The sequence below is a fragment of the Cibotium barometz genome, chromosome 21 (genome assembly GCF_041138505.1).
Source record: "Cibotium barometz isolate CiBa-2024 chromosome 21, ASM4113850v1, whole genome shotgun sequence".
Lineage (NCBI taxonomy): Eukaryota > Viridiplantae > Streptophyta > Polypodiopsida > Cyatheales > Cibotiaceae > Cibotium > Cibotium barometz.
Window position 1 is genome coordinate 20590988 of NC_141066.1, and position 72089 is coordinate 20663076.

The 72089-nt window shown below is 43.0% G+C and overlaps 1 protein-coding gene across 3 annotated transcripts; it reads right to left on the bottom strand.

Annotated features, from left to right (window-relative positions):
- Positions 1–9349: 9349 nt before the first annotated feature.
- On the bottom strand, positions 9350–50842 carry LOC147626939 (uncharacterized). 3 transcript variants are annotated; one of them, XM_086815494.1, is made up of 12 exons: positions 50137–50208; positions 49594–49678; positions 49099–49417; positions 48645–48857; positions 47768–48253; positions 47536–47655; positions 47318–47440; positions 46335–46442; positions 29430–29502; positions 29221–29300; positions 11006–11085; positions 9350–10313 (listed from the first exon to the last, which is right to left on the bottom strand). In XM_086815494.1, the coding sequence occupies exons 3-12, from the start codon at positions 49234–49236 to the stop codon at positions 9767–9769; spliced, it is 1968 nt and encodes a 655-aa protein (XP_086671620.1). In that variant the 5' UTR covers positions 49237–49417; positions 49594–49678; positions 50137–50208; the 3' UTR covers positions 9350–9766. The 3 variants fall into 3 exon arrangements, with proteins under 3 accessions (XP_086671620.1, XP_086671618.1, XP_086671619.1); XM_086815492.1 differs by lacking the exon at positions 49594–49678 and having other exon boundaries at positions 50137–50842; XM_086815493.1 differs by lacking the exon at positions 49594–49678 and having other exon boundaries at positions 50141–50311.
- Between the last annotated feature and the right edge of the window lie 21247 nt (positions 50843–72089).

Sequence of the window (72089 nt, forward strand, 5' to 3'; positions counted from 1 at the left end):
GAACTTCATACTGTGGAGAAAAAGAGTATGTCTGTGAATGACTATGCATTGAAGATCAAGAGTATTGTGGAATCCCTTGCATCTATTGGCGTTTCAGAAGATGATGATGATAAGGTGGAAGTCTGTCTAACAATCTGGTTTATGCCATCATTTGACATCTTGCCAGACACACAAATTTACCAGAAACAGCACTCTGGTTTGTCCTGCACAAATTGCTATATTTTCTGCAGTGGTACACTGTACTATACTCAAATGTCACAACCAGTGACATTTGAGGTCACAACCAGTGACCTTAAATGTGCATACATACACCCAATGGCAACTGTTGATCTCCTTGCAGCACACACAATGTCTGCACAACCAATCTGTCTTCGTGCAGTTCTTAAAACAAGGTTCTGTATAGAATCGATGACTTACCCGCAGTGCTCGAAATTGCCTGCTTTTTGAAAAATGGAGGTCCTAACGCGCCCGAAACGCGTTTTCGGCCCGAAAATTTTAGTCCAATAGGATAGTATAGTTGCCCTATAGCTTTAATCCTGCAAAGAAAGCTCCTCAATCAGAGATCGTTTGTTGGTGCCTCCCATAGAGCTCCCGACAAGGGTGTAGTCGCCAACACAAATAGGGAAGAGTAGATGAAGCTCTTACTCTCGTACCGCTTCCTGTGCTTCTCTTGCTTGTAGCTCAGTCCTTAGCATGAACCAGGCTCTGATACCATGAAAAGATGCAGGAGAGAAGAGAGCTTGAGCTCTTGCAAGCACACACACACTCACAAAACCCTAAAAGAGAACACACAAGGTGAGAGGCTAAAAATCTTCTTCTTCTCACACAACACTCAACACACCATATACAAAGATAAGAGTACACACCATATGAAAAGGTACTCAACCAAATACATACTAGAGTTCTCTATAGTGTGAACCCAACTAAATGAGCTGGTGCTATAACTATGCCAGCAGTCTCTAGAATGGCTGTCACACAGCTTGTCATCCCACTGGCCGCATATCACCCATGATCTCACCAACCATGCCAATGGTGTAAGTGTGGGGCCTATCCCCCAGGCAGGTCATTAGTGCACCGCCTCACTAGATGAGCTCGATATCTCAACAAAGATTCAATCTTATTTGACTAGTTCTAGAAGCAAAAAAGTGTGCCATACTTTAAATATCAATAAAACATTTGGAATAATCAAATATGCCACGCCAATTTCCATGAGGCATTATCTACATAGGTTGTGGTCTAATCTTCCATTCCTGCAAAATAATCCTTAAGCTCATAGTGGCAAAACATCAACTTCTCCAAAATATATATATACACACACACACACACACACACACACACACACACACATATATATAGCATGTTAACTAGAATTACTATGATGCATGCAAGTAGATTTGCATTCCTCTTGAATCAATTCCATGCAAACCTTGCATTTCTTTACATTCTAAATACTTGAAATAAATAGCTAGTAGATGTTTATTTACCAATTACCTTCTTGCTTCTATAGAATGACCACCACCAAAAATAGGATAAACATGCATCTCATCGCTTGTTGCAATCATTCAAATTTTCCTTTATATGACATTGAAATGGATCCACCATCATAATAAAACAAATTTATGATAAGGAAGGACCACCTCACCCCATCCTTATAATGGATGGGATGTGAAAATTAGCACTTAATGATGGACATTGCATATGGCTATAAAAACTCCAAGTATTGCATAAGATATCATTGTAAATCATTTTCTCTATCAATACTTGAATAGTATTCCTTAGTGTGACTAATATAACATGAGCACTAGGAAACAAAGTACAATGGTGCTAGGATCAAGTACAATGCTAAAAGTAAGGTATATGAGTTGGGGCTTTCCCAAGCTATTACATTAAGTTTGTAAGAACTTTTCCAAAATTACATTAGACCTTTTAAACGAGCTATGGGACCTTACAAAAAGTATTTCATATCTTTAAGTATTAAGAGTATTTAAATCCTTTGTAACTTTTTGTACTAGTAGAATTGAAAAGTGTGCATGATAATGCATGTCTAAAGGGTCAAAGCTTCAAGATATAGCTACCTTAGGGTTGTTCACATGCCATTAGTGGCCAGTGGGGCAAGCTGCTATGAATGAAGGACACTGATTTGGCAAGAGCCTCGACTACGATCGGTGGTGCTCCCATCTTGGCTCTAATAATCTCATGGGGTACCGAGGCCTTAGCCCGAATCATCCTGGAGATCATGGACACGTGGTCTCTCCATCGATCTCCATCCATCGTATGTGCGTCCTGATCGACTATGACAATCTAGGTTAGGCCCCCAGATCTATACTCCATATAGCATAGACGATGTGACCAACATGTCGTCAAAAAGCCGCAGCTTAGTGCGTGGCTCCTGAAACTGTACCTGTGAGCACATCCTCTCTAGACCTCCTAGTGCTGCATATCCTCTAGTCAATCTGGCCTCTGCTACCCCCCTCATGGAAAATGTGGGCCCAGTGAACACCACTCCAAGATATGTGTATAAGTCAACATACTCCACTGTCTCCTACCCATATGTGAAAACAGGCGCTGCCCACTGTCTCCTGCCCATATGTGAAAATAGGCGCTGATCTCCAAACCCACTGAGTTGTAGTGTTAAACACCATAACCTTGGTCTTACCAAGGTTAACTGAGAGCCCATTGTCTTGTGCATAAGCATGTAAAGTATCCAAGTGCCTCTGCATACTCTCTGGTGAGTGTGCTATAAGCACAATATCATCAGCATATAATAGCAGAGGTATCCAAGTGCCAGCCAACTAGGCTCCTCTGTCCCCTCGTGTCCCAATATAATCAAAGATCTCATCAATGTATAGTCTAGATAGAGTCGGAGAGAGCGGGCAGCCCTGTTTCACCCCTATAGTGGAGTGTAGTGGGGCTGGGAGAGACCCTCTGAAGTTCGCACCTGCCAACTACTATCTCATAAAGTGCCATAGTACCCCAAATGAGCTCACATGGAACCCCCAAGTCTTGCAACCTGCGCATCAGTCTAGCTCTGGACAGCTCTGGGCACTGTGTCAAAGGCTTTGCGGAAATCCACAAAGCCATAGTATCCTCCTCCCATGTGTTCTGCCCTCCTCAATGATAGCCATGAGGGTAAAGATATGATCCAAAGTAGAGAATCTCCTCCTAAAATCGGCTTGTCCCTGAGCTCGGACCCCTTGTCTCTCTGCCCATCTACTCAACTCCTGCTCAAGAATAGAGGCATATAGCTTGGCCAACGCGACGAGTGACCAATCATAATGGTGCGGTAGTTAGTCGGCAGGCTCGGATCTCCAGACTTGAGTACCGGCACAATCGTGGAAGTACTCCAAGTCCTAGGAAACCCCTCACACATGGCTCTATTAAACATGAGAGCTAGCAAGTCTACAATTATATCTATAGCATCTATGGAATGCTCGGCTACAATGCCCTCATGATCCTATGCCCTCCCTGTATGCAATCTGTTGATGGCCCTCCTCACCATCTCTGCTATGAAGAAGGTAGAAGCGGGTGGACAAGGCTCTGGAGGGTTCGGTAGTAGTGGTGGTTGCCATGGTACTATGTAGAGGGAGGTTGCATACTCGCCCCATGTATCTGGAGAGGTAATGGCCGGAGGAGTGGGGTGCTCTCTCCAGCCGAGCTAAGAATGCTCTCTTCTTTCACCGAATTAGGGATCAGAAGATGATGCATGACTGTCTATATGTAGTAACACCTATGGCCACCTCTCTCTGTGTAGCCGGGCTATGAGCTCCCTCTACAGTCATCATCATACCAACTATTATGGGGCATGCTCTCAGGACGACGTGGTCGTACTATGGGCTGCGTGTGTGGGAAGGCCGTCTCGCTGCAGCTGTATGTAAAGCCTCTGTCAGGATCTGTGTGAGCTCTGCTAATGGCCTCTGTGGATCCTCTGCACTCAACAAGTTGTAGATCTCTGCGGTGTATACTCCATCAGTCTCTCTACAGAAGGTATATCTCGGGTGATAGGAGGACTGCCCAACCTAGCTGGGTACTGTAGTGGAAATCCACCGTAAAGGAGAGAAGTACATGATCCACCGTAACTCCGATGGGCCTGGGGCCAATCGCAAAATCCAAGATACTCGGGATGAAGGTTGGCGAGGCTAGAACATAATCCACTATGCTGGCCCCATGTCTGTGTGGAAAGCAAGTAAAGCAACTGGCAAGTGGATACCTCTCTAGGCCATTTAAAATGGCCAGTCCATGTGCAGTCCCCATCTCCAAGAGGTATCTCCCATACTCAGTACACTCCACCTCATCCTGTGATCTCCGGGTCAAACACATCTCCTCCACATATCTCTCTCAACATCTCCTCCGAAGTGTCAAAGAAGGAGGTCTGGTACTAAGCCGTTCGAGCGTTAAAGTCCCCAAGTATGATAACATCTCCCTCCCTGGAGAACTCCCATATGTCCTCATCTAGAATCATATATGGAGATTGCCCCTTGGGCGCTGCATAATGAGATGTGCTGGGTGAAAAGTAACATATAGCAATGTATAGGGGTCTACCCTCATCTGCCCTCACTCTGACCCACATGTACCTCGCGCTCTTATCACGGCGCATAACATGGATGAGTGGCTGAAGCTCCTCTCTAAAAAGAACTGCAACTTCTCCAGATCCGCGACCACCATGCTTCGAATGGCGAGCCTCCTGTCTACAAGTCGTCTCCCATCTGTATCCCGCCACTCTCGATAATGTGCTACTTGGGGCCTGATGTGTCTCCGAGTAGAAGATGATGTCCCTATCTCTGAAGCTGTCCTCAAAGGCCCCCACATCTAGTCTCAATGCTTCGTTGCAGTTCCATACTGCAAATCTCAGACTGGCCCCATAGGTCTCGCACCGTCAGGTGGTGCATCTCTCTAGTATCACCACTCTGCCTCCTCTGTAAAATGCTAGCTTCCCTTTTTCTCTGGCTGCCCTAATCTCCGGCATGCACTCCCTCATATGTGCTAGCTGTGCCAAGGTGAGGTCATCTCCTAAAAAGATGCCCGTTTTCTTAAGGGCGGAGCGCTTGGCCAAGAAATCCTTCTTGGCCTCCAAGGTGGGAAAGCGTAAAATGAGAGCTCTCTCCTTCGAGCTCTCCTCCATTCTTGTCTTTCTTGCCCACTCTCCAAGCCCCCGTGTGTGTAGGCCTCGAAATGCCCATGCATGTGTATAAATCTTTGGCTTCCTCCTCTACATTGTCACCGTCCTTAAGCCCCGTGATCCGTACATGAAGTTCCCTTGTCTTTCTTGTTCCTCCTCCATGGTTAGGTTGATAATCTTCGAGGTAGATGTGCTTTCGGCCTCCTTGTTCTTACCTTTCTTGACCACTTCTATCCATTTCTCCGTTTCATCTACTTGTTTTTGTGTCTTCGTGAGCACCTCCACCCACGAGGAGGTCTCTTGGGCCTTCTTTTCTTCTCCCTCTTGAAGTGTTCTCACTTGGGCCTTGATGGTGTTCAGCTCCTCCATCATGACGGGCTGAATTTCACTTTCCTCGAGATTATGTTGAGCACGTGCTTCTTCTATCTCTATCTTGAGATTTGCGATCTCTACATCTTGGGCTATTATCCGCGCTTCAAGTTTCTTGACTTTGTCAAGAAGGCTCCGGTTGACCATATTAATTGCATTGTCCGTCTCTTTCTAGTGTTGTTGGATGGTTGCCTTGATCAGGTCTTCAATGTCAATCCTCTCCATCTTGTCTTGGGCTGAAAAAGGCTGGTTTCGGGTTAAAGATTAATTAACCCTTGGCCATAGGAAGAGCTCTGTGTATGTCTACAGCGCTTCCCACAGAGAGAGAGGCCAGAGGCGGCTACACGAGAGAGCGAAGGAGGCGAGGCGAGAGAGAGAGAGAGAGAGAGAGAGAGAGAGAGAGAGAGAGGGGGGGGGGGTATGGCCTTTAAATGATGAGACAAAGTAAAAAGCATAGATCACGTGAGACCTCATAAAATACATCTCAAAAAATAAAGATTGAGAGTTTATAGGCTTATCAAAGCCACGTGTATAGATCTATCACTAGAACAATGTGGATCAATTAGAATGTCCAATAAGAGCATGCCCCTCACAAAATTTTTCCCATTACCCTACCATTTATCACCTTCCCGTTTCTAGTTCCCTTTGCCTTATAAAAGTGAGAGTTCCCTTTGCCTTATAAAAGTGAGAGGTCCTACAGTAAGAAAAGATTGTTGGCCTTTAAATACAAAATATTTTATGTTGATTTCGCCTCTTTGTTCTTGGTGTCAAATGTGATGTCTAGGTGTCCATTGCTCACTTTGACAAAGTTCATGGCACCACCATCCCAAGTGATGGTAGGTGTGGTTTCCATCAAAGCTTGAGGATCCTTCTTTGTTGAATATGTCTTGAACCATCCATCAAGAAATCCTCCAGCTCATACGCTTGAACTGAATGTTTCTCATCTTTTGCTCCTTGATCTCTGTAGATAAAGAAAGGCAAGAGGAAGGACTCCGATAGCCCTTGATCTCCGCAGATAAAGAAAGGTAAGGGGAAGGACTCCGATAACCCCCGAGCATATCAGAAAGGTAAAGGGAAGGAAAAAGAAGAAGATGCTACTATAATAGATAAAGAAAGGTAAAGGGAAGGACTCCAATAACCCGCGGGGCATATTAGAAAGGTAAGGAGAAGGAAGAGGAAGAAGATGCTACTATAATAAGCCCAGGAATATGCAAGGGTTATCGGAGTCCTTCCCCTTACTTTTCTAGTTCTTTCTAGCAGCGTTGATGGTGTTTATGATGTTGCTTATATTCAACTCTATCATGGTGTTCAAGATCAATATCATCCTGTTTGACGGTGCTCATAACTTTCAAGTTTTAACTAAGATTTCTAATGATATTAAAGCTACTACTCTTGATGCTCACCATAGCTCTTTCCTTGCTGCTACAAATGTATTTAGCTTAAATGACTGGCGACTCACCCCCAGTCATCAAAACTGGTGAATATATTTCAATGCATAGAGACCATAGGCACACATTTCTCCTCCACAGGAGGGGGAATAGTGTGTAAGCAAGATTACAAGGTGGTCACAGGGGTTTGGAGAAGCACGAGATCCTGTGAGCAAGAGCAAGAGCTGGGAGAGGAAGAAGAAAGAAGAAGAAAACAAGTAATGTTCAAAAAATCTTTGACAGTAAATGGCATATGATGGATTTATAAGAGAATCTATAAATACTATGTAGTTTGTCCGTCTCTACAAAAAGAGCCTGTAGGTCACAAGCAATGCTTGAATAAAAGTTCCCACAAAAATAGTAACAAACCTTTGATTTTATGTATTATTGGGAAAATTTAGGAATTTTCCAAATTTTTATAACTCAATCCTCTCAAATTTTCAAGCCTTCAAGCTTAATTTTTGGAGGTATTTGAGGACTAAAAAATGCACCATATCCAAGTTTTCTTTCTAGCACTCGCCACAAGCCGACCATGGTCCATGGCACATCTCAATACCTTTGTATGATTATGGCTATCTATGTGTGTGTGTGTGTGTGTGTGTGTGTGTGTGTGTGTGTGTGTGTGTCATAGTCATCAATTTCGTCTCATCACTTTAAACATCTTGAATAGAGCGACAACGAAAAATGTCTTCAAGGAATCACCTCTTTATTCTATCATGGCATATATGCCCTAGAATTGGTCTAATGTTCAAAGTCAAAAGGTTCCCTAGTCCTCTTCCATAATGTGATATTACGTTGTAGATTGTGTTTGTCTTCTTGCCAACCTTTGCAAAGAATCCAATAGTTTAGTTAGCCTTCAAGAGATCGCCCCTATGTTTTATCATCTCCATCCCAAGCAATACTCATCAACATATTGAATAAAACTTGAGAGGCCCAACACTCTTACAAGAACGGCAAAGGAACCTACCACAAATCTCATAATCGAGAGCAAGTCAAAAGAGGTGGTGCTACTTTTTTATGTCATGGTGATGCTACTTTTTTTAGTCATCTCTCCAATGTCACATAACACATGACTCTTGCAAGCCCCTCATGATTGTTACTACCCATAAAGCTTCCAAAAGTGTGATTTTGTATCAAACACAATTTTATAGGTGCCTCTCTCAACAAAACCATCTATATCAACGTGTAAGAAATGATTCGTGTAACAACCCACATCTTTGTGGGAAGATTTGGAGGCTCCATTACTGTTTGTAAGGTATATGGCTAGAGATCATCTATTCAAATGATCTAATTGAGCTCTTGTCTAACAAGGTTGAGGATGGGGCCATCGAGACCATGTCAAAGTGGTAGTTTGTACATACTCTGCATGCACACGTGCGTGGTTTTGTATGTGTGTGTGCGTGCGCGCGTGCATGTGTGTGTGTGTGTGTGTGTGTGTGTGTGTGTGAGAGAGAGAGAGAGAGAGAGAGAGAGTGATCACTACAATGTATCATTTCCATATGATAGTGGAAGATATGCACGCACCAATTTGTCCATTAAGTTACGAAAGGCATGTTTCATGTACATCGTAAAAATAGTAGAACAAATTGATGCATGGGTCTCTCCAACTCTCTTCAATATACTACCGTCGTAGGTTTGACTAAACAATTATAGTTGGTTTTAGTCGTAGTGAAAATGAAAGTTATTGAAGTACTAATGATTGAGAAATTAAGAGTGCTTCTAGTTACTTTAGAGTGCACAACATATTTAAAGCACTTATGTTAATGTTTCTCTATGTTCAACTGTATTGATAACTCTTAGATTGGTTGAGAAAAGCTGTATTGACTGCACGTGTGCAAGCACATAAAAGTGTACATAAATTGAATGCATGCCTAGGAATGCATGAAAAACAAGCATTCAAGTTCATTGCAAGTCCAACACTACATAATTTTACATAATCATAGTGATGGAAGGACATGTCAGTCGATTGTGCTACTTATCCCTACAAATCGACAAAAGTAGACTACCCTAATCAAGCAATGCATAAATGCAAACATGCTGATACAGATCTTCCATTATTTGAATGCTGATAGCACTATCAGCAGGCCTAAAAGTTTGGATCTTTTATACCAGGCATTATGAATGCCAAAGATCTCCCATTTGGTTAGATCAGACATCAGAAGAGTCAATTGTATATCATACAAAAATCTAAAAGCAACCCATTGTAGACGAACTGCAACATCCTATGCAATAACTAAAGGTGATTCATGCCGATTTTATGATGTCCCTCGTGATAACTCATGCAGATTTAGAGCATAAACTTGATTGCAAGCCTATAACATGCACAAACAAAACATGGGTATACATCCCATGCAGTAACTAATAGCTACTCACCCAATACGACATAGCCGCAAGCCTATCTCACACACAATCAAAACACATCATACATCCCAGGCAATAAGTAATGGTTACTCATGCTTTTGCATTAAAACCCTTTGTGAGAACGAGTAGCCTTTTGCATTACCGTTTACAAAAACTTTAATTAAGGAGGTAGTTATCTCAATTTTTTTGATAACTGCCTCCCTGCCTTGCCACCCACTATCTCCCACCATGCACATAAGAAGCACCTGTGTACTTTTATGGCTTGTGATAGCCTCACACAATCCCATGCACACATGGGCCCAGGGAGGGGGCTTAACTTTTTTTTATAGATTCTACACTGATTTTCCTTCAGTGATTATACTGAGGTTGGCATAACCAAGATGAGTCCTTTCTTACATCTCGGATACATGATGGTGCTATTTGTGATGCACTTAGTAAAGTTGTGTATGTATATATATGTACACTTACCATGCTGCCCGACATACCCAACATGTTATTGGTAGGTGGGTGCAAGTAAGAAGTCAGGCGATTCGCCCGGAAGAGCAAAGGCTCCCCTTTGACATGCTAATGGGGGCAGACCTTTGAATCTGTCATCTCCACCTGATTCCTCTCTATCTATCCACCAAGCCTTACTTGAATCGAAGGGGCCTTCAATGCTGTCGAATTCAGAAAAGTCCCCCCCATTCAAGCTGTCGCTGCTCCTCCAATGGCTGAAGGCATCCCGATCGAAACACGACCTCTCAGAGACTTCTTCCCACCTGTTGTTGTCTCTGGACCTATAGTTAGCATCCAATTCGAGGCTATCGTTTCGGCTTGAAGCCATCGTAATGTGGGTTCCAGTGCTTCTTTCCAAGTCCGTGAAGCTGCTTGAGCTTTTGAAGAGAGATGGAGAACTTGACCTTGAATCATCAGCTGAAAACTGTATCTGGCTCATAGGAGAGGGAGCATTTTTTGGAGAGAGAGAGATGTTACCCACTAACTCTTGGACTGCTCCAGACTGCAAGTAGTTGCATGCTGCAACAAAATTTGTTATATGATACCTGCACCAGCAAGACAACCATGTAATATGTTCACTTGTGCGTACATACCTACATACATTACCCACATACATACTATAAATGCATTGCATACACTTCATACATACATACATATATGCGTTGCATACAGTGCACACATTACATGCATACATACACTTCAAACATGCATTACATACCATAAATTAGATGCACTACATACATACATGCACTCCATAAATTAGATGCACTACATACATGCATAAACTCCATGCACAATTCATACATTACATATATGCACTTTATACACTTACGTACATACACTTAATACACTCACATACAATTCAGTAATCCAGACACTATATACATACATGGCATACATACATGCACTACAAACATTAGATACACTCATGCATACATTATGACAATCATTACATCTGTATACACATACATAATATAGTGTATACATCTACACAACATATTTGTGTGCAAAATAAGAGCTATGAGAGAGCGTTGATAACAAAGAAAACTGTCAGTCAGGTCTAAGATCATGTCAGCTGGGTTTAGAGTTAAAACCAAAAAAATTGTTACTTCATAACCATCTCTCTCAAATTCAAATCAGAAACTTGCTTAGTGTTGAAGTCCCCATTATTGACTATGAAATTATCCAAGCCTTTTCACCGGACTGAAAGCAAAGTTGTCAAGTGTGAGAGACGTACACAAGTTCACCTCTGTTGGTGTCCTTATATAAGTTAATGAAATTTTCCATGTAGCAGCCATTGGCGTGCAGATTTCTCACCTGCAAAACATCAAAACTATTACTCAGTACGCAACCTACTTGGACAAGTCCTACATTTCAATTTTCCTTCAAACACTTGGGTGTGGAATGTCTTTGAATTGAGACCCAGATCTACAAGAACTTCAAGGGATGCCTTTTAAGTGTACGTAGAAGTCTACTGTTTTATCCATGATGCGGTACCTACATGATTCCTTTTGTCCCATCCATCATCCCCAGACAATAACGCATGTGTCGTGACTACTGGGAACCATTGGGGTCAGGGTTTGGCAGAAGGCTGGCCACCATATTTGTATACAAGGACAGAGGCCCAAACTGAAGTGAGGATTCGGGATGCGTATAGTAGAATTAGGTGCACAAAATGGCTGACAGGTAAGAACAGGAGGAGAAATGTTTGGAAAGCAGATAAGGGGCAATTTCGCATGGGACAAGGTGTACACGCAAGAGAAGCCAATAAGACAGCTTTGCTACCAATGACTGGGCCGACCTGCTGTAGGAGGGGCCAAAACCTTGTAAATAGAATCCCTCGCCTCTCAATGAAGCATTCCAAGTGCTATTGATGAGCTGCATGAAGGTCCAGGTTACAGATTAATGTGCCCATTCATTCAAATGAGAGGTGGTAGTAACTGTTGGTCAACCACATCTAAAAAGCTGATATCAAAGCACCATGTGCCAATCCTCACACACTGCAAGTATAAAAAGGGATTGAAAGCACTCCTTTGAAGGTGCTAGTGTGACGGGCCCAAACAATGTTGTTCAAATACATGAAATGTAAGCCCAAAACAATCTCTACACCCAACTAAGAATGTGCCTCAATTGACCAGCTTCTGCACTTCAGATGAAGCCTCCAAGGGGGGCCATAAGTAAAAGCACATGTCAAACTATGACACCTTATAGAAAGACTAAAAGTGCACCAGTCTGTTCCTCTCACCTCTTCCTCTCGCTGGAATATGTCAGCTACAAGGGCAGCAGAAAGCCGTAGTCCACACAGTGATTATTTCAAAGCCTATGGGGCTGGCCAAGAAAGAAGAAAAGGGGATACATTGATTCATGAGGAAGAGCTAGCAATGTGGACAGGCTGAAGAGGGCCAATGGGGGTGACAGGCTGAAGCAAGCCAATTGAAGCAGCAGTACCATTGTGAAAGGGGCTGTGAGAGGCAGCAGGGCAGCCTGAGGCAGGAGGATGGACAGCACGCATGATGGGCTGCAGTGGAAACCAGGAAAGGTGAGGTGCCATCCAGTGCCCATAAGACCGGCAAAGCCGGTGTCAGACGGAGCCATCCTAAGAAAGTTGAGTCTGACGTTGAAGGGGCCTCTTCATTAGCTGTCACTTGTAGCCCATGCAAGTTCAGGGGCACCTTATGCATTAGGCCGAGGGCCCAAAAATAAAAAGGTGTATAATCCCAACTTTTTCAAGTTCGTATCAGAGGTAAAAACCTCGAAAATTACAAAGTTTTGCTTATCACCAAAACATAAAATAAGTCTCGCGCTCACACAATATATATACCTGCATGTATATGTATGTATGTATACGTGTACATGTAATGGCAGCCTTTAGCGAGCAGGAGAGGAGCTTGCAACGCAACCAGGCCTCTCCTCGGCACCTCCAAGAACAGACCCCAAACCGTCCTTGGATGGGCGCAGAGATGAAGGCTGTAAGGTCTCAACAGACCATGCCCAAGGATCTTCAAGCCTAGAGCCGAAACCCTAACGAGGTTTCATAGAGCCGGCCATCGATCGGATGACCGCAATAGTTTGTGGCTAGCAACTCACCACCCAACCATAGTGTCCTCCGGTCTCCCCCCCGAGTCTTAAGGTCTGATTGCCGGCAAGCCTAGTTGGTACCAACGGGCCCCAACCTAGCGTCCCATACCACTATGCCGAACCACCCATCTTGTAACTCCATGGCCATGAGGTCTTGCACGCACTGGTAGCCCTCTTGTTTACCGTGTGGATACCTCAATAACTCATAAGTGCCCCCAAGGTCACTTATATAGCAATAACCTGGCTATTATTGGCCCTTGCTTTATTTATAAGCTTTCTAGCTTTTAAAAATATTGATAAGCTTTCTAGCTTTAAAAATATTTGTAAGCTTTTAGCCATTATTTGCCCTAGGGTATTAGTTGAGTATTGGATTGGGGAGATGTTGTGGTTGGAATATTGTACTAGAAATACATGGCACTAGGACTTATTTGTGCATTAAGTGGACTAGTGTTTGCCGACAACTAATGCAGGATGCCATTTGGTATGACAATTGGGTGAATAGATGCTATGGACGGATATCTGGATTTAGGGATTCGCTTACATGGGCTTGTCTCCTTATGCGTTCACGAGGACCCGCATCGAACATAACGAGGCAAATATGTTACGTCTCGACAGGCCTCGGTTAGGGCTAGGGATGTGGACTACTCAGGGTTAGGGTTAAGGCTTAGGTGGGGCGTGGGGACACAGAGGTTTCACAAAGAGTGCTAGATTGGCTAAGAGCTTATAACTAAGACTGAACGGAGATTGTGTTTTCACACATAACGAAGTAGATATTCACATCTACTTTAGGGCAAGCATAAAACTTCCCATCAATTTATGCGCATGTCCCATACATACAGCTTCCAGGTACCCCACCAAATTGAAATAAACTTAAGGTTACCAAAGGTCCATGCAATCACATTAATAGACATTCCAAAGGACAATGGTTATAACATATTACACCCCTAACATGTCCATCGGTTACATGTCACGATTGTGACTTGATCTCTCTAACTACTCTTGATTAGCCTTCAAACATTGAAAGGTCACCAGTGAAGGGTAACACCCTTGTCACATGGATCATCACTAAAGGACACATCTCTTCAAAGAGACACATCTATTCATTAAAGGACACATCTCTACGTCCAAAAGACATGACTTTTAATTCAAGAGTTGCACCCCTTACACTAAGGAATGTGCCTCTTCATTTGTACCTCTTCAGGCCCTATTTACCAAGGCCTTGTGTCTCAATGCAAGCAGCATAGCTTTCCACTCTCTTCGCTCTCTGACTCCTATTTACTCAATTATTAAGTATAAAGATCTTTAATTATGTTTAATTAAGCTAAAAGCTTAACAGTGGTATCAGAGCAAACAAACTCCAATATGTAGGACACAGCCAAACCCTACCCCTAAAATCAAAAAATCCTAATCCTAAAAATCAGCCAACCCTAACCCTAAATCAGCCTTAGCAAAGGTTGTATGGAAGAACAGGAAAGAATGCCCCCAATTTTGGCTCCTTTGCCCAGTTTTTCCCCAAATATGCAGTAAGCCTTCTTTACAAAAAGAAAAAATGATGGAAGTCTTTAGGCTACCCAGGCAACATGGGTTCTTCCCAAATCATTGATCAGCTCCCTCTCCACACCCTAAGAGGCATTGATGTGTGCAAATCCCCTCTTCTAGGCTGAATCGTCACTTTGCAAGTTTCACTGGTTAAAAGACACGACTTTACAAATATATATATATATATATATATATATATAAGTAAATGTTTTAATAATTAAGGCTCTTACCTTAGTGTATAATGTTAAAGGCTTTAAGAAACATTACACCCAAGTAAGGTGGCCCACACACATCCAGGCAATTAAAGGCCCAGAGCATAGCAAAATTTAAAAATTTAAAATTAAAAAAGCAAATAAACGTTACTTTTTTGCAAAAAATGACCAACTTGTGCTTGCATAACCAGCCCTTCACCAAAAAATTAAAAATTATAAAAACGTGCGCTTCCACAGCATCAGTTTACTGTTTGGGACACGTGAAGTGTGCACGGGAACATGGTGTACAATGTGGATGGCATCGGTTTGGGACAATAGCTTCATGGACACAGCTATTGGGACAGCTTGGCAGTAACTTTTTGGACAGCAGTTCTGACGGCACTATTTTGGGTAGTGTGATAGGGTTTGGCAATGTGCCGGACAGCTCGTTAGTGGCCAGATGGCTGTGCGCAAGGACAGACGCGGGGATCCGCTTTTTACGCATGGGAACTCTCTTGTTGGGCGCATGCAGCTTTTAGAGTTTTAAAAGCGAAAAAGCTTTTATTTTGAATAAAAAAGCATAAGTGAGGTATTTTTAGCTTTTGGCCTCACTTAACGCACAAAAAGCTTATTTTTGGGGAGGCCTGGTGGCGTGGAGGATGGAGGGAGGAGCGTGCGGCCGATTTGTAGGGGTGAAGACTTGGAGATGACTCTCCCTCTCATCGTGGTTCCTAACGTTTGGAGTTCTTTTTTTTTTCATGAAATGGTGTTTTATATTATATGTAAAAATGTACATCAGCCACATGGCTCACACAGAACCTATGGCCCCAAACAAAACCCCCACAAAAGATCCTCTAAAGGATCATGACCATGCAAACCTGTACACTAATAAGAAAGCCTCCTAGCCAAATAAGCATCCCAGATAAAAGCATCAAAGATGAGCCAGCCGAGCCGCCGTAGACCATAACGAAATAACATCTGCATCCAGTAGCTGAGCTGAGAGAAGAGAAGAAAACTGCCAAAGCAGCAAACCGCGGATACGTAGAATGTGCCCATGTATTACGGACAAGGAATCAAAAATGAACCCATTCCGTGTAGTCCAAATATGCCAAAGTCCTGTCCATCTAAGGAAATGGAATATCACAAGGTGACTGTCCGAAGTAATGACTTGAGGACGAATCCCAAATATCCACTGATGAGCCGAAACAGTAGACCTCTCTACTGCCTCCCAAACGCGAGAGACAAAAGACCAAATCTGACGGGCCACTGGACAACTCATGAACAGATGCATAACTGTTTCAGTGCATGTCGTGCAGAAGAAGCAAGAGGCCAATGTAATTTTACGACGGCTGAGCTGATTCCGTGTAGGTAACCCTCCCACCAACATCCTCCAAATGAAAACCTTACCTTGGTAAGGGAGTTTAGACTGCCAACCATGCATCAGAGTTTTCTGCCACCATGATTTAGACTTGTGCAATCCCCACACCTTATTGGCCTTGGCTGAAACCCAATCTTTCTCTGATACAAGCTTATGATAGACCTGGTTAGCTGAGAGTGATATCAAGTCACCAGATTTACATAGTGCCCAATCAAGCCAAGGCTGATCTGCAGATGGCCGAGGCAATGGAGTAAAAGGCTCAACTGCATGCATGATGTCAACCCATAGTGGCTGAAATGTCCGAGGAACCCTAAAGTGCTGCCGAATACGACGAAACGAATATGGCCTGTCACGACCAGGTATCACAGCATCTCGGATTCTAACCAAGCCTAGCCTGACCATGCGGTTGAGTCGTATGCGTGAAGCATCTCTGTCTGGCCAAACAATGACACGTGACTCCACAAATGTTTCGAACTGCAAAGAGTTCAAAAGTAGTCTTTCATGACCAGGATCCCACCGAGCCAATAGTAGAACTTCATGCCAAGAAAGGAGAATATGCGATAAAATGTGTGATGAGCGATACGGACAGGATGAGCCGCATTCACAATGTCCCACCATGAAGCCTGCACACGTGTCCGCCCATGTGACAATCCCTCCAACTCAATCAAGTCACGAGCCATGAATACCCAAGGCTGCTCCTGCAAACACATATCCTGAAAAAGCGCCCACCTACGTGCCACCATATGCAAGCGGACATCCAGTAAAGCAGCCCCACCCATTCTTTTGGGCGTTGTAATGTGATTCCAAGCTATCCATGTTTGACCCATAATATTTCCTTGCCTCTTCCACAGCATAAACCGAATGGGAGCAACCAAACGGATGAGAGATTTGTGCGTCCAAGGTAGCAAAGGCAAAAAATAGGAAATCATGCTAAGCATAATAACCTGAGCTACCTTAACCCTCACATGCATAGGCCACCCTTGAGCTTTCCAATACACAAATTTATCGGAGATCCGAGCAGAAATCCAAGCAAGAAGCGCTTGGGGGTCCACATCCACACCCACCAGATATCCAAGATGACGAACAATGTCTCCTGTATGCACCACACGGCCTTGCCACCCTAATGCCTCAAGATCAAATTCCGTGCATACAATGAGGGCTGATTTTGTTGAATTTATTTTCAGCCCAGAAGCCAATGCAAAATTATTCCAAGCTTCCATTGCTCGATCTATATTGGCTTTTCCAGCCCTGAGAAACATAAAAGTGTCATCCGCAAGGGCTTGAGTAACCAATTGCTTGCCATGAGGGAGATGCAAACCAACCACTTCACCATGCGATGCCATAGCATCTAGGCGAGATAACATAGGATGAGTGGCAATAGCAAAGAAAAGAGGACTAAGAGGACAGCCCTGCCGGAGAGAACGGGTGAGAGAAATACCATCTGAAAGTCCTCCATTGAGCATAATCCACGTGATAGAGCCAGAGCCAAGTAAATGCACCAAATTAGCCATTTTGGGACCAAATCCCATGGCTGTCATTAACTGAGAAAGGAAAGACCAGCTGACATGATCAAAAGCTTTTTCAAGATCCAGCTGCACCATCACAATCTCTTGCTTCTTTGCCTTAGCATAATCCACTCCAATTTGAACATTAAGAATATTATGCAAAATATTCCTGCCATGCACAAATCCATATTGATATGGATGAACAAGAGTAGGAAGCACCTTCTGCAAGCGATTGGCAAAAATCTTTGTAAAGATTTTATACATAATACCCATAAGTGAGATCGGGCGCCATTGAGCCAAAGAAGTAGGCGAAGGGACTTTGGGCAACAAACGAAGTATGCCCAACTTCCAATCGGCAGGCATATATCCCTCATCCCAAACCCTTTGACAAATAAGCGTCAAAGGCTCTGCAAGCTGATCAACATATTTTCGAAAAAACTCATTTGTCAAACCATCCCAACCAGGGCTCTTTCCCATGGGAAGTTTGGAGAGAACAGCTTCCACTTCCCCTTGAGTAACAGGAGCATCAAGTTGAACAGCCACATCACGGTCAACTTGATATCGTACTTCAGCAAACAATGACTCCCTTGCAGTCAAGACAGTCGGTAAGACATCCTCTCGAGGAGCAAGCAAATCTCCATAAAACCTGATGCAATGCTGAATAACCTCAGAAGGTTGAGTAACAAGGTTGCCTTTGGCATCCATCAACCTAACAATATTCTCACGCATATGTTTTTGATGCAACTTATCATAGAAGCGATGAGATTGACAATTAGCATCCCGCAAAGCATCAAGACGTGCAAGTAGTTTAAAGCGAACATATTGTGCTTCCTGCACCCTAGATAGCTCCTTTTTCAGCCATTCTATGGCATCCACAACTTCAGCATCCATAGAGTCAGTAAACATGAACGCCTGCAAGCCCTTTAAAAGCGACTCAAGAAGAGCCACATGCTGTTTTTGTATAGAGGCATTAGCAAGACCATAATGCCGCGCTAATTTCCAAGTGTTGGTAAGGAACACTGGCCAAGCATGATAATCAGCCATGGACACTCTTGTGGAGAAATGTCGTATCAACTGACGCATATAAACATCAAAAACTTCATGCTCCAAAAAAGTGTGATTTAAGCGCAAAGGCAAGCATCCCAACAAGCCTTTATATGCATCCACAGGATGATAGACCATTTCAAACACAAGCGGCCAATGATCTGACAAAACCTGTTGCTAATCAATCATCATAACGTTTGGAGTTCTCTCCTCTGTGTGCCATGACAGTTTGAGGGACTTGGAAACAGGAGAACAAGCTGTTAGAATTGTGCATCTCAGTGTTCTAGGGCTTTACCATTTATCTAGTATTTTACTAGATTTTTTTCCTATTTATTTGTCCAGGGGCAGTCGGCCAACCCTAGAGGCCGTCGGCCAATTTCCTCCTGCACTATATAAGGAGTTCCCCATTATTCACTCCTTCATCCAATCCACTTGCACATAGTTCAACATCGAGTTGCTGGCCATTGCCATTGTAAAGCTTTACTGCTGTTATAAAAGGTGATCTTGTCCAACTCTCTTTATCTCCTTTGCACTCTCTCATATGTTTACTGTTTATGCTTCCACCTGTGCTTTCTCCTTCATGGTATCATACGCTTAGGTCCAGGCTGCTCCAAACTCTGCAAATCTGCCCATCCTTTTGCTGTGCGTTTTTTCTCCACATCTCTCCCGGCTGCAGATTTGTGACAACAGAGCTGCGTTTTCAGGTCCAGCCAGCCAGCTGTTTGCTCTGCAGGCCAGTTTTGGTGGCTGCATTTTCTCCTACAAAGGCTATCTGGCCAGTTTTGGTAGCTGCATTTTCTTCTACAGAGGCAAATGGTGGAGTTGTGGCTGTGTTTTCTGCACCACAGCATCAGATTTGGTGAGTTCTCTTGCATGTGGAGTTGCCAGACAAGTGGCTGTACATTTTCTTCTTCCTCCATGAGTCCCTGCCCTTCCGGTAGCCGGTTCCCGGTGGATCTTGGACTGTTTTGCTACTATCCCGCCTCTTTCTCTCTACGGTTTGAGAGGGGGCTGATTGTTCCTAGTGCCTCGCTTCGTTGGAAAGCACTTGAGAGAAGTGTTTGAGAGCTGAGATTCGTAGAACAATTAACATAGACAGAGAGAGGAGAGAGGAGAGAGATAGTTGTGTGTTCAGTATATTCATATGATACAAAAAGGTGTATATGTCTGTACAAATTTCATGGCCTTTGGCCTACCCAAAAGGGTGACTAATGACCTACTCTAGACCTCAAGGGTCCTATCCATGACCTGACCCCATGTGGGAGTGAGATACCAAGAATGAATCATGCATAAGTTGGGGAATAAAGTGGACTGCTCCTTTGCCTCTGAACCTTTCTCATCCTCCTCAGACCAATGCTTCCAAGATTGGGGGTTCTCACAACGCTCAAGAAGACGCAAATTGGTGCTCACAAAAATTAGATCACCGGTCTTTTGAGTGTCAAGCTGGTTTCACTTCTTTGAAGCGATATGGCTAAATGAGCTCCATAGTTGCTCCAAACAAGAGGAACTGACCGCCTGGCTCAGAATCTTGATGGCCAACTATTGCAACTCTGGAGTGTTTGCCCCATAGGCCTCCCACCAAACACATGGATCAATGGTGAAGCGATCTGTCAAAGCATTGGCTTGTCCGAACCTCCTCCTGCAAGCCCTGTAATCTGCCAGCTGATCCTTGATGGTTCTCTGCTTTGCAATGTCAAGCTCAAGTCTCGCCAAAACCATGTCCCATCCATCTGCCATCTCCGAATCTGTGTATTGATTGCCTGTTTGAAACTGGGGATCGACTATAAAAACTGTTGCATGCATTGGTGAATGGTAGATATCCCATCTATCCTAACATAGCTTCCTTAAAACCTGGTATTTCTATTTATCTGGCTCGATGTGCTCCGATTTTTCCACCATCTTGTCCATCCCCTCGTAAATCTTTCCAATGCATAGCTGAAGTAAATCTGTCATCCTCAACAAGTGGATGATTGGCATTCCCAAAGCTATGATGCGTCTCACCTGCTTCCACCAAACAGGGTTCATGCATTGGTGAATGGTAGATATCCCATCTATCCTAACATAGCTTCCTTAAAACCTGGTATTTCTATTTATCTGGCTCGATGTGCTCCAATTTTTCCACCATCTTGTCATGAATACTTGCGCAATTCTCTAGATGACTTCTTCCTGAACTCAGCTAGCAAGAAAGTGTGCCTATAAATGAAGAATACAATCTGGGTGGCTTGCTCTATGATGCGAACAATTCACTCCAACTTCCCAATGTCCTTGAGAAGATTGTTGAGGCAGTGCGCAATGCATACAAAAAATGTGATACGAGGAAACCTGTCAGTCAACAATATGTCGACTGCCTTGTTCGCATTCTCTCCATCAACTACAAACTGGATCACCTTCTCTTCGCCCACCGCCTGTATGGTTGCTGACCACTCTTGGAAAACTGCTTCTGTACTCTTCCCTGTCTCGGATGCATCATGCGATGAGATAAAGTAAGATTGCCCTCTAGAATAGGCAATGACACCATGAATGGATCTGGACCACCTGTCACTCCATCCATTTCCAATAAGTATGATGTCATTCCGTCTCAAGAGGACCTAACAATCTTTGTAGCTGCAGCAATTGTGCCCTTCTCCTTCGCTAGTAAGGTGGTTCTCAATGCCTCTAATGATGGAGGAGTGTAGGTGGATCCATACTCTGCAATCTTGCGCACCATGTCCTTGAAGTAGAAGCGACGCAATGGTGTCATGGTAGAAGAAGCGCGTAACACTACCATCCACTTCCTCCTTTGGGTCCCATCTACTGTGAAGTGTACTCTGCCTCCAGCGATGTGACGCTTCATAATTTCATATAAATATTTTTCAGAAATTCATGTTGTAGAAAGTGTGTAGAATGCTTTGTTAGAACATCTAACGTGTTTTGATAAAATCTTGTGTTACAAGAATTTTTTGGGTTTTGGTCATTTTCAGATAGTTGCCATTTTCGTTTCGTGGGTGAGTTTTGATTAGGTTAGAGGTGGAATTAGAAGAAGTTTTGTATCCATTTTATACGTAGAACAACTTTGCTCGAGTGAAAATTTTGTGATTCACATTATTTCACGTCTATTTGGTGACTCCAAAGTGGTTTTTGAGTGGTTTTGTGCTAAACATTTGCCTAGGTTTTCATGTCGAGACATTGCAAGTCCTAAACGGAGGTCAAAGACGAAGATTTAGCCTTGGACGAACAAATACAAAGTCGTTGAGGAGGATGGAACGTTCGAGACGAGCTATCGAGCATCTTCATCGGGTCACCGAGGCGCGAGTGACACACCATGAGAAAGGGCCGATTTCCCGATGTTTTTTTGTATTTTTAAAAAAATGTAATCTCATGGGAATGATGACCGCGTGTGAAGAAGGCTTCACGAACACGCTTTTCCAAAAAAGGACATCATCTCCAAAAATATGACACGCGGTTCGAGAAAGCCCAAAAAGGGGCTACTTTTGGCTTTTCGTGGGAAGAAGAGGAACTTAGAGAAAACCGAAGAAGAAGAAGAAGATTGCGAGTGTGAGTGCAAGTGCAAGTTTGAGTTTTTCATAAGAGTGAGTGCGAGTGAGATAGCTCGGGGGTGATCAGGTGGTTCGAGCTCTTTCTTCCAAGAGTGCTTCATATCAAATTGTTGTAAGAACTTTCTTGATTATATACAGAGTTATTCTCTTTCTATCTCGAAAATTTGTGCAAATTCTATTTTCTTTGAATTGTATTGTGATTTTTGAGCCGAAGCCTCACAAGCAAACAGTAACCCTCGCCCCCAATGATGGTGGTGGTGCTCCAAATGGACTTGCAATTGGTCCAAAAAATGATGGCATTCCACCAAATGAAGACCTAGTGGTTCCAGAGGTTTGTTCTGTCGTACCCACATATGTGGAAGGATCTACTTTCACCCTTGCTCTCCAAGCTGATGAAGATGGCCGTGTTGCTTCGTCTTTCTGATGAAGCTCCTCTCGTCTTTCACTAGTGATGTTAGTACAGAATGCAATGTCCTGCCTATGCTGATGAAGCAGGTGCACTCGTATATGAGTTGCACTACCTGACTTCGTAAGGAGAGAGTATTTGCTTGCCCACTTTTTCGCGCCTCCTGTTTTGTAGGCACTCTCTGCCTATACCTCATCCCACCAAGACCACTCCGTAGATTTGGACTGCTATGAGGTGGACTGAGACTGATCCATGGAGGCCATGGGCGCAAAGACTGCAAAGAAGGAATGAGGAACATGGGTCACTGCAATGGTCAATAAGGACAAGATGCCACGAGATTCCAAAACAAGAAAGTACACAATAGAGCGGACAGAGTTCAGAGAATAATAAATTCTTTATTCATTCAACATTAGCAATAGTTTCTGTCAATACAAGTTACAACAAGCGACTTTCTACATGGGATTATTGTCCTGATCCTCAGGTGTGGCAAGTGCCTCAACATCAACTAGGGCCACATCCGGTGCTTCTAGAGGCTGTAGGTTTCGCCAGATGGGTGCTCGTCTTCAAGTGTGTCTTGGGATTCCTTGCAGTAGCAAGCAATCTTCATCATCCCAAAACCACATGGGAGGGCAGTGATATCGTCGAGCCCTCTTAGAGATTGCCTCCTGCAATGTCAACCTCTCTCAAAGAGGCAAAGGACATCAACAATGAGCTGTCTCGATGTATTGTCGCTCAGCCACGCATGAACGACAACCACAACACCGCTCATAGAATGCCATTGGTTCCCCCATGCTTAAAGTTCTTAGCTTTACCCTTATCCTTGGCTGTAAATGCCTTTTCTCCACCACGGTTGCTCGATATGTTTGCTCTTGTTTGCTCTTCCTGCAAGAGTAAACCCACGAGCTCTTCAAAAGTGACGGGATCACCACCTCCTCTCATTGAGAGGTTGAGAGAGTTATGAAAGCCCAAGTAGGAAGGCGGTAAAGAATGAAGAGTGTTGGTGACCATCTGTCTGTCTGGGATAACCTCATCAATGTTGAGCAATTGTTCCTGCAAATCTTTCACTTTGGTGAGATGATCTGCCATGGAGTCACCCTCATCCATAGAAAGAAGATCCAATTGCCTCTTCAAGTAGGCAACTCTTGCCTCGTTGCGTACCTGATACATTGCTTCCAATGTGTCCCATGCAAGCTTCGATGTCTTGCACGAACGAATGTGCGGAATAATAGTCCTTTTCACTGAAAGGGCTATCAATGACATGGCCTGTGCATCTCTAGAGTCCCATCTCTTCTGCTCTTGTGTGGGAGCAGGATCTACATCAAGAGCTCTTTGAGCACCTCCCCTTTGAGGCGTGGCTGGCTATATGGTAAGTGGGCGTGTGTCATCACCATACACGATGCCCCAAAGCCCTTTGGCTACCAGCAAATTACGGATCATGAAACTCCAGAGGGAGTAGTTAGATCTATCCAGCTTGTCCTCCTGGGTGAGCACACCAAATACATCTGTAGCATTCTGTGCCATGTCAACAAAGTATAACTGCAAGCAAACCAAGCACCAATGTGCACTGCCAGGCAACCAAATGTCCTGTGCAAATGTATGCCTGCAAACCAAAGCAAGTGTAAACCTGCACCAAATTGTCCAATTACACACAATGTGTATACATACGCGACAAATCGCAGCTGTAATGCCCAATTACATGCTCCAATAAGAAAATCCCCAATTTTTATGCACTCCAATCGCTTCAATGTGCATCTAATTGGCCAATTTTCAAAAAAGCCCCAAATTTCTGCAAATGTAAGAGGTTCAATTTGCCAATTTTGAAAACCCCCAAATTTCTGCAAATGAGAGAGGTTCAATTTGTTGATTTTGACCTCAATTTTGAAAACCCCCAAATTGCAGGCAAAGCAAAATGCCCAATTTTTTTCAATTTGTCCTGAAATTGATAAATCCCCCAAATTTCTTGAATCCTGTACCACCTGCAAATTCAAATCTTCCTGGCAAACCCCCAAAATTTGTTGAATCTGCCTGCAAACCTTATTTTGTTTACTGAAACACAGGTACCTGGGCAGCCGGGAAGACCTTGTTGAAGGTACTCGTTGTTGCAGGTGAAGGCGTTGGAGGGAGTTGTTGTTGTAGGGAGTCGTTGCAGAGTACGGATGGCAAGACGGAGGCGTGCAGAGCTGCAGATGGGTGCACACAGGTCACAAGGTGTGCAGAGGACAGCAAGGCGGAGCAGACGGATGGCTGTGGGCAGCCAACGGGGAGCTGGGGCTGAAGCTTACGGAGCTGATGGGCGTTGGTGTCGGGCGAGCCAGAAGCGGACTGCTGAGCGAAGGCTGCTGAGCGCTGGAGACGGCTAGGCGAGCAAGCGTGCTGGAGAGCTGGAGTCGCTTGCAATGGCGGACCAGCAGAGGCAGCAGGTGTGGAAGAGGCGCACGCAACTGCCAAGCCAGGCGCAGGCGAGGCGGCGCTGGAGACCCTGCGGCAGCGGAACGGACAGAGCTGACGGGTACGGAACAGCGACGGCGGGCTCGTAGCGCTAGGCGAGGCGACGGCGACGGAGGCCGAACGGGACGGGACGTCCGGTGGCAGTGACGGAGCCGGGGCGCGTTGGGACGGCTAGTGTGCAGGCGTCGACGGAAAGGGGCGGAGAGGCGACGCCTCTACTGACCGTCGACGGGCCTGGGCTGGTGGCACTGACAGGACTACGGCGGCTGTCGATGGCGGTGCCGCCCGCGAGCTGGGCGGCGGCGGTGGGCTCCCCACTAGTGACGCTGGTGGCTGGACGGAGGAGCGTCGACGGAACCGGGCGGCGGACGGACGGAAATTCGCAATCGACGGAAAAACATAGCGTCGACGGAATTTTGAAGTTTTTCTTTTTCTTTTTGCAGATTCTGCACAGCCACCACTCCAAGGCGAGCTCCCAGCTCTGATACCAAATGTTGGGTGTTGGACTCACACACTCACACACAAACCTGCACATTTAGGGTTAGGTGCAAGGTAGAGAAGCTCACACACAGAAATGAGAGAGAGAGAGAGAGAGAGAGAGCCAAAAGTGTGGTATCCACAAAATGCAAGTCAACCCTTGCATGTGTGCCACATCCATATAATATAGAACTACAAAATATTATATATGTCCTTTCACACTTGATGTCCAAGGGAAAAAACCACATGGGAAAAAGTGCCCTTGGTTAAGCCCTGTTCACACACAGCACTACCATAAGTGAGCGTATGCCTACATCTCATGGGGTGCTGTAAGATAGAGAGACTAAAGTGGCGGGGCAGTCGTCTCCTGTGGCGGCGGGTGATGATGGCTCTAATCCACCGGTGATGAAGCGGCCGTGGACGAGGTCCTGATAAACGTGGGTGTCTCGCTCGACAAAGTGCTATGGCTCTGTGAAGGGTGACTCCTCCTACGTCTATGGGACGTCTGGCTCTCCGAGGGGGTAGTGGAGGTCTTGGTCGTATCTGCCGGGGTGGTCCTGGCCCTAAAAAGATCTATCATGGCTCGTTGGCAGGGTGGATCCTAGTGTGCTGTCCTGGCTCGTACGAGAGCCCCTCGATGGCATCTAAGCTCCAATAAGAAAAGCCCCAAACACCTCTGATCCTCAAACTCCATCACATGTCGTAAGGGTCCAAAACCCTCTCGGAAGAGACACCAGTATCTCCCTCATATCTCATAGTAGACAGTACATCGGCATATGTAGTGCTTCTCTGACTCCACTTCCTGGTGACATAGCTGACAAATGCGGTCTTTTGGCTTCATCCCCTCGTATCTGCCAGCTCTACCCTCAGCTGATGTGATGAACTGCGGATCTGTCCAATGGCACTGCGAATGCCATGTGAGAGATGGGTGCCCGTGTATGTAGACCGTGTCACAAAGCCATCCGGGGAGAGATGTAGAAAATGGTCCCGATAGTGGGCCATCTTCGTGCCTAGCGGTAGGAAAGGGCTGGACCATGTCCTTTCTGCATCTAGCCTCACGATGTCCATCGTGATCACCCTATTCTGCTCAGAGCGACTAAGGTCCAAGAAGGGGCAGTCCAGGCTGTAATCAAATGGAGGGAGTGCATCAACCATCATGTCAGCCAGGTACACATCTGGGTGTACCAACATCGTGTATCACCATCTGCTGCTAACTGCCTGGAAGAGATAAGTGCTAGGTGTGGGTATCTCTGTCTGGGGAGCTCCCATATCCTCTGCAAAAATGTCACTGACTGGAACAGGACTTCGGTAACCACTGGTGTGGCTCCTATCTCTGCTTTGACAATCTCATGAGGTACCAATGGTTTGCTCCGAATCATGCGTGCGATCATAGTCACCAATGGTTTCTCTAGTACCTGCCATCCATCATAGAAATCTCTCTGTGGTCCGACCTGGCCGACAAGTGGCTCCCTCCTCGTGTGGTAGAGGCTAGGTCCCCATATGGGTAGCCATATAAGAGTGTAGGTGTGACCAATGTGTCAAACAACCAGAGTTTGGTGCGCGGCTCCTGAAACTGAATGTAGGCACATTGTCTCTCTAGTGCCCCTAAGGCTGCATATCCACGTGCCAATCTAGCCTCTGTTGCCTGCCTCATAGAGAACTGTGGTCCGCTGAATGTGACTCCTATGTACACATATGATCTGGTGTACTCCACTGATTCACCTCTAAAAGTGAACTGATGGTCAGATCTAGTCACCCAGGCCTATGCGGTATTGAAGACCATAATTTTAGTCTTCCCAAGGTTCACTGTGAGGTCCCTATCTGCTCAAAACAACTGCAAAGCATCCAAATGCTATTGCAAACCCTCAGGAGAGAGAGAGAGAGAGAGAGAGAGAGAGAGAGAGAGAGCTGTGTATTCAATATATTCATATGATGCAAAAAGGTGTATATGTCTGTACAAATTCCATGGCCTTTGTAGTGGCACACTCCCATGGATCCACTTCCTGATTTTGTCTGTGCAGCTTCCTTCTCCGCGACATGATGTCCCCTTTGCAATCTTCGAAATCCAGGAGGATTCACCCCCCCTTGCCTTCGTGATAGGAATGACGGATGATTACTTCCAGGAGTAGACCTCATAGAGGAGGACTACCCCTCACACCCCTTGAGGATTCTGGGTTTCCACAACCACCCGTAGCATATCGACCTTTCCCCTATGAAGGTAGCCGACGATCTGACTTGGTGACTTTTGGCTTTGGGAGAACTGCCCCTTGATCCACCTCCAATGGGATCCAGAACAGTGGCATTGGTGGGACCCGACCTTCCATCTGAAGAACTCAGGCATCCTTTTCCTCTAGTACTCGGCCTGCCTGGGTCAGCATATCCTCTTGCATCATGCACTGGATGGTATCCCAGTGGCTGCAGCACATTGGCAGGCCCAAGGCATACTCCATGATTTTCTTGAAGATTATTGGCACAGGTGCCACAACAGCTTTCGCCGTCGAAAGGTCAGTCTCTTCCTTCAGCTTCTGGCACACCGTAGACTCGCGGTTGGCACCTAGCTCGCCATCATGGGACAACCCTCCCTATGCAGCCACTATAGTGCCCTCGAGGAGACTCAACAACATTGGCTCTGAAATTGCCCAAAGGCTCAGCAGGTTTGGTAGAGGATCCTCAGGCTTTACACATCTGAGCTGAGCATCCTCCGTTTCATTACGCGGGGCATGATTTCTTGGGCTACAGGCTGCCACCCTATTTTTTACAAGGATGGCACCGGGGCCTCTCACCCTTCAGCTCACTTTCAACCATCCTAGCATCAGCGGTCCCAGTTACCCACTGGACCCTCGGGGAAGGATTTTGCCAGATATGGAAGTTCATTAGCAGTATTACCACTTGGAACATCTGGCAGGCTAGATGCAGAGGGGCCAATGATGGCGCCTCTACTTCCCCAACGGAGGTGATTCGCTCTATTTGGCTAGATATCATCCATAGCCTGTGCTATGTACCTACATTGATCCTTGGAATTAGTGGCCTAATCCGGAAAGGTTAGGGGAGCCCTAGGATTAGGGAAAGCAGGCTGATACGGGTGGCTAAGGTGGACTATTAGTAAATCCATGGTTATTGGCTATTTATGACTAAATGGTTATTTATTGCAGCAACAGTCACTATATAAGTGACTTATGGGTTTATTATTATTGGTTGTTGACAGTGGTCTGAGCCTAGACTAGAGACTCCCGCCATGGACTTGGCAAACGGGAGTGAACCTTAGCCTCCAGCTCGGGGGTGGTTTGGAGTCGCAAACCTATGGTTGGGAGGTGAGCTAGCCTACACCCCTTCTATTTGGTACTAATCTTGTTGCTTGTACTTGGGAGATCTTGGAGGGATCTTACACCCTACGAGGACGATGGGAGTGCCTCACAAGAGAATCGGAGCAGATGCAACGCTGCCACACCGCCTTCCTACACACTTGTAATCTGGGCCCTTTCCTCACTAGAGAGGGCGACGAACTGATCTGGCACTACAGTGTGGCTTTCTCCTCCCCCTCCCCTGATGTAGTCTCCCTCCGGGAGAAGCCAGGTAGAGAGAGGGAGCCCCATCTTATTTTCTCTTCACTCTTAATTCTTTTGAGAGATGTACATATCAGATTCTGCTTTGGGGTTGTTCTGTAGTTCGCTCTCCACAGACGTCTCTCTTTTATGACGAATGAAAGATCTTTTATTGGAAAAAAGAAGAAAGAACAACATGAAATTGCAATGAGCTTGTCCCGATGTTTTAGCATTCCATGGGTCCTGATCACTGAATACTCACAGATTTTATAATAGCCTCTAATCCATGCTTAGTTAGTGATAATTACTTTTGCGCGAGCCATCAGCAGCAGCATAAACGATAGAAGATCATCTGTGCAAGGCAACAATCCTCCTGTATCCATTAAAGCTGCACTTGCAACAATTAATCCAACATTAGATCCTTTTAATTGGCCAGTATCCAAAAGTATTTGTCCAGCTAATCAGCTTGATAAAGGATAATTCTTTTAACTGGGGCTTGAACAAACAGAAACTGTACCTCCTGTGCAAGATTTAATGAGGCTTTGAATTCCATCAATAATGCACTTCACCGTTTTTCGCAAGCACAAAGCCTAGAAATAATCAACACAGAAGTTAAGAAAGTCTCCTTGGAAAGGAACTGACCCCCAAAAGCAGCTCACTACAAGACCAGTTTGTGAATGCAAAACAAAGCTAGCATGATCCATTTCATAATTCAGTATACCCACCATGGCCAGACAGAATTGTCTATGCATATAAGGTATAAAACTACCTCCATTACCATCCTACAACCAGGTCCACCATGGACGGGTCCAAATTGGCCCAACCGACTATACCACCACCAAAAGCCATGCCATGGCCACTCGTGGTCCAGTCCAAGTATACCACCCATGGTAAACATTAGGCTAAACATTAGACCAAAAGTATGCATAATGTGCAAGGTAAGATTTCTTGCTCTTTCTGATTCCCTTTTATTCCATTTCTCTTCCTTTACATACAAATGACTTTTCGTTGGCCAAGGCAATTGAATACTTTGCTTGATCTCTAGCAAGGTAGAAAAAAGTTACTTGAAAGGGGAAGCAGCAGCTCTCCAAAGAAGCCAACAGTTGGAATCGCCAAAATTTCCTAGAGAATCTAACCTATGATTCCACCTATTCATGAATCTCACCCTATTCAATTCTCCTGTAAGCATAGGAAATCTATAGGACTCCTTGGTTAGCAGGCAAGAATGGCCCTTATTGTTGTTCTTTACTCTGAGGTTGACTTCATCGCAGTACCAAGGTTTTGAAAATACTTTTCGGTATGAGTCATAAGGTGCAGTGGAATTTCATCATGATTGGCTCTCTACCACTATGAATATGCATGAAGTGGAAGGGGCGGCCACACGCTAGTAAAGAGTGTTGACTAAGCAGGCCAGGTCAACTGTGACACCCCTCAAATCAGGTATTTTTGCAGGCATTTTGGTCCTGGAAAGCTGACAGGCAGCCTCCATCAGGGATGAGCTGCCAAAGAATGGGGCCAAGTGGAGTGCTTTCACCAAAGGATGCAGGTGGGTGTTCTTCTGTGCACTTTGCAGGCAGCGTGAGCAGGCCATTCAGCAGTATGCAGCAGGCCGGATCGGTCCAGAGCAGGTCAGGTGGGCAGATCAGACTATGTCTGGGAAGGGCTGGACACACCATAATTGCTGGTCCGTCGGTTGTGAGCAGGTCAACCTGCATTCAGCCAGCAGTATTGCATAATGAGGTCCGCTGGCCGTGAGCAGGTCAACCTGCATCCGGCCAGCAGTATTGCATAATGAGAGCCTATAAATGTTAGAATATTGTGCATCTCATTGTTTTGGGAGCATGGCCTTTTATTGGGGATTATGTATCCCAACAATAAATAGGTCCCTCACTCATCATTAATGACAGCCTCAGCCTTGTTGCTCTAGCCAATGGGTGGCCCTGAAACATCAGCAAAATAACAGCTATCAGCAGCACAGGCATTCTCTTTTGCTAGCAGTTAGCGTTCATCTTAGGACAGGTGTTCTCAGAAAATTGGGTTGTAAGTTGGGCAGTTTATTCTTGAAGAACTGCAAGATAGAATTAAAAGAGTCGTTGAAAGGTAACACTCTTCTTGTGGCTTTTAGGACATGGAGAGTTGGGGGTAGGGATGTTGAGATATCGAGCTCAAATAGTGCTACGGACATTTGATGACTTGCCTGGGGGATGGCTTCCGCACTTATGCCATTGGCACGGTTGGTGAGATTATGGTTGATATGCCGCCAGTGGACAATAGGCTATGTGACATCTATATTTAGAGTATGGCATAGTTGTGCCAGCTCATAGTCACGTTCACACTATGGACCAACCATTGTATGTTATAGTAGGAGAGTACGTTCCCTTATAGTATGTTCTTAGTTTATGGTTGTAGAGAAGAGAAGAAGATAAAAGAAAATTTAGCCATTCTTCTCTCGTGTCTTACTTTTTCTTGTGTGTGTGTGTGTGTGTGTGTGTGTGTGTGTGCGCGCTTGCAAGGAACTCAATCTCTCCCTCTTCCCCGCGTTCTCTTTATGGTATCAGAGTTCAGGCTTGTGTGAGAGCTAAGGAGGCAAGCAAGAGACAAGAACAAGGCAAGCAAGGAAGTGGTACATGGGCAAGGGTATTTCCATCTCTTTTCCTCTTTGATTTTGGAGCAAAACCTTCGGTAGTTGTGAGAGCTACATGCAGACATGGAAGTCATTGTCTGGAATTGAGACATCCTCCTCAGTGAAGAAAGATGACCATATAGTGTGCAGTTACCTATGTTAACTCCATTTTTGCGCGTTTCGGCGCGATGAAAGAAAGTGAAGCAAATAGAAAACACAAGTGTAGGCCAAGGTACAAGACCTGTAAATGCTGAAAACTGATGTTTATTACTAAAAACTGAGCACGAGGGAAGCCCGTAGGTGCTGTACAATGATAAGAAGTTAGAAGCAGCTGCTAATGAACTCAAAAGGATGCAAAAGAATGAGATGAAATGAGAGGAAAGGGAGACAACCCTTATATACTCCTCATGAGAGTTGGTTGGCCATTTGTAGCAGGCCGACAGCACCATAATAGCATAAAAATGCTATAAAAGACATTAAAAAATGAAAAAAATGCCTAAATAAATATGCATATGCAGGGCCTCATAAATGGCTAGTACAAGCATGAAAACAATACAGTAGATTATCTGGAGATGATATATTCCAACACCTCCTCTTCAGCGCCAAAGGATTGGTCCGATACCAGTACGCTGAAGTAAGAACTCCAAAAATAGCCGAAGTTCGGTCCAAGGGATCCTTTGGTTGATCAATGTCCTGTAAAGCATATAAGACTGAAAAGGATCAACAAACACTGAACGAGAGAAATATCATCAACACCATGGAGAGGGTAGGCATGATCATCTGCAATGTTGCAATGTTAACAGAGGAAGAAATCAGTGGATGATCCTCAACCTCATCCAGTTGTAGTAATGAACACATCCAAAGCAGGTGATGTAGAAGCAGCACCAAGATCAATCCATAACCCTAACCTCTACGGAAGAAGTCATAGCTATGGTCACTAGAATTATGTCCTGTGGAGAGGGAGAAAGAGAATCTAAAACTGACAAGGGGGCCACTTTACCCTAGTCTCCTGATGTTGTGAGGCAATGCCTGAGTCCGAATACTGCCTTTGAAGTTCAAGCCACAGTTGAGAGGCATCATAAGAAGCAGATAAAAATTCCACCTGTATGGAAGGTATCAAAGATTGGATGATAACCATCCTGGCAAAAGCATCATAAACTCCCCAACAAAAATTCTTCACCACACGCATCCCAACAACCAAGATGATGATGAAATCATGTGCATGAGCAATGTTTTTTCACAAAACTCCAACTTTGAATTTTCAAAAATGGAATCAATCAGATTCCAGTTCAAAGCTCTCAAAGAGAGTACTTTAAATTTGAGAATTCCATGTTTTTTGCAAGTTTCCTTCACCTAGTGAAGCAAGGTGAAGGGCAGGTCTCAAATGATGCCCAAGATCATGAAGATGGGGCTGAAATGCATCAAATTTCAAATCAGAGAAGTAACTCTGAATGTCCCAGAATTCAAATTTTATGCAAATCAACAGATCATGACAAGGTGAATGTGCATGTTGATGAAGTGTTTGATGTTGTCTTTGATGTTGAGGTTGATGTTCATGATGAAAATGATGTCATACATAGTTTTCTTCATTTTTGTGATGATGTTGATGCCAAAAGTGAATATCTTGTTCATGATGATAATCATATGCATCAAATGCATGATTGTGATGAGCATGATGACATTGAGAAGTTTTTACTTTCAATTGATGAGGGATGTGATGATCTCTTTGATGTTGGAGAGCCCTCTGATGTTGCAAAACCCATCCTTTTTGTGGATGATTTTTCGGTTTTTGGTAAGAAAGACTTGCATTTGCTACATCTGAAGTTATGTTTGGAGAGATGTAGACAGTTCAGAATGGCACTGAATCCCTACAAGAGTGTCCTAGCTGTTAGAAGTGGGGTACTACTTGGTCATGTGGTTTCAAGTGAAGGGATGGCCATTGATGTAAAGAAGATTGAAGCCATCCAATCTGCAAAGGCTCCAGTCAATGTTAAAGAGTTGATGAGATATATGGGTCAAATTAAGTGGCATTCAAGGTATCTCAGATATTTAGCTAATGTGTGTTTACCACTAACACACTTAACTAAGAAAGAAGTAGCTTTTGTTCGGGCTGATCCTCAGGAAAGATCATTCCAACTTTTAAAGAAGATGATCTCTGTTGCGCCAGTTCTACAGTCTCCAGATTGGTCTTTGCCTTTTCATGTCTTTGTGGATGCGTCTGATGTGGCCATAGGAGCAGTGTTGATGCAAGAAAAAGTCAGAGGTTGGTTTAGGCCAGTGTATTATGCAAGCAGAATACTCACATCAACTGAGAGGAATTATGCTGTCACTAAAAGAGAAGCATTGGGCATGGTATATGCTTTGAACAAATTTAGGCACTATTTGTTGGGAAATAGGGTAATTTTCCATGTTGACCACCGAGCTTTGTTGTATCTAATCAAGAAGCCATTGCTATTGCTGACATGAAGGTTGGCTAGGTGGATGTTGTTATTACAGGAGTTTGATTTTGTTATTGTTCATACTCCAGGAAAAGAACATGCCATTGCTGATTACTTGAGTAGGTTAGAGACAGGTGAAGAACCAGTGGGAGTGAATGATGATTTACCAGATGCTTCATTATTTGAAGTTCAGGCTGCTATGTCGGATTCTTGGTATGACCAATTATTGACGTTTCTGACTAGAGGCACTATCCCAGGTGAGTTTACTGCAGATCAGAGAAGAAAGTTTGCTTTGAAGAGTAGACCTTTTTTGGTGATTGCAGGGGCATTATATATAGGAAGGGCATTGATCAAGTCATCAGAAGGTGTGTTCCAGATTTTGAACAGAATAATGTTATTCAAGAAGCACATTCTGGTGCAGCAGGTGGACATTTCTCAAGAGATATAACAAGAAAGAAAATTCTTCAGGCTGGATTGTGGTGGCCCACAGTTTTGAAGGATGCACATGAGTATGCTAAGAGGTGTGTCATATGTCAAAAGACTGGTCAACCAAATAATAAGGATAAAATGTCAGATCATCCTATTCTGCCACTAGAACCTTTCCAGAAGTGGGGGATGGATTTTGTGGGACCTGTTAAGCCTACAACAAGGAAAGGATGCAGGTATATTTTGGTTGCAACAGACTATTGTACTAAATGGATAAAAGCTGTAGCTTTGAAGGATAATAAAGCTTCAATTGTTGCAAGGTTCTTGTATCACAACATAATGACCAGGTAGGGGATCTCATTTCTTAAATGAGGTGATAGATGAATTAACTAAAACCCATATGATTGTACACAAAAAGTCTACAGCTTACCGTCCTCACGCTAATGGGCAGGCTGAAAGTACTAACAAAACATTGGTTAGAATCTTTAATAAGAAGATAGTGGCAGACAATCATAAGGATTGGGATGACAAATTGGACTCAGCATTATGGTCTTTTAGAACAGCCTTTAAGGTAACAACAGGGATGACACCATTTAGATTGGTGTATGGATTAGAAGCTGTGGTGCCTATGGAGTTTGTGGTGCCAAGTCTTAGAATCACAGCTGAGAAGATGTCTCCTAAATTGTCAATTCAGCATAGGAGTAAATATCTGATGCAGTTGGAAGAAGACAGGTTGGTCAATTCATATATCACTGAGGTGATCCAGAAGAGACGACATGCATGGGTGAGTATGAATGTCAAATTTAAAGTGTTTCAGGTTGGTGACTGGGTGATGGTGTACAACTCTCGATTGGGACCTCATCCAGGGAAGTTGACACTTAGATATAAAGGACCTTATCAGATTGTGGAGGATTTGGATCAAGGAACCTTTTTTGTGGCAGATGTCTTTGGAACAAGGGTAGAGAAGCCAATCAATGGTTTTAGGCTGAAGAAGTTTCCAGGGAAACCACCACATCTTGATTGGCCAGTTTCAGCTTTGGTGCATGTTGAGGAAGTCAGATCCGACTCACCAAAAGTTAACACATCACAGAGATGGATGTTCTTAAGGCAGAACATAGGTGTTGAGATGATGGCAAGAAGCTTAATTGTTGACACAGGGTGTTTTGATCAGTTGTTGCAGAGCTTGAAATTTGCTAAAGCTTTTGTCAGGGTTTGCTTCACTGAATTGTGTTGTGTTGGAAGTTGCTTAGTCGGACTTTACTGACTCGGAGTTTTTAAAATTAATATTTTTCCCAAAAGTCTCGAGTTGGGGACTGCATGCCTACTAAGAGTGATGATCAATACTTTATGGGATTTTTTGAGGAGTAACTAACTGGTCTGTTCCACCCAGTACTTCCTTAAGTCTTCTGACATGAAATACAGGATGAACTTTCACATGAGAAGGCAAATCCAATTCATATGCGACTGAACTAATCCGTCGTGTAATACGAAATGATCCAGAGTATCTAGGAAATAATTTCGGAGATCGACCCGTTCGTAAAGTCTCGGAATCTTTTAGAACTCGCAAATACACCATCGTTCCTTCAGCAAACTCTCTGGGTGAACGATGTCTATTAGAATAAAATGTCTCTGTCTTGAGCACTTCTAATAGATTCCTTCACAACTTGTAACATTTCTTGCATATCTTGCAAAAAATTACGTGCTGCATCATGCTGAAGTCCTTAAAATCCCACTGGAACAGGTGATCTAGGTTGAAAACCATACATAAGCATAAAAGGACTAAAACCTGTACTCGTATGCTTAGTACTATTATATGCAAATTCAAAGAAAAATTAGTGCCACTTGTCTGGTAACACCATATGTAAGAGAACTCACCAACAACCGATGCCGCGGCAGAAAACGCAGTCAAAAACTCCAACACTTGCCTCTGTAGAAGAAAACCTAGCCAAGAACCTTCAACAGCTTGCCACTGTAGAAGAAAACACAGCCAAGAAGACTAGCCAACAGCAAACAGAGGGCTGGCTGGACCAGAAAACGTAGCAAAGTAGTGAAACGCAACTACTGTTAGGGACTCATCTGCAGCCAAGAGGAAGCTATGGGAGAAAACGCAAGATCACCTTTTATATTAGCAATAAGCTTTACAATGGCAATTTGTCACAAAATTCCTTTCAGCTTCTATTTTTATACTGTTCATGTGTGGCATGTGAAGCCTAACATGACATACATGTTTGGCTGGTGTAGCCTGACATGGTGTCTATGTGGCATATGGAGCCTGACATGGTGTCTATGTGGCATATGGAGCCTGACATGATGGTACATGTGTGGCTTGTGGGGCCTAACATGGTGTACATGTATGGCTCATGGAGCCTGACATGATGTAATTCCCCGGGACTAGCTATCCTGGAGATCTTTTGTATTTATGTTCTGGGAAGGTTCCGGAAGAATCATGAGCCCTGGACATTTTATCGGATACAACTGAGCAAATGAGTGTTTCTTCCAGTTTAGCTGCACTCATGTGTGTGCATGACTTTGATTTTACCTTTGGATGACTTGTCTTGTTTGCCTGGACAACGCCTGAGATTTCTGCCTACGTTGTCCATGGGGCCGGGGACGCCTAGGCACCCTGTGGACGTGTATGTGCACACCTGTTTGAAACTAACAAGTGGTCTACATGTGTTTTGCAGGTAGTAAGTGTGCCCAAAAACTCAATTTACAACTTTATGGTTTCATATACTAATAATTATACAATTTGCGAGCACGTGGGGGAATCCCCCGCCACATGCTCTCATTGTATGTGCCCAGGCGCCGACCTGCTTCTTTACCTTGCAGGCGGCAACGCACATGTCTCACCTCTCTTGCCAGCAGGCGGCTGCGCCCAGGTGCCACCCTCTCTTGCTTGCAAACGGCTGCGCACAGGCCCTCCTTCTTTTGCCCGCAAGCGGCTATGCCCAGGTGTCCTTCTCTAGCCCCTATGCAGCTGCACTCAGGCGCCTCTGATACTTGTTCTCCCACTAGCGAGCTACAGGCGACTCTCTCCACAAGAAAGGCCCCGTTTGAGATTATTTATGGCAGAGTGGTCTTGCCACCCATCCTTCGTACAAAGGATGAGATTTTTGCAGCAGCTCATGAGTATGTTCGTGACTTGGATGTAGCCTTTGCTCAGGTACGGACAGCCATTGCAAGGTCACAAGATAAGCATAAAATGGCTGCTGACAAGCATAGAAGGGACATGCAAGTCAAAGAAGGTGATTAGGTTTTGCTGAAATTTGGGAAAGCTAGGCTTCGGAAGTGGCCAGGACGAGAAGGATCATATCCTAAGCTTTCTCCTCGCTATTATGGACCCTTCAAGGTGATTCAAAAGATCAATGAAGTGTCATACAGGCTTGCTTTACCTAGTCATTGGAATATTCACAATGCATTTCATGTGAGTCTTTTGTGGAAGTATGTCGGGCCAGATCCTGACGAGCCTGTCACACAGAAGATCCGCCAGATATTGATGAGCTTGAGGAGATCCTCCAGCCAAAACAGATTGTCTTTCACAAGGAGAGAAAGCTACCTGCAGGAAAGCTTTCTAGGAGATACCTTGTGAAGTTCAAGAATTATTTACCCATTGATGCAAAGTGGGTAAACGAGGATTATTTTGTTGATTACCCACAGTTGTTGCAGGCATATTTTGAGGCTTTTCAGTTGAGGACAACTCTTTAGAAGCCCGGGGGGATGTCACCAATTGGCCGACCACTTATAAGTGGCCAGACAACTTACAAGTTGTACACACTGAGCTGGACTTATTTAATCCACGTGGCGGCCAAAGGATGGACTATGGACAATTTTTGGGCCATCTTCAAGCAGGCGCCCCCTTCTAGACCTAAAAAGCACACGTGGGAGCTAATATTGGCGGAGGAACTCTCATATTGAAAAAGACTCTAGTTTTATGGAGGCGCCTGCTTTTTCTAGTGCATGGGAGCTGGTCGACTGCTTCTACAGGCTGTTTAGCCTTCTACCGGACAAAAACCTACCAGGTGAATGGGAGGTGCTGGCCGACCCCTTTTGCTGGCCGACTGATTTACAGCTTGTACAGAGGCTGGACAGATCATAAAAACAGGGAGGAAGAGCTGGTCGTGTGCATCTGGATAGTTTTCCTTCTGACCGAGGGCTTGAAGGCTTGTGTACTGCTGCTGGTCGCATACTTCTGTGGCTACTAAGGGCTGGTTGACTGTTGTAAACAGCCCCTCATGGCTGGTCGACTTGTCCTATGAGCCATACAGGAGGAAGGTGAAGATGCAAGGTTTTTCCGGGCTCATGCGGGAGTGCTATGGGCAGTCCATAGTTATCCTACATGTGCTTGACGCCGGAAGTGCCTTCTTGTATTGAGAATTGTCAACCAAATTCTACATATGTTTTTGTTTTGCTTCATATTGTACTGGAAGAGACAGGTGCTAGCCAGTGGAGAATCCTTGGGCACCCGTGAAGTTGTATTTGAAAGCAAACTCCTTTTTGCTAATCTAACCATAAAAGGGAAGGGGGGGGTGGGGTGTTCAGCCCATCCTCTGGCCCCTAGTGCAGTGTACTATGCAGAGATGTCATCTCCTTTTGTCAGACATGCTTATATGTATTTTCAGTTTTCATGATCGATAAGATTTACCGTGTACAATTGCCCTTCCGTTTACACAATTAGCCAGCAAGATATATATATATATATATATCTTGCTGGCACACACACACACACACACACACACACCCACCTAGATATATATATATATATATATATATACACACACACACACACACACACACACCTAGATATATATATATATATATATATATATATATATCTACACACACACACACACACACACACACACACACCTAGATATATATATATATATACACTTTTTTTTTTTTAGTAAAACCAGTAATTGTTATATTTTCATAAAGTCAATATACAAGACATTAGACTCCAAAGGAGAGCCTAATGGAAGCACACAAGAAAGTTTACATAATCATATTCTCCAGAGTGGAGAATATCCAAAGATCAAAAGCACTCGAAGAAAAGCTGAATACAAGATGCATCCATGTCACCCTCAAGGCAAGCAGCAAGTCCATCAATCAGATACAATCACCTGTTGCCAAAGCAAAAGACAAAGGAAAAGAGAAAATGCAGGAATCTACAGTGATTGATCATGATGGGTTTCAACAACCCAAGAAGGTGATTGCATTAAAGCAACGTCCCCTTCAATCTCGACAATGAGATGCTTCTTCTCCTTCACCAGGACAGGCTTCTACTTCAGCTCCTGTCCTACAAAACTGGGTCGGGGTTTTGAAAAAGGGCATCCCTATATGTGATTCAGATGAAGAAGAGAATGCCATCTCATTTATGGGCCATGATGGAATGCAACCCATGCAGGCCGATCCTTTGCCTTGTTGATGTTGTACATTCTGATGTCACCTTGTATATATCTTTTACATGCTACAAACACTTAAGTGCTTTACATACAATGTACAGAGTCTTTGCAATGCTTCAAAATGGAGACTTTTGTGGCACTATGTACATAAAATGCAGCCTGATATTGTCTGTTTACAAGAGCACAATCAACATTCCATGGCAGGTCAGCATGGATATTTTAGTGGCTATGACATATTTTATGCTGGCACCTCCACTTATTCAGGGGTATGTATTCTGGCTAGACATGAGTTGCAGCCTCAGTTAGCTTTTAATGACAGTAGTGGCAGATGGTTGGTTATACAATGCAATGTCAATGGGGATATACTTGAGTTTGCCTCTGTATATGCTTCGCAGACCTCTGCCATGAGGGCTTCTTTATGGGACTCCTTATCCAGATATCCATGGAGGTCCAATGCATTCATCTGTGGAGATTTTAACAATTCCCCTCTGCCAAGAGATAACACTACTTCTAAATCTCACATGTTATCTTTGGAAAGGCAGCAATGGGAGAGTATGCTTCTTGCGGTGCAGGCTGAAGACTTATGGCTGCTCCTCCAGGAAACCTTGCCCGGATACACTTTTCATCACAATGCATTCACCACATACTGGGCAAGGTTAGACAGATGGTACCTCTTTTATCCTCATCAATTTGCAGATTTCAGTCCTCATCTCTCCATTGACTTTTCCCTGGGATTATCAGATCATGCTCCGCTTTGGATGGATTTACACATTGGCCTGCCTTTGGATGATTTGCCTTCCCATTCTAGCAGGCTACTGCATGTAAATCAGGCCTATTTAAGGCACCAACATTTCCAGCAAATGATTAAACTTGCAATACAGCCTTTGTTTCAGCATGCCCAGGAGGATATCAATTATGCATGGGACAGCCTGGTTACCAGACTGCAGAATATCATTTGCAGCTATGGCAAGTGGTATATGTCTGAATGGAGAAATAAGATCAAAGAAGCAAAAAGGACAGCACAACAACTGACTGAATTTTCTCAGTCAAGACCTCTCTCTGAGGATGAACAAGAAGCTCTTTCACATGCTCATTTTCAATTGAATGCCAATGATCAGAGAAAATTGCATAAATGGCAGATCAGGGCGAGAACGAAGCCCCTCATGGATAAGGGCCTTTCATCCAAAGCTTTCTTTCAGGGCCTGCATGCTACTCGTAAGAAAAATTCATGCCTACGAGTTAGAAAGCTGGATGGCTCATGGACGCACTCTTTCTCTGATCTCCAAGATGAATGCCATAATTATTTTCAGAACATGTTCTCCCCTCCTGGCTCCCCATCAAATCAAATGATTGATGCTAGGACTGAATTCCTTCGACATGTCTCTGAAATAGTGGATAAGGATGCTGCTCTTACCATGGAGGGATCTTTCACTGCCACAGAGCTTGAGAATGCATTGTTTCACCTTAGCAGACATAAGTCTCCTGGTTGGGATGGCCTTACGGTGGAATTCTATATTGTCTTTTGGGATGACTTGAAAGAAGTCCTATTACAGATGATCAATGCAGCCTGGCAGGCAAACCAGATGCCACACTCATGGAAACATGGCATAGTAAAACTAGTGCCTAAAAAACATCTCTGTGATCTTCTGTCGGATTGGAGGCCCATTACTTTGATGCCAGTAGTTTATAAGCTTATTGCAAAGATGATGGTGCACCGGCTGCATACGATATTGGATGTGGGTCTTCATCCTTATCTATATATATACACACACACACACACACACACACACACACACACACCTAGATATATATATATATATATATATATCTAGGTGTGTGTGTGTGTGTGTGTGTGTGTGTATATATATATATATATATATATATATCTAGGTGTGTGTGTGTGTGTGTGTGTGTGTGTATATATATATATATATATATATATCTAGGTGTGTGTGTGTGTGTGTGTGTGTATATATATATCTAGGTGTGTGTGTATACACACACACACACACACACACACACACCTAGATATACATATATATATATATATACACACACACACACATACCTAGATATATATATATATATCTAGGTGTGTGTGTGTGTGTGTGTGTGTATATCTAGGTGTGTGTGTGTATATACACACACACACACACACCTAGATATATATATATATATCTAGGTGTGTGTGTGTGTGTGTACACACACACACACACACACACACACACCTAGATACACACACACACACACACACACACACACACACACCTAGATATATATACACACACACACACACCTAGATATATATATATATATCTAGGTGTGTGTGTATATATATCTAGGTGTGTGTGTGTATATATATATATATCTAGGTGTGTGTGTGTGTGTGTGTGTGTGTGTGTGTGTGTGTGTATATATATATCTAGGTGTGTGTGTGTGTGTGTGTGTGTGTGTGTGTGTGTATATATATATATATATCTAGGTGTGTGTGTGTGTGTGTGTGTGTGTGTGTGTGTGTGTGTGTACACACACACACACCCCTAGATGAATCCAAGAAAATGCCCGAATTCACGATATAAGAATGTGCAAAGGAATGGATGAATACAAGTGAATATGAGAGGGATGAATACAAGTGAATATGAGAGGCACATATATAGTGATATGAGGAACCGGTTGACTGCTCCTAGACCTGAGTCTTGACCGACTGATCCATGACTACCTAAATCAAGAGAAAAATAGATAAATGCCCAATAAATAGGCAGAGTCCCATAACACTGAGATGCACAATTCTAACAGGGAGGAGGGGATCGGAGCAGAGGGTGGGGCAAGAAGAGAGGCGCAACAGGGAGGGAGGGAGGGATGGACAAGGGCTGCGAAGGGGGGATATGGGGAGAAGGGTTCACCTACCGGGGAGGGGGGAGGGCGAGGCTGAGAGTCCAGGCCCACCGCAGCTCTGGAAGGTCAGATGGCCCCTCCGGAACCTAAAAGCCTAGAGGGGAATCTCGACGAGGTAACCACCTCCAGAAGGGGACAGCCGCGGGGGAGGGGTTCCTCGACAGTACTGGTGGGCCCATCACCATCGAGGGACTGCTGAGATAAATACTCAAAACAGTTCTTTGATGACACAAGCATATCCTCTTGGATCCTACTAATCTAGCGCGCCTATCTCTACTCTAGACTTTTTGTAAAAAAAGACAAACAGATGGATCATGATGTTAGTAATTTATGTAGATGACTTGATTATCACTAGTGATAGCGATGCTAACATACATGATGTTAGGATACTTTTAAAGCAGAAGTTTGAGATAAAGAAATTAGGTGAGCTATAGTATTTCTTCGGTATAGAGATGGTGAGATCACCTCATGGCATTTTGTTGTTACAGAAATGGTATGGCTTGGACATGTTGTCCAAGTATTGTATGACAGGCTGTAAGCCTATTTCAATGCCATTGGAGTGAAACACAAAGTTTTCCACGGATACAGGTGAGCTTTTGGAGGATCCCACTATGAACAGGCCTAGTGGGTAACTTGATCTACGTGACCATTACTAGGCCAGATTTGGGCTATGTTCTTGGACTTGTGAGTCAATTTATGCAGGTCCCCAAGAAGCCACACGTGGATATGGTTGGACGGATTCTCAAGTACATAAAGTCCATAGTTGATTATGGAATTTTCTATGAGGCTAGTGTAACACACGAAATCTCTGGGGGTCTTCTTTCAACCCTAAACACCATTGAGAACATGCTAATGCAAAAACGCAGACAGAAGGGAGAGTATAGAGAGAGAGAGATGCTGGAAATTCAATATATTCATATGGTACAAAAAGATACCTAATCTACAGCCATAGGCTGCCTTACATAAAAGGTGGTAAACACCAAAATCTGTCATACTCTAAGGACCCAACTCAAATGGAGTTGAATGACTATAACAATGAGCTCATGTGCCTTTTATAGGCCCTTTGGACACAAGGAGAGCTTGCTGGTCGGCCAGGCAATTTCTCCATAAAACATAGCGCTTGCAGCCCGCCTCTGATCTGGTACAGCCGACTTTGTTATATGCAGCCGACAGCAACCCTGGTCTAACCGACAGTCTTCCATGCCTTGCTCCAAGTCCACACTAGCCTCTTCTGCACCTTATGCTCCATCTTCTGGTTCTACTGCTCTTTTTCTGGCTGCCCCTTCTGGACTAGCTCCAGAGAATGTCCATGGCATTTCATGCACATGACATCCCCCTCTGCTAAACTTGATGACGGGATTCCAACTTCTTGTTGGATGACTGTCATCATCCCATTCTGTTCCCTGAATCCCTCTGTCATCCATCCGTCTCTGGCAACCCTTTTCTCTGAAAACCCGGCCCGGTCTCCAAAACCACTCTAACTCTGAATAAAATCTATGCATCTGTTCCCTCCAGTCCCCAATCCATTCCTGCCTTGACTCTGAACACTGTCTTGGTCTTCATTCTTGAGAAATGAGTCTGGCACTCTCACATCACCCCTTGGAGGATAATCCTCCCTTGGGACCGTTGCCCAAGAACCTATCTCGCTCACAGGACTGCCATCTCCTCTGGCTTTGTGGAACACCACCAACAAACCTCCTGGGAACTCTTCCCGTTCTGTGTTCCTTGTCTTGGGCTTCGTATCCGTGTACTTTCCTGTACCTTCGACCTGTACACCATCATATGGGACCGAATCAGTGTTTAGCTTTGCTGAGCTTGATGCTCTGATACCAATGTAACACGCAGAAGCTCTAGGGATCTTCTTTCAGCCCTAAACACCACTGAGAACATACTGATGCAAAAACGCAGACAGAAGGGAGAGTAGAGAGAGAGAGAGAGAGAGATGCTGGAAATTCAGTATATTCATATGGTACAAAAAGATACCTAATCTACAGCCATAGGCTGCCTTGCATAAAAGGTGGTAAACACCAAAATCAGTCCTACTCTAAGTACCCAACTCATATGGAGTTGAATGACTATAACAATGAGCTCATGTGCCTTTTATAGGCCCTTTGGACACAAGGAGAGCTGGCCGACTGCTGGTCGGCCAGCCGACCAAGCAATTTCTCCATAAAACACAGCGCTTGCAGCCCGCCTCTGATCTGGTACAGCCAACTCTGTTATGTGCAGCCAACAACAACCCTGGTCCAGCCGACAGCCTTCCATGCCTTGCTCCAAGTCCACACTAGCCTCTTCTGCACCTTATGCTCCATCTTCTGGTTCTACTGCTCTTTTTCTGGTTATCCCTTCTGGACTAGCTCCAAAGAATGTCCATGGCATTTCATGCACATGACAGCTAGCATAGAGATACAGCTACGTGGATACACACATGCTGATTGGGATGGTAATGTCACAAACAAGAGATCTACCAACAGTTTTATTTACTTTTCTATAAGACTAGCATAGAGATACAGCTACATGGGTAATGTCGCAAACAGGAGATCTACCAACAGCTTTATGGACTTTTCTATGAGGCTAGCATAGAGATACAGCTACATGGGTACACATACTGATTGGGCTAGTAATGTCACAAACAGGAGATCTACCAACAGCTTTATGTTTTCTTTTGGGAGTGTTGCTGTGAGTTGGAGTAGCAAGAAACAACCGACAGTTTTCTTGTCGAGTATAGGGACAAAGTACAAGGACACTACTATGGTAGCTTGTGAGGTAGCTTGGTTTCAGAAGCTACTTGGTGATATGAGTGAGTCAATGGATAGGGCCGTTGTCATTTATTGTGACAACATAAGTAGCATACAGTTGGCCAGTAACCCAGTATACCATGCTAGGACGAAGCACGTTGAGGTGCATTATCACTTTGTGAGAGAAAATTCCAACAGGTGATGTAGATCTGATATATGTCAACACACAAGATCAAGTGGCTAACATCTTAACGAAGGTACTTGGTTTAGAGAAGCTCCACAGGTTTAGGAACTTACTTAGAGTGCAATGTGTGGAGTTAAGCTTAAACGGGAGTGTAGAGATAACAAGCTCAACTAGTACTGCGGACATTGATACCCAGCCTGGGTGATAGCTTCCGCACTTATGCCACTGGCACGGTTGGTAAGATTATGATTGATATGCTGCCAGAGGATGAGGTGTGTAACAACCATATTTAGATTACTAGACTATGGCATAGTTATAGCGCCAGCTCATATAGTCGGGTTGACAAAAGGAACCAACCATTGTATGTTATAGGAGTGTACTTTCCCTTATAGTATGTACTCTTATCTCTTTAGTTTATGGTTATAGAGAAGAGAAGAAAATTCAACCATGAATCTCTCGTGTCTTGTTCTCTCGTATGTGTGTTTGCTTTGCAAGAAACTCAAGCTCTCCCTCTCCTCCGCATTCTCTTTAAGGGACTTGTCTTTGCATGCATGAAGAGGCACCCAATATGCAGACCTAATGCCAGATAGAGCACAAGTCTTGGCAGCATTAAGCTGGGCTTGCTGCAACCCAATACGACAGGGACACCACCATTCACAGTTGCAAATAAAAACCTGTTTCCAAGTGAGGATGCGAAGAGGAGAATCCTTACACACCTTTTCATATGGGGTCCGTAATCGGTTCAACATTCGGAACTCATCCAGTGCTTCCCCAAGTACAAAGTTCTCAAATTCAGCTCTTACTCCAAGCTTTGCAGGATCCACCTAATCAATCACACATTTTTGGACTTCAGGACCATCAACTAGAAAAGACACTTTTAAAGAAATATTTATCTACACAGGCTTGTGTAAGCATGCACAACCATGAATTTATGCCTACAAACATACATACATGCACATGCACCAGATGCGCACACCATACATACATACATTACAACCATTCATACATATGCACCATGTATCTGCTGCATGCATGCTATACATATGCACATACATATACAATATCTGGTGCATGCCCGCCATTCATATACACCAGCACAATTCCATCATCAAGCCAAAGTTCCAATATTCTTATGGTGATCCCAAAAGTACTTGTACATGCATGCATACAAACATAAATATGCATACCATGTACCTGCAAATGCAGACCATGCAAGCATACATATACACTAGCACATTTCCACCACCACCAAAAGTACTCAACCCAAAGTTCAGATGCTCTTCTGCCAATCCAAGAGTACTCAAGTCCAGTCATCTGATTTAGGCATATAAATGCGAACACATGCATGAACAAACCTTAATGATCTCCCATAAGCACGCACACATCTTATATCCACATGCATACATAGACAAACCTTCTAACAGATATGAAGAGGAGGTTGGCACTATAACCTAGACATTTGTGGCATAAGCCCTCAACACATGCAGCTTGAGCCCTGACAACATGTGCCACACGAGCCCTTGCAACATGTGACTACAACGTAGACGGGATGTGAGCCCTCTTGTGACAGGTACCACTAGTGTGTCGTATGCTTATCTTTTCAGATCGTTAAAATGTGAAATGTCAGTCACACAAAAACGATTCATGATTAGAAAACTGAAGTGGACAATTCCGTGTAGTCATGATGCAGAACCCTCACCTTTTCAAGCTTAGCAAGAACATTATCCATAGAAGCATCTTGGACTGCAAACATCTGTTTGCAAGCACCCATGATTTTGTCGTGAACTGCTCCGAAAACCCAGACCTCGCTCGCCGACCAAAGCTGCCAAATCCAAATAGAAACCAGTCAAAATACATCAGAATCAATATTATCCAAGAGAAAAAAACTGCCACAAAAATGGTTAGTGATCTCTAAACCTGGTCCATAAGCTCTTCATTAGTGATACAAGGCTCCATAGAAAGATTGTTTGCCAAGATTTGATCCACCAAAGCCTTCACAATTCGTCGTGCTGTCCCTTTCCATGCCTCCAGACGTAACTGTATTAAGTGCCCACTTCGTAAGGCTAGTCATGAACCTCTATTTTAAGAGGAATATTGAACATGCAAAAATAGAATGAACAAATGAGTTGGTGATGTCAGCCCTAATTACCTCATCCGGCAAAGATGAGTCACCCATCTGATAGGAGCCTTTGAAGTGATCCACCATCGAGGCTGCCTGCTCCAGCGCCCGGAAATTCAAGTAGCTGGAGCGTAGAAAATCAGTGCAGCCCTGGAGAGTTTCTAGATCACACCAGAGCGGTTTTGGTGGTTTTGTATCAACTACTTTTATCCTATCACTTGTTGTCGTGCCACCACCTTCCGTCTTTGTTTGAGAAAGTGTGGGAGAAGGTGGCCGCGGCGGCTGGCTACATTCCCGGACTTTGAACAAAGGTGGGTACGCTTCCCACCTCAATCCGAACGGTGGTTTCAGCAATGAGTTTGTTTGGAAAAAAACTCTGGTTTGGTCGATGGCTTCAGAAGCCTGCTGCAAAGCTTTGCTTCTTCTCGATGACTTTTTGGAATCTTTCTTTGCGCCACTTGCATCAGCAAGAGAACACGCTTCCTCAACTCCAGCTTTCCATACCTCCGCTTCCGCCTGCCATGAATTTACTTTTGTGTCAGAAACAACTCTATTTAATACACTCGTGTACAACCCTTTAGGGCACACAAAACACACAGCCGTTAGTACACTTGTTATTAAAGAGACTGATCAGATGCGATGTGAGTTGGTTTTCTTGCCATTTCTCTCCCTGGCATCCTTGGAGGACAGCCATCTGAGACTCAGTATTGAAATTAAAGAGAATGATCAGATGGAACAATGTAAGTTGGTGTTTTGACTTCTCTCTCTCCCAAAGCCACCGAGTCCTTGGGAGGCAGCCATCTGAAACTCGGTATTAAAATTTAAAGCGGCAGCAATCACAACAGCATGATTAGGTTTCCCACCTTATTCTTTTTCCAGATAAAAGATCAGAAAGCTCTTGGATTACCTGGCTTGGGAACATTACAAAACATGTCTTTCCTCTCCGTGGCTTGATTGTAATCACGGCTGTATCTGTCTGAGAGAAGGTTTGATCGGATGCTACCAGCTTTAACAAGTTCTTCCAAATGCGTTTCTTTGTGGGATACTTTGATGATTTCAAATTTGGCGACGAGAATGGCTTGTGAAGTCCAACCACGCATCTAGCGAGAGAGAGGGTTTTCTGCATGCAACCATGTACAAATTATTAAAACAAGCAAGCAAGTCCCCAAACACAGGGGACCCTCCAAAACACACAGGGGTGCGTACACAGTGCACACACATAGTAAAGGGCTTAAAAGTATATCATGCTGAAGAAATATAATAAAAATATCTGCATATATATGTCATACATACACACATGCATAGATAAATCAAGTTATTCTGTGCAGTACAAAGGATTTGTAAAATTTGCAGTTTGATACCTCAATTTTGCTCCTTTGATCACAAGAAAAGACTCTCAGTGCTCCTGGAGTTAGGACTAGAAACTGCCGCTTCCATTCTGAGCTGATCCAGACATGGCCCCATCCTGTGCGTTCATCTAATCTGTTATCCTTCTCCATTCCTTATTTGAAACCCAATTTCAGGCCCTGCTTTTCTGCTTTCCTGAAAACCCTCCTCTGCCTTCTTCTATAAAATGTTGAGCTATGGCCCTCCCATTATAAAACCCATTGCCAAAAGCTATGGCTTCTGCAGCTTTCTCCTGATTCACAGCAATTTTGCGCTTGTGGATTCATGATTGAACTGTTGATAATGTCATAAGACACTCTGTCAGTTCATTCAATTCTCCCTCTCTCTCTCTCTCTCTCTCTCTCTCTCTCTCTCTCTCTCACACACACACACACACACAACCCCCCCGGACAAAAACTCCTCCATTTTGCCTCTTTTTGCAGCTTGCTCAGCATCAAAACAAAGCTTACCCTTCGCCTTGATGTAGATTGCTTCAAAATCACTCTAATAACTCGAATTTCTTGACGCCTACTTTAATTGAAATTGACACGCTTTCTGAAAATTAACCCCCTAAAAAAGTGTGAGATTACCACAAACCCACTTCACTTAAAGCTACAAAAAAAAAAAGATGGGTTTTCTTGCAAACAGAGAGATGTGAAGCTACAAAACACAGATGGATTTTTCTGAAGCTTTCTAATAAATTTACAGAATTTATAAAATAAAATACAGTGAGACTACTACAAACTGAACCTAGGGTTTTTCTGAGAAATTAAAAGTTACAAAAAAATCAGAGGGTTACTACAAATCCACTTCACTAAAGAGATGGGTGTCTCTAAAAGTTTATCCAAAAGAAAAGGGAAGTGTGAGATTACTACAAACATACTTCCCAAAAAAAAAAAAAAACCAAAAAAAAGAGTGAGAGAGAACTACAAACCGATCAGCAGTATGCAGGCCACAAAAACCACTGTTGTGAAGAAGGAGGGGAGGGGGAAATTCTGGGTTTTTGGTTGTACCTACTGTTGGGGGGAGACCAGCGCTTGTTTGTTGTGGAGTTTGTTGTTGAGCTATGTTCGGAATTGAAGCTGGGTACTGTTTGTCTGGAGCATTTTTCTCCTAAATAGTTCTACCAGTTTTGTCCACTTTGAAAGACTCAGTTCTTTTGTTTGTCCAGCCATGCGGAAGACACCTGCGAAAAGAGCGCGTAAAGGGCACCTCCTTGTAGTGCGCTCTGACGTGGCTTGCCATGTCATGGTAGAGCAAGCACCTGCATGCTTTTTTTGCTTACATGGCACCTTGGTCCGTCGTCGCGTTAGTGCACTCCAACCTGGCTTACCATGTCATCTAGCACGGCCCTTGCATGGTGCCTCATTGCCAATGTGGAAACATAAATCCACCCCTCCTCATTAACTTCTCAGGCCCATTACCATTCCTAGTCTCGACAAAGTTTGTGTGGCAACCACCTAAAGAGGCATCACAGCGACCGACAATCCTCTCGACTATTTATAGGCCCAACTCTGTCGAAATGCACTTGCTTGTTCCCATTTCTAAGAAGAATTTGAGCACAAAGCAATCCTCCGTTTTGAGCTAGACCACATTAGAATCCACATAGGATTTGAACCACCCTTTCGCCTTGGCAATGTGTAAAGGGCCATGTCATCTAGAAGGATCCGACAACTCGAGTGAATGTTACTACCCCTTGCCTCTTCCTCCTATCAATGTGTAATCCTTTTTAGCTAACATCACATTATATTGTGACCAGCGTCAACCCCTTGTCCCCACATGGGTTAGGTTTGGCCTTCTTACTAGAGCCAATAACCACACATTAACACAACAAAATGTTCCTCATATGGGCATCCATCCCATTTGTCAAGAAAACTAAGGGCCTTTTCGTACTAGCAATGAGGGTCCATCAATAGAACAAATCTTGCTTATCCTTCATGTTTTGCATACTTACAGAGTTTCTCATGTAAAGAAAACAAAAGTAATATGCTTAATTGATGTTGTTGAATTCTCTAAAGTTGAAATACATCTAGTTCGATGATATCTACAAGTATTGCTCACATAACTTATACACTTGAAGTAAGCAACATATGACATAATTTAAAGAAGAGTGTTTGAGGAGGGAAGAACAATGTTTGGAATATCCAAAGATAACTTTTGGTAACATGTATCTTTTCTTTTACATGAAGCTCTATCGAAGTGACTTAGTCTTAGCATGTGGAGGTTAATTAAGCTCTATCGAAATGACTTAGTCTTAGCATGTGGAGTTTGATTAAACTCACGCTCCCATTGCTTCTCAACCTTCTTCCTAGGCATTCAAGTGCCTACTAACATGAAGCGCTAATGTGAAGTGTGAACCCTTGCACACTTTCCAATGCAACATGGCACTTTCACTTTCTTTAATTTCCAAGTTTGTAGATTCCTCTAATCTTTCTTTTTGTTTTTTTGAATGATTGAGTTCTTATGATATTAGCATATAGTGTAGTGCCACTCTTGTAAAGGTGTATTTTACACTTCAACCTCCACTTTAAACCTCTATTCTTTTGTCTTTCACATTCTTACTCCACTGAGTTGTAAAGGGGCCAAGTGCCACTCCATAGTCTTGGCAACTAGTAAAAGACTTCCACCAAGTAAGTTACTTTATTTAATGCCTTAGCTGTAATTCTTGAAAGCCTCCCATCCATATTTTGATTTAATAGCTTTGAGTCAATTCTTCTTGATTTCTGTCTTGTTGCTTTCCCTCCAACTTTTTGTTGTTTGGTCACCCGAGGCAAAGACTTGTTCTCTCTCAACCTTTTTGTTGTTTGGTCAGCCAAGGCAAATAATTGTTATCTCAACCTCATATACCTTTTTTTTCCAAACAAAGTGAATGGAAAGTCAATAAACATACATTTAGCCACCTTTTTCCTTAGATACATCAATTATTTTCCATTGGATGCTTCACTTTTCACCTACTCTGTTTTGTTTTGGCACACCGACTAAAGGAAACTCCATAGTTTGTGTGAATTGACTGAGTTTGAAAGTCATATTTTTATTTTTATTTAGTTTTTCAAGTGATAAGATGAAAACATAAGCTCTAATTTTTTTATAAAATTTTAAAATTTGCTTGAGTGTGGGTATCCATCTCAAAGGACCATATGGGGTATGATTACTTTGTTTACAAATGCATATTTATGCGTCCATGCATGATTACTTATCTACAAAGGGTAACAAATCCTTGACTACTTTGTGAGATTATAGAAGATTGAATTCAAATCTTGTCACTTATGGGGTCGATTTTTTGGGACCTCTAAAAAGTTAATCATATGCATGAGAAACATAAAATTTGACCACATAAATAGTCGGCATCATGCATATAGCCACCTTCTACAAGGCATACACATGTTACTTTTTTAGATACAATACAAAAAATGGCGATTTTATCAACTAGATTTTACATTTCCATTTTTTAAAACGAACCAATAAATCCTTAAATCCTTGTTTTGAGGGTTTTTAAGCACATTAAATGGTAACACCAATTGCATCATGAGAGAAAGGGGTTTGACTCCTTGTTTTGAGCGTTTTTTAGCAAACTTGTTTTGAGGGTTTTTTAGGAAACCTGTTGCCTAAGCACATTAAATGGGAACACCAATTGCATCGTGAGAGAAAGGGGTTCTACTCTAGAGTAGTATAACCTTAGGAGTTGACACACGGACTAGGGGCTACTTTACCTCTTTCCACTATGTGCACAGTGCACACACACAACATCTAGAGAACACCACTTAGCTAGACAATGGAAAATGACACTTAGCTACACTTAAATCAAGGCACAACATAACACACAAGAGCATACAAAAAGCACCTAAAGATCTCCTTTTGATATAAACATACACATTACACAACGAGTACACACAATGGTCACAAAGGAGGAAGGCCACAATAAGCACTATGGTAATAATATAGTCAAGAATCAACCACTACAATAGCCTACTAATTTTTATTCCACAATGAGTACACACAGTGGTCACAAAGGAGGAAAGCCACAATAAGCACTTTGGTAATAATATAGTCAAGAATCAACCACTACAATAGCCTACTGATTTTTATTCCACAATGAGTACACACAGTGGTCACAAAGGAGGAAAGCCACAATTTTTATTCCATAACAAGTACACACAGTGGTCACAAAGGAGGAAAGCCATAACAAGCACTATGACAATAACATAATCAAGAATTAGCTACAATAAACTTCTTGGAAAGTCCCAGATCTTGCCATATTTGTGGGTCCCTGACCCCTCGAATCATATAGGCGATGGGAGTATCACCCATCCATGTGGTAAATGGGCCCTTCAATGCCATGCTCTAGTTGATGTAATTGGTGTAGTGGTGAAAAGCATCCTTAGCTATTGTGCATCTACATGCCCACACTTTGGTGCCCATCATGTGAGTGCTTGTCCTCCTAATAACTTCTCTTCCACCCACATGTATTCCACACTTCACCAGTATTTTGCACTTTTGACCATGGGCACCTAGGGTAGCTTATCCCCCTTAATAAAACCTTAACGCGTACAAAGCACCAAATTTGTTGTAGTAAATAGGTGTGCACAGACACTAACAATAACCCAAAAAACCCTTATTTTAGTTTTATTTTTTCTAGATGCCCATCGATCCTTAAACTACACATCAATGGGGTAAGAGTAGGCATGTTGGGTAAGGTGAGAGGGAAAGAGTGTGTCAAGGTATTCCTTCTAATCGCTTGAAAGCTCGTGAATAGCTATATTTCCAGCTCGTTTTTGTCTTTTGCTCGCCACCCGAGTGTTGACCCAGTGTTTTTTATGGCAGTTCATGGCAATGTAGATACTTGGCCTAGCCCTGTCTGTGCAAGTGCCTACGTTGCTCAGCCCAGTAGTCCTCTATGTTGGTTCCTATGGATGTGTACCTTAGGTGTGTATTGTCCTTTGGTGTAGATACTTGGCCTGGCTCTATCTGTGCAAGTGCCTAGGTTGCTCAGCCCAGTAGTCCTCTATGTTGGTTCCTGTGGGTGTGTACCTTGGGTATGTATTGTCCTTTGGGTTCAAAGCTCTCCCCTTCACTCTTCTTTGGTGTCTTTATTCTCTTATGTGGTGGCTCTACTCCTCCACCAACATCATTATTATCATCATCTTCATGAGAGTTTGGGTTGGGTATTCAAACCGCCGGTCGAGGGGGAGGCTGAGGTCAGAGCGCCTGTAACCCAAGTATCAGCGAGATAAGATCAGGCATGGAGTAAAATCAATCTATAACTATTCCTCCTTGTTTAAAGCTATGGTATAATAATGAGCAAGAGACCTCTAGAATAGGATGCACTCTTCACAATGCTTCCATTTCAAGCAACCGCATTGTATTGTGAAGTGTCCTCATAGAGCTTCCACACCAAGTGTCCAAATTTTGAATCCTAATGTCATTTCTTATGTTTGAAAATGTTACGGATTTGAACATGCTTTTACAAGGATTGTCCCAACCACGTGACAATTGTCCCAATGGGAAAAGCATAGCCACTTCGAACGAGCCTTGACCTATTAACTATACAAGCAAGACTTATCCATATAGTCCCCCTTAGCCCATCACAAGGCTCTTAGCTAAGACAAAGGAATTGGATGACTAAGCTGAGTAGCCTAAGAAGAAACCCAAGGTAAAAGCCCCAAGGTATCCTTTGAAAAGGCTAAAGGACCGAAACCATGCTAAAAGAAAAAGTCATAAAAGAGTACATAGAAAAGCATGATCGATATACAAAGTGGTTCAGATGAGATCTCCAAAGCTCTCCCTATAGCAAATGATCTCCCAATCAAGCCAACCTTGAGGAATAGAAGAAACCAATTGACTAACCTCCCCAAGAAATCGAGAGAGTACCCTAAATCAGTGTTGGAGAGGAAGTGCAAGTGAAATAAGCTCCAAAGCTTATAAGGAATGTATAAGTTAAATTAGAGCCAAGAATGAGAGCTAATCCTTAAGCAAGTGGTGAAGTTTTGACTCCCTTTTTATCGTATCCAAACCCCATTCCGAAGCCGCCAGGAACCTCAGACCTAACATAGTCCATTAGTGATCCACTATGACCAAGAGACCAAAGAAAGGACCAATTCCAGAGCCCTTAGCTCCATAATCAATCCAACTGTGGACCAAACAATGCTAGATATAGTTGATTAGGACTTAAAGAAAGGTTAAAGTTTGCCTCCATTGGTGGATGATGAACAAACAATGACTTTATTTTTTCCCCTTCTTCAAAGGCACCACCTCCTAGGAAAGATTCATTACATATACTTTATACGATTGTAGGTCTTAGCCTCACCTCCAAGTGAGCGCGAATATTGTTTGTGTAGGCTTCACAGTATTGGCAGTCCACGTAAGCTCTCTTTTTTTTAATAAAGGAAATTCTCAACTTTGGAGAGACTTGTCCGCCTAGATGAACGCGAGCTTGAGAGCCCATATGGAGGAGCTAGAAGAGGATAAGCCATGCCACATTAAGCGCTCTCCTTTCGTACCCAGAACCAAGTAAGCACTACCAAAAGTTTTGGGACACCATTTTGAAAACAATAAATGAATAACATGCTGCATGACATTTATAAAGGGAAGTAGGCCACTACAATCTTGGATGGTGGCAACATAATCACCATGGTCTACTAGGAGGCCTAGGGAAGCCCACACCACTTGTAGGCACCAATCTCATACTGATGGGAACAACACAACTAAGGGAATCCTTCAAGATGTAAAAAACAAGACCTTTAGATACTCATTCGTGGACTTCTAGATAAAAGGATCTTACACCATGATCCTTGGAAGGCCTTGCATGAGAGAAGAAGCAAGGCTGGTTCTCACGATTGGAAAACCAATCACATTTACATACACAAAGGTGACCAATCCTTGAAAAGAGACCTATAATTAGAGAAGACTCACCCAATGGTTCAAGGCATTCTTGTGAGTCCAATATAATTGTTAAGCCCAGTCACATTTGTTTAGGCTTACATCACGTTTGTTTAGGCTCATGCCACGTTTGTTCAGGCTCACACCATGTTTGTTCAAGCTCATGTCACGTTTGTTTGTTCAAGCTCATGTCATGTTTATTCGAGCTCACATCACGTTTGTTTAGGCTCACATCACATTTAAAGTTTGTGGGACTGTGGGCTCACTTAGTCGACTAGAGATTTGTTTGCGCAGCTTTGGGTATGGTTTTTCTTGTTTGCCTTGGTCTCATAGACTTGTTTAGGGGTATTTAATGTTCCTACTCCTAATGTGAAGGATGCCGAAACATGTGTTTGTTAGGAGCTTGCCTTAGATTTAAAAAATGCAGCTTCTTGGTTAATAAGTGTGCTAGTCTGTCATCCAAATCCGGTTCTCACACTGAAGAGCTCTTCGATGTGCTACTCTTCTCACTCCATTGTCACACCGGAGAGCTCCATAGCCATTGGGGGTGTGAAGGAAGAGCTTTACTATCAAACTAAAGGTTAAAAAAAGATTTCTCCAACATGGATTAATCTCATAAGAGGTGGAAGGAGAGGGAAATCTCATGAGAGGAATCTTACAACCAATCCTATCCATACATCCATCAAGTAAGCATGGATCTAAAGCAACACAAGAAAGAGAGTAGGAAGAAGAGGGAAGAGAGCTCACAGGTATCTATATATAAGGGCAATGCTTATGAATTGCAAGGGAAATGATTGTGTATTGCTTAATGTCAAAATTATCTTATATACAAGTGGCTACTTGTTCACTTAAAAACAATCCTGGTAGCCATTTATGTGATAGTGATATGTGAACGTAGGCTAATAATGGTCCAAGGTACTTTTTCCCTCCTTAGAAGGTTTTTCCCATTGAGTGTGTGTACACACTCTTATGAGTGAGTGCTAATAATGGTCTAGGGTACTTTTTCCCTCCTTAAAAGGTTTTTCCCACCAAGTGTGTGTACACACTCTTATGAGTGAGTACATAAGTGACCTTATCATGTCAGTTCACTCATTTCCCATCAATCTATTTTTAGTGTTGTGCTTCTCTACATCTGTGTGTACGTTGCAACCTTTGTCTCCACTCCAAAAATTGGTATCAGAGTAGGTTCTCTTGGCTTTTGCCTCCATGATTTGCTCTCGACATCACCTCCTCAAGCTACTCTTCTAATTGCCTTAGATTGAGCTATCCTCTTAGGTGGAAAAAGTTGTAATATCCCTCTCTAAATACCCTAAATTAGAACGACCAAAACCTCCTTATTTGCTAAGTTAAAATATAGTGAGAGAAAATAAGTCTAGAGAGAGGTAAGGTCCTTCTCTCCCCCCTCCATCGATAAGCTTGCTATGGTGTCCATTTGTGCTTCTAGGGTTGATTTATGGCATAATAAAGCTCCAAAAGAGGGGAAATTTTTAGTGTTGTTAACCACTCCATTGGTGCATTGGTCCATTGGTTTAACATAGTTTCGACCACCCAACCTATTATAAGGTGTTCTGTCATCTTACTGATACGAACGGGCACTTATCTTACTAACATGAACGTGCACTTATCTCACTGACACGAATGGGCACTTATCGATTGTAAGACGGTTCTCTTACTATCAAATAGGAAAGGTCTACAAACTTAATGTACATGGTTGCTTAAGACTAGTAATAGTAGAGACTGGACCATCGTTAAGTTTTGTTGACCTAGTGTGAAAACTAGTCATTTGTATATAAATCATTTTCGACAATAAGTAAAGTACAATCATAGTCTCACGACTTAAGAACCTGCACTTTTACGATTTAAGCCCCATCACCTTTCAATTTAATCTATGGTACTGAAGCAGTCATGCTGCCCATGGAGTTCTTATTCCCAAGTCTACGTGTTGCAGTGCACAAAAAACTCACCAAAAATGCCTTAAGCTGTCGTCTATTTGAACTTGAAAAGCTTGATGAAACCCGCCTCTTTGTAGTCTACAACATGATTGTAGAAAAGCTTAGGCGTAAACAATGGTTTGATGATTAGAGATCAAGGACAAACATATGAATAAGGGTGACATGGTCCTCTTATTTAGCACCAAAACACACAAGAAAAAGTCAAGCTCAAGTGCTTAGGACCTTTCCTAGTCTCTGAGATCACACCACAAGGCGTTGTGGGCATTGAAACACTTGATGTGGTGTTGAGATGGCTGGTTACTTCAATGGTAGGCAAACTTAAACGCTACTATGGCCCTCTCATTGAGGCCACCTTGAAAGCCATCCATGATAAAAAACAACGAAAACAAGACCACGAGGATATGAAAAAAATTGTGCAAGAAGAGGCCAAAGTGAGGCAAGCCAAGCTAAAGCAAAAGCATATCATGGTCAACATGGCCCAAGTAGTTGACTTAGAAGAAGAAGACTGGGAGGTGAAGCCAGCTCGGTTATGGTTATGAATGACCACACTGACCATATTTGTCCAAAAATTAGCTCTTGTTGATACAAGGATAAGTTACAAGTTACAATTTATTATCTTATGAAACATGGTGTTCCCTCGGGGAACCCACATTGAAAGAAACACATGTCGTTGTTACCATGGTTGTCTCACAACATATTCATTGCATTGGCACAGTCACACTTTTGTTCCACATTGGAAATAATCCCTTGGAAGGGAAGTTTTATGTGATGCCTGCAAGAACTATGAATGAATAGATCCTCCTTGGGCAGGGGATGGATGGGCCATAACAGATGCAGCATCGACTGGGATGCACGGATGGCCACCCTTCAATTGGCTTTTGGCCATGTTACCTTTCTAATGACAGAAGACGAGCCAATTCCCATTGCTTTCCCATGCCAAGAACTCCTATGTCCACCACCCACAAGTACCTCAACACCTCACCCTTATCATTCTATTCGCCCAAAAAAAGAGGCCGCTCAACATGCCATTCACATCAATGCCTCTCGCACCCACTCCACCACCATGCATAGGGGCAATGCGCTTTCACATGGTTAAATCACAAGTAGATGCCCTACCACATCACACTAACCAAACTAACAATGCTAACCATACTAACAAATCTTCACAGGGTTTGATATCTCACCTCTGGGTGCACAAGCAACTTCTTGCAAGACAAGGATACCATGAGGGAGCATCTCCATTGTGGATCCCCAAAAGGTACCACCATCCCCCTCACCAACAGCTCGTCCCCAATGTAGGCCCCCATTCACCAACCTCCAAGCCCATAAGGTATAGGATCGATCCAAACCTACGCGCTTTCATAGGCGTTCTGAACCTTGACCAAACCCTAAACCCACGCACTCAATCCTTTGGTGGATCCCAAAATCTCTCCTCCATGCCCAACATTACTATGAAGGAAATCATACCATATGGATCCCCAAACCTCTCCATCCTAAGCTCCTACTTTGTGTCACACCACAGTCTCCCCTACCCAAAGCAACATCTGTAGTCAAGATTACTCAAGACAAAGGGAAGTAGAAAGTCCTATGTGACATAGTCACCCTTAAACTACTGCTTTGACAAACTTCCTTATTATAGATATACCTTCAACGTTAGAAATTCCTCCGCCTATCATTCAGAGGCTCAATAGGACCACAAAACTCCCTCTGCCCCCCAGTTGCTTCCTTGCCACTCACATCGGAATCTCTTTAGGAAGTGCCACCCCCTACTTCACCATTACCTAATTGGCATAAACTCCTTTCTTTGGCAAACTGGGCATGTAGTCAGTACAAAACCCGCAATGGTGTGCTGGCAGCATAGCCTTTGTGTACAAAACTTGTTACAAGGTGCACAAAAAAAAAAACTTGCCACACGGCCGTTCCTTTCTTAGCATTCTAAAGTGCCATGACCGTTCTTCCCTCAACCACAAAGCCCGCAGAGCAGCCATTCCAAGTTTTGCACGGTCGTTCCTTCTCCCACACATTGCCATGGCCGTGCGATTCTTTATTCAAAAGCCCTTGGCCATTCCAACTAGTCCCATGAGCTCGCGACTGTTCGCTCAGCTTGCCATGGCTGTTCGGTTCTCTTGTCATGCTCGTTCGCTTGGCAGTATGAGTTGCCATGCCCATATGCTCACAGTCGCACGCCCGTTCCTTGAATTTGCCACATGGCCATGTCTTCTTCACAGGGTTAGAAATATGGGCCCCCTCCTTCGATTTCCTCACTTTTCACTCTCAGCCTAGCCAAACCCTTGTAAAATTTTCCCCTTAGCTCTTACTCTCACAGCCAGCATTCAGGATGTTAGAAGCTTCTGATTCCTCCCTGGAGGTGCTCCACCATACTTCCCTAAGGCGGAAGAGGCCTACTAGAGTGGGTTGCTTTGAGGAGTACGCGAAGCACCCCACCCAACTCTCCCACCTGGGTGAAACTCTGATGAAGTAGGTCAATGGACACACTGTCCATTCCTTGATGAAGAATCACCCCGTAAAGTTGAGCACAAGCTCCTTTACTACATCGGTCCATTCCTTGATGAAGAATCACTGTAAAGTTGAGCACAAGCTCCTTTACTACATCGGTCCCTGCTATGGAGCTGTCTCATAGCTAACCCAATAGTGGTACAGAAATTGGAATAGCTTGGATTGGTCCACCTACCCACCTTGGAGCCTTGTGGGGCAGACTTGTATAATGCCTTATACTTCACTGAATCTTCTGACGCAAATCAGCACACAGGTGTTATCTTGGATATCAAGGGCCATAGGCATCTAGTCCAGCTCAGCGTAGGGCTTGTGCGAGAGGCACTTGCACTCCCACATATGGAGCAGCTATATGTATGCCTAGTCAACACCCTTAAGTTCACGCGTGGCGGGTTTGCTAAAATAAGGATGGAGTTGAGTGGGTCAACATTGCCTAGGATGAACTTGTGATGCCAACCCGTGCTCTGCAGTTTCTTCTCACCAACAGGTGACAGGTTCAACAGGTGCAATTTAACAACCTTAGCTCGTGTGCACCAAGGGCAACTGAATTGATGTACATAGAGCTAAATAAATTAGGAAGACTAGTTTTGGGCCCCCATTTGTAATTGGGCGGCTGGATATTGTAAATATGAGCTAAAGTATATAAGACATTTTATGAAATATGAAAAGGGACAATCCCATTTGTCTCAATTGAGTTTTGCCTTCTCTCCCTCTCCCTCCCTCTCTCTCTCTTGAGCTTATGGTGGCTTTCTTGCTTGTGATGCTTTCTTGTGATTGTTGGTGTATGAAATATGAAAAGGGACAATCCTATTTGTCTCAATTGAGTTTTGCCTTCTCTCCCTCTCCCTCCCTCTCTCTCTCTTGAGCTTATGGTGGCTTTCTTGCTTGCTTGCTTTCTTGTGATTGTTGGTGTATGTGAATAGGAACGGTGTTGGTCTCCCTTCTCTCCTTCACTCCCTTCTCATTGCTCTCCACCTTGTCTTGTTTTTGCATACGGTTGGCATGAGGTAGAGCTCTCCATAGCTCCTTCCCTCTTACTTTCTACCTAGCTTGCTTGGATCTCTCTTTATGTGACATAAAAGAGTGTAGAGTGAGCCCCTAGTGGCCTCACATCGGGGAGTTAACCCTGATAGGGTTGGCCAAGTGCAAATCACCGGATTCGACCCTTGCATATGCACTCTCTTCTTCTTCTCGCTTGTGCTTGTGAGGTAGCATGTTAATCCATTAACTCTTTCCCACTAAGCAAAGGTTTAACGTATGTACCTTGGTGGGGCAGTTTGAATTTCCAAAGGCTTCACATCTTTGTTCAAACATTTGTATAAATTGAATTGGATTAATCGTTTCATTGAATTTGCCCATTATTTTGGAAATCTGTACAGTAGTGTTGTTGGATGAGTCACTGAGATGTGCTGTGTGTGGGTGTTAATGTGGTTAGGACCTCATTTAGTCCTTGGGCAACCCCCCTTCCTAGATTAGTCAGTATGTCCAAGGTTTGGACATTTAGGGGTTGCAAAGGGTTGGTGTCTAACACTTCTAAAGGTTTAGGTCTTGTGGTAGTGCTAACTAGGCGCACAAGGGACCAAATCCTAGAGGGATTGATGTGACAGGGGATGCAACACCCAATGACACGCTTGTTGTCTCGGCATGGCAAATGGTATTGGGAGTTGCATTTGAGGCATGGATCGCAATGGCTTGAAGATATCAGCTATTGGGTTTAGTCTGGCTGTGAGCAATTTCTCCTTAATGAGCAAGCACAAGTGTTTTTTTCTTTTTCTTCTTTTTCTTCTTGCTTTTTAGGTTTTCTTATAGCCCGTTTACAGCCTCAGGAGGCCTAGCGCACCCTTCTCTAGGTCAAACAAGTGTCTGTTTGTCTTAATTTGCTTAGGCTCTAAGCACAGGTGAACCTCTTGAAGATATTTTTCTAAAAAAAGTACACATCATTCGTGTCCTAAATGGAAGCCGAGGTCTCAAAAGTGCATGTGAATGCCTAGGATGAACTTTTTCAGAAAAAGTGCATGCCAATAGCATCCCAGATGGAAGTGGAGGTCTCAAAACCTATTTTCATCACTGTCTCAAGATGAATTTTTTCCAGAAAGATTTTTCCTGTTTCACAGCCCGTTTTTGAATGTGTCCCAAAAGGAGTTTGGAAAAACTATGTATGAGAGAATTGTATTTTTGGAGTACTACAACTTTGCCTCTCAGTTTTTTTTTTTGGTGATTTTGTCATTTAGACACTCAAAAAGTAGCCTGAATATGGTAGCAATCTTTTTCAAGCTATTTCGGGCGATTTTTAGTGCTTTAAGGTCCATTTTTTGGCCTCAATTTTCGGGTTGAATTTTGAGGCTGCTTGTTGGAGGCCAAAACGATGGATTTTGCCTTCGAATGCTCAAGACGAATTTCTAAGAGCTCGATGCTGGCTTTCCGATGAGTACTAGGATGCGTCATCAGACTCATGGTCTAGGAGATATAAACAGGGTTGTTTTCCAGACTTTTTTTTCTTTTTGGCCCACGAACCTGTTTCACGAACGTGAAACAAAGGGGTTCACGAACATGAAATGGATCTCACGGATTTAATTCAATTTGATTTTTATTATTTATTTATTTATTTATTTGCATGGGGGCTTGTTTCACAATCGTGAACTAGTAGGTTGTGTTTCACGTCGTGAAATGGAGTTTCATGGATTTTTTTTTTGGGCGCACGAGGCTGTTTCATGATGTGAACCATACCTATTTCACGAACGTGAAATGGGTGGTTCATGGAAATTTTTTTTGGGCACACGGGGGGATGTTTCACGATCGTGAACTAGCAGGTTACGTTTCACGCCGTGAAATGGAATTTCACGGATTTTTTTTTTGGGTTTTGGAGTCTAGTGGGAAATTTGAGATTCCTTGTGTGGAGGGAATACTTTTTTTGAATTTTGAATTGAGGAGATATGGGCATTTTTCCAAAAATGTAAGTGGGAAATAAAGAAGTCAACACTTTTATAACACCCTTTAAAAATGACTCCCAAAATAGACAAATTGACAACTCATAGGCATTTTTTAATTCAATGCACATTAGCCTTAATGAGTTATGGAAAAAAGTGCTTAAGAACTAATCAAAGATTAATCTTTCCACTAATCTTTTCCTCTTTTAGACTAAGTAAGAGCTCTAATTAACCACTAATCACTAATTAATTCACACATTGAGCACATCATTGGATAGGGCATGGAATTGCTAAGCTATATGCATCAACTAATGTGTAAATTAATCTATAATTAGAGATTAATTAAACTCTTATTTTTAGTCTCTTCTCTTTATGCAAAATTTAGGAAAAGAGAGGGAACTTTCTCCAATTGACCAAGAAATTGATGTAATTAGGTGTTTTGGTACATCTAGATGCTCTCAAAACACTCAAAAACACTAATTTTGACCTCTTACACATGATCAATTTTGACCCCAAAAAACACATTTTCAAGTTTTTTTGTCTCTTGAACTGGATTTATAACCCTTAATAATAAAAAGCAGTCAATTAAAAAAGATTAGTTGATTTCAAAAGTTTTTTATATTTTTAAGATTTTTTAAAATGTAATTCCTAATGCTTGCTAATACTCTAATGTATACAAATCAAACAAAAACCACACAAATTAAACAAAAATCAATGATTTTAGTTCTGTGTAACTCTATAGAGAGCTAAAAATCACTAGAAATTACATTCTATTGCATTTTTTGATGCAATGTAAGTGAACAAAGCCTAATACACTCTATGTGTAAGCCTCTATGTGTAAGCCCTATGAACATTTAAACTAGATTAACAACAATAAAAATAATGATTTAGGCTAAAAATTAAGCAAAAAGAGCATTCTTTATTACAAAACAAAAAAGAGCTATTCTTCACCAAATCACACACAAATCACCATCAAAACCACATCTTTTTCATGGGAACCCACTAATCAAGATAATGGGCAATGGGTAATACATAGATTAGAGAAAAATGATAGAAAAAGCCCAGGGATGATTCCTCGACAGCAGTGCCAAAAATGTTATGGCTCACCTAAACCCCCCTTGAAATACATCCAACAAGAAGATTACCTGGTGAACTGTAACTGTTATGAGGATCTTTCCATTTACCGATCGTTGAAGTCTCCAAGCTCTACAACTCCTTGACAAGCAACTCCATCGTGCCTCCCGTTGAGCATTGTCACACCGTCACATTGCACTATGTGTAATTGTTCCTCCTCTCATCTCACTTCACTCTCACACACTCACTCGCACGGATTAGAGAGAGATTAGCAAGAGAAAGACTCTATTGTACAATGGGAGAGTCCCTTATATTATGAGAGATAGTCACTTATATACATGGCCATAAGTGTTCACACTCACTTAAACTGTGGTCGACTGGGCACTTTAGGCTAATAAAAGGCCTAATACTATTACAATGATTACTCTCATAATATGTCCATGAAGTACATCACTTGGGACTTCCTCCTACCTTACTACCACATGCTCTTGAAGCGGGAATCACCATAAGTATTCCATATCAGACCATTATGGGCACCCATCCAAGTTGTAGATTTGGACACCATTGCTTCATATCTTTAATGTATGAACTTTTGGCGTATCTACCTTGACTCCTTGATATAAGATAATGGTAGGAGCTCTTGTTAACCCTAGTAATGGGTTAACAACACGTGAATCAACACATGTGAGCTAAGAAACGTAAGCCCAGATACGTGAGCCTAGAGACATAAATATAGAGGTGTGATGAACCTAGACATGTAAGCCTAGAGACATGAACCTACATATGTGAGCCTAGATATGTGAACGAGACACGTGAACTTAGAGACGTGAACCTACATACGTGAGACTAGATATGTGAACCTTGGACACATGAGTTTAGAGACATGAACCTGTATATGTGAGCCCAGATAAGTGAACCTGGACACGTGAGCCTAGGGATGTAAACTTGTATACGTGAGCCCATATACGTGAACCTTGGACATGTGAGCCTAGGGATGCGAACCTACATACATGAGCCTTCATAAGTGAGCTTAGAGACATGAGTCTAGAGCTCAAAGTTTGCTCTCCCCCAAGAAGAAGCAGGCAAAACCCCACATAATGTTTCAAACATTTAGTTAACCTTTGGTCAGGTTTATCCCAAGCAAACCATGACAAGAAAAAGTAGCCCAAAAATCATAGTTTTATAATAAATAGGACATGTCTCTTTTGCTACACTAAGGATAAGTGTTTCGTAGTACACATAACATTAAGCATACACATCATAAGTAAGAGTTTTCTACAGGAGCCCATTATAGAAGTGTCTTTACCATAGTTCTTCTTCGTTTGGACACATAAGAAGGAATATGAGGAGGGGTACAGAATAAATGTCAGGGACCACCTTGTCACAAATGGGATCCAGAAGAGCATTCACAAAATGTTTCCTCAACCCCGTAGAGCCACCAGTCTCAAATCTAGATTGGCGAAGGACAAATGCCATTGGAAACCACACAACCCAAACTTATAGGGTAAGAAATCCCAAATCTCGAGACAAAGGATTTTAACCACTCCCTTACGTTTCACTGCCATGTAAATATGCAAAAGACATGCTTAGGTTGGCATCTAAAATTGGAAAGGGGATTGCAACAAGCATAGCACCTAGATGCTCATCGTTGGTGGGCAACCAAGCCAATCCGTATCTTAAGGATGATAACCAAATTTGATGGAACTAGAGATCTCATTTAGTACCTAGAGATCTCATTTGATGGAACTAGAGATCTCATTTAGTACCTAGAGAAGCTTAATCAAATTTGTGATGCCATGAGACGGATTGACAATCCCACCAAGATTTACTCATTCGGACTTTGCCTTGAAGGCAAATCAAGCCAGTAGTTTAGGCCTATAAACCACTTTAAAAGGTGAGCTACGAGGTCTCTAAACCACTTTAAAAGGCAAAGTAGGCTAGTGGTTTAGGTCTCTAAACCCACTTCAAAAGGCGAGCTACAAGGTCTTGAGACATACTTTCATTGTGTGATTCTCACCCAATGGAGCTAGATGGAGCCCCATTGTATAGATTTATAACCTTAAACAGGAGGAGGGAGAAACAATATTTGGGACTACATTGCCAAAGCAAACTAGATGACTTATCACTCATTGATCAATTTATGATTGATCTTAAGAGCAAGAGGCTTCATGACCATCTCTATAGGTCTAGCCTTTGATGAGTGCTAATAGACATGTAAATAACTTGTAAGACAAGGATGTAGACGGCATCCTTCCAAACCAAAAGATAGGAGACGTATCATCTAAAGCCTCATGGTCGACCAAGTTGGTGCCCAATCAGCACCAACTAGAGTCCTAGTTAAGGACATTGGCATGGATGAGTTGGTAGAAAATCTGCTCAATCGTTTAGGCCAACAGTGTGGCAAGGCCAACAACCTCCAAGCTAACCCTAGCTAGCACCTCAAGCAAGACACCCACATCTATTCCGATGAAGAGATATGGTTTGGTGTGCAATTTACCATCAAAATCATACAAGTACAAAGTGTCCAATGCTAAGGCCTAGACAACAACAATATTGTGCTCATTGCCTGTGGTGCCACAAAAACCATGACACAACTCATTATTTGGTACCAATAGAGAAACCTGGCACCACAACCTACACTCTCGGATGCCAAAGCAACCACTAGTCCTACTGCCTATACCAAATGCTTCTTAACAAGCACAAGCTCTAGGACCTACATATCAAAAGCCTATACCAAGAGGTATGTATAGATCGGCCCCACCAATGCCATACTGAGAGGTATGTACACACCGGACATTAATGCCATACCCACCTCCGGTATTACCAACCCAATAGTTCCTCCTAGAACCGTGCCAGTATAATAGTACTTGGTGACTTTGCCAATGGACTCAAAGAGTCTAGTATATAAGAGAGCTATGAGTCATATAAGAAACCTAATTCATATGGATATCCATAGCAAAACCCCTAGACTATATCTCTTTGTTTGAGTCCATGGTGTAACAAAGAGAGAGGGATGTCAACAATATGGCATGCATGCCACCTCTTTTCTTGCAAGGGCCCACACCGTATTGTTGAGTGTCCTCATAGAATTATTGCACCTAGTGCCCTAACTCCATCCCCAAATCTAGTGCCAAACTCTAATGTCATTCCACAGGGAGGCACATGTTACAAGTGTGGATTCGAACATTGCTTTTAAGGATTGTCCCAACAAGCAATCCTTAAAAGCAATCACCCCAGTGGTGGATGAAGCATCAACCATATCGATGAGCCTTAACTTGTTAAGTATACAAGGTGGAGTTATTCATATAGTCTCCCTTTATGCTATCACAAGGCTTTAGATCAAGTCGAGATGGATACATTCAAGGTAACAAAGAAGCAAAAACCTTAAACTTTGACCTCAAAGATAGGTGCAAGCCCCAAAGCTTGCATCAATCCCTAAAAAGGTGTTAGCTCCAAAGAGAAGAAGAAAACTGAAGCTTTGACCTCAAAGACAGGTGCAAGCCCCAAAGGCTACATCAATCCCTAAAAAGGTTAATAAACCATAAGAAAAAGTGGACCTCAAAGAGCTCGCTTGAAAAATGCAACGTATGATTAGTTGTCAAGAGCAACGACATCATAATCATTAAAAGTGGTTCAGATAATAGCTCCAACAATGTCTCATTCAAACTTGCTCTTGTCAAAGAAAAGAAAACCATTAACTAAAAAAACCTTTGAAAGAAACTCAAGGAGTACCCCAACCTGGTGCTATGGAGAAAGAGAGTGAAATAAGCTCAAGAGCTTGTGTAAGGAAGGTACAAGTGGAACTAGATCCAGTACTTGAGCAAGTGGTCAAGTATGACCCACTAACCCTCCTTGAGCCTATCCATGACCCCATCCCAAAGCCAATCATAGAACCAATGAAGGGACCTCAATGCCAAACAAAGGCCTTGATCGAGACTGCAACCATTCTTAAGAGGCCCTAAAAAGAGCTGGTTTTGGAGTCTCTGCCTTTCCGACCAAATTCTACATTGCTAGATGACTTCATTTTGACCCCATTAGAGGCACCACCTCCTAGGAAAGGATCGGTGCACATCCCTTACACCTCTGAGTGAGTATAAGCTAAGTGAGCATGAATATTGCACAAAGGACATAGCAGCCATCACAGCCCTCTTATCCTATCTTGATAAGTTCTCTTTTATAAGGAAATTCTCAACTTTAGAGAGACTTATCCAACTGGGTGAATGGGAATTTAAGAGCCCACATAGTTGAACTTGAACCTAAAGAAGAGGGGGATAAGTTATGCTATAGTGTGTGCTTTCCTTCCATACCCAAGACAAAAGGATAACTAAAAGTGCCCACCATGAACAAGCTAGGACACTACTTTTACTTTGAAAGCGATGAGATGAACGCCATGTTTACAATCATTTATAAAAGAATGATAGTCTCCGTAATCTTAGATAGTGGTGATAGTGCTAGCATAATCACCAAGGATTGCTGTGAGGCTTGGGGAAGCCCACCACTTGTAGACACAAGCCTCATGGTCAAGCTTGCCATCGACAAGAACACAACTAAACCTTTGGGCATCCTTCAAGATATGCAAACATTAAGACCTTCGGGCTAAGCTTCCACCACACATTCATGGTGATGGATTTTTAGAGAAGAGAATCATACAACATGATCCTCGAAAGTCCTTACATGAGAGAAGCAAGGCTGGTTCACAATTGGGAGATCACATTTACACACGCAAAGGTAACTATTCCTTGATATCTTTTTAGAATTTTTGTAAAGCTTTAATGCTATAAAAGGAAAATTTGTATTCTTATCTCAGATAGAAGTCGAGGGGTAACTAAGCAATATTCTTAGCTTCGGTCACATAAGCTGATGGAGAGAATAGCATGGCTAGGTCACCTCTTTGTAGTGATGTGATAGAGTTGGAGGTTGGTTGCTTCTTTTATGTTTGAGTCTCAAATAGAAAAAGTCTATGAACTTACATAGTTGCTTGAGACTAGTAATAGAGGCCAAACCATTTTTTAATTTGGTCAGCCTAGTGTGAAAACTAGTCACTTATATATAAGTCATTTTTTATAATAAGCAAGACATAATCATTCCCTTGCAATAGCCTCAACAAGCTACTTGCCCCATCAGGATTGCCCAAAGCTTCCCATCGTCTTACCGTGCATATGGTTGTGGATCGACCCCAAACTATATTACTTAACCTTGGCTACTAACTCTATGGCGTATCTTGGACCATCCACACTATCCACTTCTCTCGATAGCTTCACCACCAACTTGGGTGAAGCAAGGACGTGATCACCATTAGGAAGGGGGGTTATGTTAACCACTTCGTTGGTTCACATGGTTTCACCCACCCAACCTACCGTAAGGCACTTTACCATAATACCCACACAATTGGGCACTTATCTATTCTAAGACAAGCTATAACATATAAAGCGGCCTTACCTTGTGCTTAATGTCAAATAGGAAAAGTCTACGGACTTAGTGTACTTAGTTGCTTAAGACTAGTAATAGAAAAAGTCTATGGACTTAGTGTACTTAGTTTCTTAAGACTAGAGGTCAGACCATTTTTAATTTTGGTTGGCCACCTAGTGTGAAAAATAGTCACTTGTATATAAGTAGAGCTCTTCTCCTTCCCTCTTCTTGCTTGCTTGCATGCTATTACGTTCTTACTTGCTTGATGGATGCTTGTTTGAATAGGTGTGATTGTAGGTTTCTCTCTTGCATTAGCTTCTTCTTCCCTGCTTTTTTAAAGATAGAACCATGTCAAAAGGATTATCTCTTTTTGCCTCCATCTAGGCATTGAGTGTTCTCCCTTAACCTTTTGGCAAGGAGCATTCTGATTGGGAGGACACAATAGATGAGCTAGCACATCCACATGGGAAGTTGCATTTGTGTCTCTAACGCAAAACCAATGATACATGCTTTGACAAGGCTAAGGTAAGCTCTTGACTTGAACATGTGCCTACTTCATAGACGCTTCTTGAGGGTTGGGATTAATCCATAGCCCTTGGTTTAATATGGGCTTGCCAATGGTGCCCAATGGTAGCCACTGTCATAGAATGAAGCTCTCAATATGCGGGTATTAAATTTTGCATCAAAAACAATTTCATAATTTTGATTAGCCATTGTGATAGAACAAAGCTCTCAATATGCGGTTATTAATTTTTTCATCAAAAATAATTTTCATAATTTTGATTAGATATGTTTAATTACATAATTCTTCAATTAGAAATAAGATTAAGAATATGGTGATTCAAATAGGGTTGCAGGTTAATGTTTAATTACATAATTCTTTGATTAGAAATAAGATTAAGCATGTGATTATTCAAATAGGGTTGCAGGTTAATGTTAGGGGCACTCATATTGAAAGTTGGCTCATTATATTTGAAGTTGGGAATTCATATTTGATGTTAGGTTATTGTGGGGCATTCACATTGAAGGTTGGCTCACTCTATTTGAAGTTGGGCAAACCCATGCTAGCAACACAAGCTTCTATATGTGGTCCAAAATCAATTCTTTTTTCTATTGCCTCTCTCAGGAATTAGCATTGGGATCTGCATGTCCATGTGGCTACACATGACATCCCCCTCTGTGCTAAACTTGATGACGGGATTCCAACATCTGTTCTTGGATGACTGTCATCATCCCTTTACCTCTTCTTGGACTCCCAAACCTATCATCCTTCCCTTCCCGTCAAACTTTTTATCGAAAACCCTACTTGATCTCCAAATCTACTCCAAATTTGATGAAGATCTATGCATTTGTTCCATCTTGTCCCCTATCTATTCATGCCTTACCCTTGAACACTTTCTATGGTCTCTATTCTTGAGTATTGAGTGTAGCACTCCCACTCCACCCCTTGGAGGATCATCCTCCCTTGGAACCTTTGCCTGAAACCCACGTGACACCCAACTCATAGAATTGCCATTCCCATTGGGTCTTGTGGAACACCACCAACCAACCTCCTGGTAACTTCTTCCATGTCTTATGTTACTCTCCTTGGATTGTGCACCTTCGTGTGGGACTGAATCAATGTTTAGCCTTGCTGACCCTAACGACGCTGATACCAATGTCACATGAAAAAGTGATGGTAGTTATATTTTAGCCCTAAACACTATCCTAGAATAACCTAATGTAAAATGCAATCAAGAGAGATGGAGAGAAGAGACAAAGATAGTTGAGTTTCAGTATATTCATATAGTACAAAAAGGTACATTCTTGGCTAGCCCTTAGTTGCCACTCAAAAGGTGGTATTCACCTAACCTAACTCTAGTCAATCGACCCTACTCCCTAGAGGAGTGAATCCCCCTTATTGACTGGCCGACCTACTATCAGCCATGTCCTAGACAGCTATTCAGTCATTTGCTTACAACTGACAGAGACATATTCTTCCTATGAGCTAGTTGATAGCCTCCTGAGTCCTCCACAAGGTATTCTTGCCTATGCTAGTAGTACACGCTCCTCTATCTGGTCTAAAATCAAGTCTTTTTTTGCTACCTCTTAGGAATTGGCATTGGGATCTACATGTCCATGTGTAGACACATGACATTATAAGGGAAAGTCCTGTTGGGTTAAAGAAATGTGGTTATACTATTGAACAAAGTCCTTGAAGGTTTCACACTAAGA

What these genes read in the sequence shown, in the direction of transcription:
- LOC147626939 (XM_086815492.1), bottom strand. Translation starts at nt 49,236, where the DNA reads ATGGAGAAGGATAACAGATTAGATGAACGCACAGGATGGGGCCATGTC. An exon ending in ATGAAGAGCTTATGGACCAG is followed by an intron (nt 47,441 to 47,535) that starts GTTTAGAGATCA and finishes TGGATTTGGCAG; the next exon opens with CTTTGGTCGGCGAGCGAGGT. An exon ending in TACGGACCCCATATGAAAAG is followed by an intron (nt 29,503 to 46,334) that starts GTGTGTAAGGAT and finishes GATTATTTCTAG; the next exon opens with GCTTTGTGCTTGCGAAAAAC.